The following is a 69,185-nucleotide window of genomic DNA, read 5'->3' on the forward strand; positions in this document are numbered from 1 at the left end:
TCATTAAGCATCTGCTTTCAGCTCAGGTCATGATCCCAGGGAACTGGGATCGAGCCCCAAGCCCCGAAGCATCTGGCTCCCCTGCTCAGCTGGAAGCCTGCTTCTCCCTCTCCCACTCCCCTTGCTTGTGTTCCCTCCTTGCTGTGTCTCTGTCAAACGAATAAATAATAATTTTTTTTTAATAAAAATCTTTTTTAAAACATTGTTTTAAAGAATGCGCACATTAACGATTAGCCAAGGAGGCCACCATGGAAAATAAAATGGCTGCTACTATACTTCTGTCCTCACCTCAGGTCCTGCAAGAAGCATGCCATCAAGATCAACCAGGGCATACCTAAAGCTTGGAAAAAGCTCAGCTACCCCAAACATTCCCAGGGCCCAAGTTTGGAGTGGCTGAAGAAACTGTGAGCCCCTCCATTGACAGAAAATAGCCCCCTCTCCCCTCCACTGCATCCCCACTACCGTGTGACCCTCAATAAAAATGTGAAAAACCAATACCCACCCAAAAAAGAAAAAAGAAATTGGCCAAAGAGTAATGAATTCGGAACTGTCTTATTTGACTAGAGGAGTGAATGAGCATGAATATGGTCAGAAAATCACACAGTACCAAATCCAGCCGATTCACCTCTTTGTACTCTAAGTGAAAGTCTTGTAAATATGGACAAAGATGCACTTGTAAGTATGTGCTAATATTTTCTGGGGTGATTGCTTGTATCACCTGGGCTTGTTAGTGTTGATTATTGGCCCTAGGAGTTGGGCCCAAGAATCTCATTTTTATTAACACGGTTTTTCCTCTGAGAAGGACAGAGAAAGAGGGAGAAGCAGACTCCCGGCTGAGCAAAAAGCCCAATGCGGGACTTGATCCCAGGCCTCTGAGATCATGACCTGAGCCGGAAGGCAGATGCTTTAACCCACTGAGCTACTCAGGTGCCCCCAATAATCAATTTTAAAACAAGGTAAGTATGGCAGATTCTTTAAAAGCAATGTGTAAGATACCTAATGACCCAGAGGTTTCAGTGATCTTAGTTGTACTGGAACTCTTAATGTAACTATTTTCATTAATTATATGTGTATATATTATTAAAAGATTTTATTTATTTCAGAGAGAAAGAGAGAGCATATGCAGGGGGAGGGGCAGAGGCAGAGAAGCTCTCCACTGAGTAGGAAGCCCCATGCCCATTCAATACCAGGAGTTGGGGATCAAGACCTAAACTGAGGGCAGGCACTTAACCCACTGAGCCACCCAGGTGCCCCAGTTTGTTGTAATTTTATATAAACATAAAAACATGTTGTCTTTTAGATTTTTTAAAAGAAAATTTAAGGGGTCCCTGGGTGGCTCAGAGGGTTAAGGTTGCCTTTGGCTCAGGTCATCTTCCTAGGGTCCTAGAATCATGCCGCCCCCCGCCCCCGTCAAAGTTTTCTCTGCTCCGCAGGGAGCCTGCTTCCCCCACTCACCCTCTCTCTGCCTACTTGTGATCTTTCTGTCAAATAAATAAATAAAATCTTTTTTTTTTAAATTAAGCTGGAGGGCGGGGGAGTTAAGGTCCTTGAGAGGAAAATTATTATCCAGAGCTTTCTAATAGATTTCTTCTGTGACATTGTTTTTCCTGTTTTTAAAGCATTTCGTGGTTTTAAGATATATGAAGGACAAATGGCATTTGGGAAATTTGAGACTATGTATGACAGAAAAGTAGTATATATAGACTATACATTTAAAGATATTTCCAACAGTATGATATTTGCTTTGTAATTTTCCCACTGTTTGTGGGATGTCAGATTCCATAATACAGTACAGGAATACAGTATTATTAAACTTTTTACTAGTAAGTCATTTATTTTTTACTATTTTTAAGTAAGCAATGCGCCCAACTTGGGAGTCAAATTCACAAGAAAGGAGTTCCTTGTTCCACCAGTGAGCTAGCTGGGCTCCACTTATTAGTTACTTTGAAACATAGTTTGGGTCCAAAGTTCTGTATGAAAACATAGCGTCAAAATTTAAAGTAATGAAAATGCAAAATACATGTTTTTGGAGTTAATAAGTGAGTGTTTAATAAAATATATTTTTTGTTTTCTTTGTTAATTCTTTCTAAAGGGCTGTTAGGCAATTTGTAGAAAAATGCATATATAATTCAAGTACTCTACGTATTAAATAACATGTAAATATGAAAGTTCATTTTTTATGAAGCTACTACACAAGACTTACATTTCAGAGGCTCCCATGTTCTGAAAAAAGATTCATGGAAAAGACAATATACTTTATCAATACATCTTTATTGAAATGTGCGAAACTATTTCCAGAGTATAATCCTTTTGCACATACTTTGAAAGCAGGTTCTCTGATTTTTTTTTTTTTTTATTAAGCGGTTTAGTAGTTGCTCCAGGATAACCCTTGTTCCTCTTTCCTTGTCGATGCACTGTTACACTGGCAAGCGAATTTTCATTTTACTTAAAAGAATTTTCTTCTTTAAGCGAAGATAAAAAACGGCGATGGTTGCTAATTTTTTCTGCAGTCACAGGGATGAGGAAAACACATTTTCTGCGCGCGGGAGTTTGAGGACTTGCAAACACCTCGAGAAAGCAGTTCGAGGATGGTCTCCAGGGAGGGCCCGGGGGTGAATGAGGCCCACAGAAGCAGTCAGGGGCGACCAGAGCCGGTCTGGTGCCGGCCGCCTGCTTCGTCGCCGGGTGGACAGACCACGGCTTCGCGCCGGCTTTACGGCCGAAGCCGCAGCAGCAGCGCGTGTGCGGCGGCGACGGACGGGTGCGCGGAGGAGAAAAGAACGTTGTAAGAGACTTCGACGGAGACCCCGCCGCTGGGAGGCCACCGGGCTCCCCGGTTGCGGGGCCTGAGCGGCGCCAATACCAGATACCGAGGTATCCGCACTTCGGCGGGGTCCTGTCAACCCTTCCGCATTTTCTTGGGTATCTCTCCTCGGCGGTGACGTGACGTGCTGACGGTGGGCCCGAGCCGGGGAGCTGGGCCGCTTTTTGTCAGCTCCGAGCTCGGCCCCTCCTCCCTCCCTTCTCCCGCCCCACCAGCCGGAGCCCGGCCCAGTGCTGCTAAGGAAGGCCGGCCTGCAGCGCCCGGCCCCGTTGCCGACTGCCCGCACGCGCATCCGGTGAGTTCCCGGCTCTGCCGCTGCCGTGGGGCCCAACTCTACTGGGGTGGCCTAGTCGGGGGCCGGGGAGACGCCCTTCCGCCCACACCGGGTGGTACGGCGGAGGGAGCAGAGCGGGCCCGGAGGAGGCCGCAGTTAGGCCGGGTAGGAGCCTGACCGCCTAGAGCTGCGGCGGAGGTGCGTTCCGTTGGCGGAGGAGGGGGAGCGGGGGAGAGCGGGGGGGGGGCGGGGAGTGAGGGAGACTGGGGGATACCCGGTGGCCGGAGAGACGGTGTCGAGGCGTCGGGTTGGCGCCGCGGCCCGCCTGGGGCTCCTCGCGATGCCGAGACCTAACTAAGAGGCGAAGGTTCCGGGCGTGAGGTGAAGGCCGCAGGCGGGCCGGAAAGATTTTCTGCTACGTAAATATTGGAGGGGGAGTGGGGAGGGAGGGGGAACAAGATGGTGGCGGATTTACGGCTGCTGCTTGGACGGTTGAAGGGGTTGGCCGGGGGCGGGGGGGGGGGGGGAGTCGCCATCTTGAAGGTGGTGTTTGGGGATAAAATTCCGCTACAGTCCGTGAGGGGGTGTTGGAGAGCCGCCGCCGCCGGCGGCGGCAGCGGCAGCTCGGGTAACCGGCCCCGAGGCCCCGCACGGCGGCGGGTGAGCGCGGAGGGGGCGTACTCGGTTCTCATAGCTGATATTAGCCTTGCCGCCATGATGGGCCCTCGTGCTGCCGGCGTTTGGGAGCAGCCTTACTCTTTGTAACAATCATGCTTGGCTTCCTGTTTTCCTGCCATCTGTGCTGCATCGCTTTCGGTCCTCTTGTCGGTTGGTAGTCTCGAAGACATTTTTACTTAAACAGATTCATATGTGGCTTCTAGACCGCCCAGTGAGGTTTTCTACCAGTTGTCTCCCCGAGAATCTCAATAATAAAAATTCAATTTGACAGGGAGGAAAAAGTTCTCACCACTCTTTTATACAGTAGGCGTGAAAAGCTGCATTTTGCAAACCTGAAATCTGAGAAATAAGAAGGCTGCTTTCTTATTCGGAAAACCTTTGAGATCTCTGTTTAAATGGTTATTAATCACTTTATAATAGTTATTGAGTAGGGGATGAGTTTCTGTGGAATCACAACAAAATTCGATGTGCTGTGCACGGTTTACATACCTGAAGCTATTTAGGTATGCTTTTGGTGGAGTTTTAAGGTGCAGTTCCATACCTTACGGTACTTTAGATTGCTTCCTGTTGGACTTTGATGCTGAGCTCAGTGCAACCGATGCACGGTGTAGGAAAGATTATGAAAGTTCTTAAAATGCACATGATGGTTGCAGTAACTTCGCCTCGTAGATTACTTTAGGACGCCTAAGTGTCTATTTCCAGCATCAGGAAAGTGTTCCTGAAATCGGTGGCATTTTGGAAACGTTACTTACTGAAAGAATGGTGGGACTTTTTTAGGTGCAGGTGTGAGTGAGCGAAGGGCATTCTTAAGGCGACAGTAAATTTATACAGTTTCCTAGAGTGCGTAGGATAGGTAGTAAAGTCCTGGAAATTCTGCCTGAAAACGGTAAATAACGACATCTGGAGACTGATTTCTAGCAGAGTGATCAAACACCTCAGTTGTACTTCATTTATTTAGCAGTTCTGGATCCAGTCATTGGAAAAGTTTCAAAGTTGAGAAATAATGACAGCAAGTAGTAAGTAAATCACTCTTTTCATTACTAGAAAAATTATAAAGAGTGTTCCTACTTTTCACGTGATTCATCTCTCCTTGACAGCCGTTCCTTTCTGTCCTGAATTCTCATTCCAATAACCTATTGTTCAGAAGTGTTACATTTCGTATACTGAGTATTAATAACAGTGTTTTACCAAGGCATGTTGAAGAGTAGGTTAGAAGACTTAATTCCTGAAATTTCAAATGGCCTCATGCAAACTCCCCCCTCCCTGAAGTAATTTCTTCCAGAAAATGTACTCTTTTTTATTCTCCACTAAGCCAAGTCTTATTTTGATTTATATATATATATGTTCTAGATTAGAAAGTTTCAGGAAATACATGAAGCACTTGTTTCCTGAATTTTGTAATACACAAAGCAACTTTCCTACTTTCCTAGCAAGGGGTCAAGCACTGGTGAGAGGGATTCTCATGTTTTTCATGAAGGTCCACACTTAGGAAAGTTTGAGAAACGGGATTACAGGAGACAGACTAGAAGCAAGTTGTTAAAACAGTCTAGTTGTAGAGGTGTTAAGGAAAAACGTAAACTGTAGAAGTAGTTGCTTTATATTTTGACAGCTGGGAAAGACATAGAAGAGCTCTAAAGAAGATAGAATTATTTGCTGCACAGTACATGCAGCAGCAGCAGATGTTCCAGTGCAGCAACAATGGATGTTCGAGATTAAGATTAATTTAGAGTCGAATATATAATTAAGAAGACAGGTAAGTGTATAACTCTAAAAATTTTCTTTAAAAAAATGTTTAACTGTAAATGTTTTTTGCTTGAAGAGGTAGACATTAATGATCTGGAAAGCTGATTGGTAGATTATTAATTAGCCAACTATCGTGAATAAATCAGGTATTAATTTTTAATTTATATATATTTTTCACAACTTTCCTAATTTTTAAAAAGATAGAATGCTTTTTGTAAATGCTTACTTTCTGACTGTTTACATTTGCATTTTCACTAATTAATCTTGGTGTTACTTTTTTTCTGCATGTTGTCAATAACAAACTTACTTTCTTTTTCTTTTTTTTTTTTTTTTAAAGATTTTATTTATTTATTTGACAGAGACCACAAGTAGGCAGAGAGGCAGAGAGAAGAGGGGTAAGCAGGCTCCCTGCTGAGCAGAGAGCCTGATGCAGGGCTCGATCCCAGGGCCCTGAGATCATGACCTGAGCCAAAGGCAGAGGCTTAACCCACTAAGCCACCCAGGCACCCCACAAACTTACTTTCTTTTTAAACTTTATATCCCAGTCTTTAAAATCCATCAACCCCATAAATTACTTTTTTTGTTTTAATTTAGCAAGAAAGGTAGATCACCATCTGTTATAAACATTTAATTTCTTCAACGTCATGCTACTATTTTATTTTTATCTAGGTTTTCTTTTTTTTCTTTTGCTGCAGGAAAAAATCTCTTTCTTCCAGGCCCAGCTATTCTGCCTATACTTTTCCCTGACACTCTTGATGACTTCTTTTTCTCTCTCATAAATATGACTAGATTTGATAATTCTATATACATCTCACTTATACTGTGTTTCTTTGCACCAGTCCTTTTATTTCATTTTAATCCACTTATTTATAAATCAGTATTTACCAAACTCTTCTGCACCATGCTAATTGGGGTGTCACATAAAAGTGTTTTTTGTGGGGCACCTCAGTGGCGTAGTCATTTAACATCAGTCTGTCTCTTGATCTCAGCTTGTCTTGATCTCAGGGTCATGAGTTAAAGTTCCCTGGTAGACTGCACAAACAAAACAAAACAAAATCCCAAAAAACTGTTTTCTACTTTATCTGCTGTGGTTCTCCTTTTTTCGCTTTTAAAGATTTTATTTTTAAGTAGTCCCTGTACCCAGTGTGAGGCTCAGATGTACAAGCTGGAGGTGAAATGTCATAAGCTCTACCAACTGAGCCAGCAAGGCACCCCTGGGGTTATTTTAAAAACGTATTTGGGGGCTGTCCCATGAGTTTCTTCCTCTATCCTTTTTCTTCTTGTCCTCATTGTCCTATATTATGCTCACCTTGTTGTCTAAGTTTCTTATCTAGGATTTCCAGGTGCCTACTGTACCCAGCTAGCTTGCTGATATTCCATAGTTAATATGACTGAAGTAAAATTTGACAGACATATAGTAAGTGCCTGAGAATGTTTATTGAAAATATGTTAATCCATGGAGTTTCTAAAAGCTCCTGCTTCATTTCTTTCTATTTGTGACTCCATTATTTTCTGAGGCTCGAAGTTCTGTGCCACATGGGGCAATGTAGACATATTTAATTTAGTAATAAATCTATTGTATCCTAACTAGATGATATTTTGTCTTCACAAATTTTGAAGATCCTAATTGTAGAGATAATTTCTCAACTTGTTTTGTCCCCCATCAGAAAGATCTGGCACATAAACATCATCTCATTAATGTATTTTCACATATACATTATTTTAATGATTTACTACTGAGATTTTTATGGAGTTGAGTAGTTTTCCATTTGAAATTAACTAGCTAAATAGATACTGTATTTTGATAAAAGACATTCATTAGTACACTATATCCATGTTATGAAAGCACCAGGTCAAAATGGAAACTCAGGAATAACTCCATTTTGTAATGTGTGCAGCCCTTTTATCTTACCAAATTATTTTTCAAAAGAATGATTTGTAAAGGTCTCTAATTACTTACAGAGTGTAACATAAAGAAGTCACCTTGTTTTTGTTTTTTTAAGCAGTCACTAAGCCCAACTTGGGGCTTAAACTCAACCATGAGATTGAGAGTCCTGTGCTGTACCAACTGAGCCAGTCTGATGCCCCTTACTGCTTTTTTTACAAGAAGATTTTTTTGTAAAGGAGAGGTACATCAAGGAATCTGTGGTCTTTAGGGGTCTGGGTGGCTCAGTTGGTTGAGCGTCCCACTCTTGATAATGGCTCAGGTGGTGATCTTGGGGTTGTCGGGCTCCATGCTCACTGGGAGTCTGGTTGAGATTCTTTTTCCCTCTCCTTTGCTTCTCTCTTGTGCTTCTTTCCCTGTCGCTAAATCAATCAATCAATCAATCTTGATGGGGGAATGGAAGAATCTGAACTTTTGAAGGTCTTTTAAAAATGTAATTAATGTTAACATATAAACATATATTAAACATATAAATGATAAAATGCTCCAAAAGTGCTGAAAACGGTCTCTTAGATAAAACAAATTAAGTGATAACGTTTTCTTTCTTATTTGTTTCATTTCTTTTTTTATTTCAAGAAATCTTGCTTGCAAATTCAGTTAAAGGGTTTTCCTCACTTCATCCCAGCTTTCTTTTTTTCCAGAAGTCATTGGTATCCTCACATATAGGTACGGAAATAATCTTTGAGTGGTTTACCTTTATAGAGAAGGTTACGTTAAGTATGTCATTTAACATATGTTTAACATCTGGTTCTAGATTACTAGTTCTTAAAATGACCTGGAACCTGTGGAGATCACTGATACCTTTGTAGAATGCCTATGAGGGAAAGATTGTTTTTATAGTAATACTAACAAGTATTGGGGCACCTGGGTTAAGTGTCTGCCTTCGCCTCAGGTCATGTTCCCAGAGTCCTGGATGGAGCCCCTGCATCAGGCTCTCTGCTCAGCAGGAGGTCTGCTTCTCTCTCTCCTACTCCCTCTCCTGTTCCCTCTCTCACTCTCTCTCTGTCAAATAAATAAATCTTTAAAAAAAAAACCCACTAAGAAGTATTTACCTTTTTTACCCCCATCTTGCCATAAATGTAGTGTACTGGGTTTTCCAGACACTAATGTAGCCTGATGGAAAATGGAATGAGGGAACAGATAGGTGGGGAGTCAGCTGTCAAACTAAGCATTAGAGAGATGTGCAAAAGATTTTACTTTTTTTTTTTTTTCAAAAGATTTTACTTTTAATTTTTTTTTAAGGGAATATAGACCGAACAGTCTCATTTGCCTTTTTTTTTTTTAGTGTATGTTTTAGTCACCCAGTGCTCAACACAAGTGCACTCTTTAATCCTCACCTCCTGGTCATCAACCCTCCCTTACCTCCCCTCTGCTAACCTTTAGTTTGTTCTCAATAGTTAAGAGTTTGTTTCTTGGTTTGTCTGTCTCTTTTTTCCCATGTGATCATTTGTTTTGTGCTTTGAATTTTATGTCTGAGAGTGATCATAATGGTATTTGTCTTTCTCTGGCTGACTTATTTCACTTGGTTAATACTCTGTAGCTCCATACGTCATTACAAATAGCAAGATTTCATTTTATGACTGAATTATAGACTGTTGTGTATATATATATCACATCTTTGTCCATTCATCTGTAGATGGACACTTGGGCTATTTCCATAGTTCGGCTGTCCTAAATAATTTAGTTGCTATAAACATAGGGGTACATATATCCCTTTGAATTAGTGTTCTTGTATTTGGGGGATAAACACCCAATAATGTGATGCTGGATCATAGAGTAGTTCTGTTTTAAACTTTTTGAGGAACCCCCCCCTACTGTTTTCCAAACTGGCTACACCAGTTTGCATTCCCACCAACAGTGTAAAAGGGATCCCCTTCATTTGTCATTTCTTGCCAACATTTATTTCTCCTGTGGTTGATTGTAGCCATTCTGAAAGGTGGTATCTCATTGTGGTTTTGATCTGTAGTTCCCTGATAAGTGATGCTGAGCAACTTTTATGTGTGTATTGGCCATTTGAAAGTCTTTTTTTTTTTAATTTTAATTAAGCAAAAATAAATTTTTTTTAAATTAAGTTCTGTGCCCAACATAGGGCTCAACCTTAGGACTCCAAGATCAAGAGTTGTCCGCCCCATTGACTGAGCCAGCCAGCCTCCCTTGGATGTCTTCTTTGGAGGAATGTCAGTTTGTATCTCTGCCCATGACTTTTTTTATCCCCCCTCCTCCCATTCTACCCTTTTTTTTTTTAGATTATTCATTTTGGGATGTTGAGGTTTTTCTTTTTGTTTTTTGTTTTTAAGATTTTATTTATTTGTTTGACAGAGAGAGATCACAAGTAGGCAGAGAGGCAGGCAGAGAGATGGGGAGGCGGGCTTTCTCTTCTGAGCAGAGAGCCTGATGCGGGACTTGGTCCCAGGACCCTGGGATCATGACCTGAGGTGGAGGCAGAGGCTTTAACCCACTGAGCCACCCAGGCACCCCAAGATGTTGAGTTTTAAAAGTTCCATAAATACTTTGGGTAATTACTCTTCATTGGATATGTCGTTTACAAATATCTTCTTCCATTCCATAGATTGTCTAGTTATTTTCTTCATTGCACAGAAGCTTTTAATTTTGATGTAGTCCCATTAGTTTATTTTTTGCTTTTGTTTTCCCTTGCCTCAGGAGACATAGAACACTGTTGTTACAGCTGATGTTAAAGAAATTACTGTCTGTGCTCTGTTCTAGAGTTTTGATGGATTCCTGCCTCACATTGATGTCTTTCATCCATTTTGAGTTTATTTTTGTGTTTGGTGTAAGAAAGTGATGTAGTGGGGCGCCCGGGTGGCTCAGTGGATGAAAGCCTCTGCCTTTGGCCCAGGTCATGATCCCAGGGTCCTAGGATCAGCCCTGCATCGGGGCTCTCTATTCAGCAGGGAGCCTGCTTCCTCCTCTCTCTCTGCCTGCCTCTCTGCCTACTTCTGATCTCTCTCTGTCAAATAAATAAATAAAATCTTTAAAAAAAAGAAAAAAAGTGATGCAGTGTCATACTTCTGCATGTTGCTCTCCAGGTTACCCAACACCTTTTGTTGAAGAGACTTTTTTCCATGGGATATTCTTTTCTGCTTTTTGAAGATTAGTTGGCTGAGAGTTGTGGGTTTATTTCTGGGTTTTCTATTTCTCTTCTGTCCCATTGGTCTCTGGGTCTATTTTTGTGCCGGTACCATACTGTTTTGATCACTTCAGCTTTGTAATATAATTTAAAATCTGGAGTTGTGATGCCTTCAGCTTTGCCTTTTTTTTTTAAGGTGGCTTTGTTTATGTGGGATCTTTTCTGATTTCATATAAATTTTAGAATTGTTTGTTCTAACTCTGTGAAAAATGCTGGTGTAATTTTGATAGGGATTGCATTAAATGTGTAGATTTTTGGGGGTTGCATAGACAATATTAATAATATTTGTTCTTGCACTCCATGAGCATTCCATGTGTTTCCATTTCTTTGTGTCATCTTCAGTTGCATTCATCTTCATCATTGTTCTGTAGTTTTCAGCATGCAGATTGTTTACTTCTTGGGTGATGTTTATTCTTAGGCATTTATAGGTGCCAAGGAATATAGGTGAGGTTTATTCCTAGGTGCAGTTATAAATGGGATTGATTCCTTGATTTCTCTTTCTGCTGCTTTGTTATTAGTGTATACAAATGTAACAGATTTCTGAACAGAGATTTTTATCCTGCTACTTTACTGTATTTGTTTATCGGTTCTAGCAATTTTTTTACTGTCTTTTGTCTTTAGGGTTTTCTGTGTAGAGTATCCTGTCATTTGCAAATAATGAAAGTTTTAATTCTTCCTTACCGATTTTAATTCCTTTCCTTTCTTTTGTTGTCTGCTGAGGCTAGGACTTAGAGTATTAAGTTATGTTGAATAACAGTGGTTAAGATGGACATCCGTATCTTGTTCCTGACCTTAGGGAAAAGGCTCTCAGTTTTTCCTTATGGAGGATGATATTAGCTGTGGGTCATTCATATGGCCTGTAGGAGGTTGAAGTATGTTCCCTTTTAACCCACTTTGTTGATGGTTTTGTTTGTTTGTTTTTTAAGATTTTATTTATTTGATAGACAGAGATCACAAGTAGGCAGAGACAGTAGGAAGCAGGCTCCCTACTGAACAGAGAGCCCTATGTGGGGCTCCATCCCAGGACCCTGAGATCATGACCTGAGCTGAAGGCAGAGGCTTTAACCCACTGAGCCACCCAGGTGCTCCTGGTTGATGATTTTTATCATGAATGGATGTTGTGCCTTTTTTTTTTTTTTTTAAGATTTTGTTTATTTATTTGACAGAGATTACAAGTAGTCAGAGAGGCAGGCAGAGAGGCAGGCAGAGAAAGAGAGGAGGAAGCAGGCTCTTGGCCAAGCAGAGAACCCGACGTAGGGCTCCATCCCAGGACCCTGGGATCATGACCTGAGCCGAAGGCAGAGGCTTTAACCCACTGAGCCACCCAAGCGCCCTGGATGTTGTGCTTTTTAAGTAGCTTTTTCTGTGTCTATTGAAATGATCATATAGTTTTTCTTTCTTTTATTGATGTAATGTATAATGTTGATTGATTCGCAAATATAGAACTACCATTGAAACCCAGGAATAAATCCCACTTGATTGTGGTGGATGGTTTTCTTAATGTATTGTTGGATTTGTTTTGATAGTACTTTTTAAAAGTTTTTTAAAATTATGTATTTATCAGAGAGAGCCCAGTGGAGGTTGCAAGTAGGGCAGGCAGAGGGGTAATTAGAGGGAAGAAGCAAGGACCCCAATGCGGGACTGGATCCGAGGACCCTGGGATCATGACCTTAGCCGAAAGCAGATGCTAAACTGTTGGAGCCACCCAGGCATCTGTTTTGATAGTATTTTGTTGAGAATTTTTGCATCTGTGTTCATCAGAGATTTTGTCTTGTAGCTGTGTTTTAGTGGTGTCTTTATCTGGTTTTGCTTGACTCATTGAATGAATTTGAAACTTTTCCTTCGTCTTTCAGTTCTTGGAACAGTTTTTTTGTTTTGTTTTGTTTTTTAAGATGTTAGTTATTTAAGAGGGAGTATGAGCAGAGGAAGGAGTAGAGGGAGAAAGAGGAAGAAGACAACTTCCTACTGAGGGCAGAGCCTAAAGCAGATTTTGATCCCAGGACTCCAAGATTACAACCTGAGCTCAGGTCAGATGCTTATTGACTGAGCCACCCAGACAACCCTATTTTTTGGAATAGTTTGAGACGAAGTATTAATTCTTCTTTAAGTGTTTGGTAACATTCACCTGTAAAGCCATCTGACCTTGAGTTTTTGTTTGTCGGGAGTTTTTTGATGTTATGAATATATCTGTTAAGATTCGTTTTCTTTGCTGATAATAAGTCTGTTAAATTTTCTATTTCTGTTTCAGTTTTCTGGCTGTATGTTACTCTGTATTTCTCTGTTTTTTTCTGTTATCCAATTTGTTAGTGTAGTTTTTCATAATTCTCCCTCATAATTGTATATCTTGGTGTTTGTTTTATTTCTCTTCTCTCATTTGTGATTTTATTTGTGGTGCTTTCTCTATCTCTCTCTTTGTGTGTGTGTGTGTCTCTCTCTCTCTCTCTTTTTTTTTAAAGATTTCATTTTTAAGTAATCTCTACACCCAGCATGGGACTCAAATTTAAACCCTGAGATCAAGAGTTGCATGCTCCACTGACTGAGCCAGCCCCGTGCCCTGAGTGGTTTTTCTTTCTGTCTTTATAAATCCTGCTAGAGGTTCATAAGTTTTATTAGTTTTGTTCAAAGAACCTGCTTCTGTTTTCACTGCTCTGTTCTTGGGTGTGTGAGGGGTTTTTTGTTTGTTTTTTAGTTTCTATATCATTTATTTCTGCTCTAAAGTTTATTTCCTTCTTTCTGATGGTTTTAGATTTTGTTTGTTGTTCTTTTTCTCTTTTAGGTGTAAGATTAGGTTGTATATTGGGATTTTTCTTGGCTTCTTGAAGTATGCCCATATGCTATCAACTTGTTTCTTAGAACTGCTGTTGCGGAATCCAGGGGTTTTTTTTTGTTTTTTTTTTTTAAAGATTTTATTTATTTATTTGACAGGCAAAGATCACAAGTAGGCAGAGAGGCAGGCAGAGAGAGAAGAGGAAGCAGGCTCCCCACGGAGCAGAGAGCCTGATGCGGGGCTCAATTCCAGGACCCTGGGATCATGACCTGAGCCGAAAGGCAGAGGCTTAACCCACTGAGCCACCCAGGCACCCTAATCCCAGAGGTTTTGAACTGTTGTGTTTTCACTTTCCTTTGTTTCCATTTACTTTAAAAAAAAAAATTCTTTTTCTTTTCAGTGTTCCAAAAGTCATTGTTTATGCACCACACCCAGTACTCCATGCAATACGTGCCCTCCTTAATACCCACCACCAGGCTCACCCAACCTCCCACGACCCCTCCAAAACCCTGTTTGTTTCTCACAGTCCGCAGTCTCTCATGGTTTGTCTAATTTCTTCTTTGATTTCCTTGTTGACCCATTCATTGTTAAGCAGCATTATATTAAGTTTTCATGTCAGTTTCATATTGTTGGGGTCAGAAAAGATGTATGGTATGTCTTTGATCTTTTTTATTTTGTTGAGGCTTGTATTGTGACCTAATATGTGATCCATTCTGGAGAATGTTCTGTATGCACTTGAGAACAGTGTCTATTCTGCTGAAATGTTCTGAGTATATCCATTAAGTCCATTTGGTCCAGTATATCATTCAAAGGCATTGGTTCTTTGTTAATTTTCTGTTTAGGTGATATGTCCTTTGATACAGGGGTGTATTAAAGTCCTCTGTTACTATTTTATTATATGTTACTATTTATTATATGTTTGTTATTAACTGTTTATATATTTGGGTCCTTCCACGTTGGGTGCATAAATATTTACAGTTGTTACATCATCTTGATGGAATGTCTACTTTGATTTTATAGTGCCCCTCTTCATCTCGTTACAGCCTTTGTTTTAAAGTTTGGCTTCTCAGGTATGAGTATTGCTACACCAGCTTTTTAGGGCAAGGGGAGATTTTATTTATTTGTGAGAGAGAGTGAGTGTGTGTCATTGGGGGAGAATTAATTGGCACTGAGCAAGGAGCCCGAACTGGGGGTCCATCTTAGATCTGAGCCAAAACCAAGAATGGATGCTTCACTGACTGAGCCATCCAGGTGCCTCTACACTGGTTCTTTTTGACATCCATTTGTATAATGGATGTTTCCCTGCCCCCTCACTTTTTTTTTTTTTTTTGAGAGAGAGAGAACATGGGAGTAGGAGTGGGACAGAAGGAGAGGGAGAGAGAGAATCTTAAGCAGGCTTCATGCTTAGCATGGACCCCATTACAGGGTTTGATCTCACAGCAGACATAACCTGAGCTGAAATCAAGAGTTGGTCACTTAACCAGCTGAGCCACACAGGCACCTCTTCTTGCCCTCATTTTCAATCTGCAGGTGTCTTTTGGTCAGAAAGGAGGTTTTTGTAGGCAGTCTGGCCGTCTTTTTTAGGTGAGTCTCTCCCTTTTTCCCCCTGCCTGCAAGCAATGTGGAGCTCAGCACAGGTCTTAAACTCATGACCTTGCTATCAAGACCTGAACTGAGATCAGATGCCAACCCACTGAGCCTCCCAGGCACCCCAGGTCTTGTTTTTTAACCCATTCTTTTAGCTATGTGTTAGCTACCCATTCTTTTAGCTACATTCAAAATAATTGTTGATAGATATGTGTTGCCATTTTATTACTTGTTTTTTGGTTGTTTCTGAAAGTTTTCTCTGATCTTCTCTCTCTTTAATGGTTTGCTGCTTTTCTTTAGTGATATAGCTTGGTTTTTTCCTCTTTATTCTTTCAGTATTAGTGGTTTTTGATTTGTGGTTACCATTAGGTTTGTATTTGCCTCTTGTGCATATGGCAGTCTATATTAAGAAGTTGAAGATCATTTAAGTTTCAAACCATTTTTTACACCTCTTCTCATGTTTTATGCATATGCTGTCATATTTTACATTCTTTTATTTTGTGAGTTCCTTGGCTGATTTTTTTAATAGAAATCTTCATATTTACTGTTTTAAAGTTTTGTACCCTTATTATATCATTTTTAGCCTTTTTTTCCACTCAAAGAGTCTCATTTAATATTGTTTTCAGGGCTGGTTTAGTGGTCACAAACTTCCTTTAGTTGTTGTTTGTCTGGGAAACTCTTTCTATTCTGAATGATGTCTTTGCTGCATAGAGTATTTTTGGCTATAAGTTTTTCCAGTCATCCCTTTGAATATATCATGCAGCTATCTCCTGGCTTGGAAAATTTCTGCTTAAAAATCTGCTGGTACTCTCACAGGGTTTCCTTTGTATGTAATTTTCTTCTTTTGCTGCTTTTAATATTTTTTATTACCATATTTTGTCATTTGAAGCACATATGTCTTTTTTTTTTTTTTTAAGATTTTTATTTATTTATTTGACAGAGATCACAAGTAGGCAGAGAGGCAGGCAGGGAGAGAGGGAGAAGCACACTCCCCGATGAGCAGAGAGCCCGATGTGGGCTGGATCCCAGGGCCCCGAGACCATGACCTGAGCTGAAGGCAGAGGCTTAACCCACTTTAGGCACCCAGGTGCCCCAATCACATGTGTCTTGGTGTGGATCTGCTTTTCTTTATTTTGTTTCGGGATCTCAGTGCCTCTTGGATCTGTATGTTTCATTCCCCAAAGTAGGGAAATTTTTAGCTACTCTTTCTTAACATAAATTCTCTGACTCTTGGGGTGCCTGGATGGCTTTTGTTAAGCATCAGCCCTCTGCCTTTAGCTCAGGTCATGATCCCAGGGTCCTGGGATAGAGCCCCTCATCTGCCTCCCTGCTCAGTGGTAAGCCTGCTTCTCTCTCTGCCACTCTCCCTTCTTGTGTTCCTTTTCTCACTGTCTCTCTGTCAAATGAATGAATAAAATCTTAAAAAAAAAAAAAAATTCTCTGCCCCATTTTTTGTTTCCTCTTTTGGGACTCCTGTAAGACAAATACCAGTATATTTGATGGAGTCACTGTGTTCCCTAGGTTTCCTCTCATTTTGCATAATTCTGTTTTTTCTGTTTTGTTCAGTTTGACTACTTTCCATTACTCTGTCTTCTTATTCCATTAGGTGTGCTTCTCATTTTGTTGTTTTGAGTCTTTTATTTTTACTGTGTTACTCCTTAATATTCTGTGTTAATGGTCTCACTGATGCCCTCCACTCATCTCAAGTCCAGTAAGTATCCTTTTCATCATTGGGTTTATATTTTCTATCAGGCATGTTACTTACATCTGTTTCACTTAGATCTCTGGTAGCAGCTTTGACTTCATCTTTTATTTGGGACAGATTCCTCTGACTTGTTTCGTCTAAGTCCCCATACCTCTTTCTGTATGGTAAAAGTCATCCGTGTCTCTTGTTCTTGAAGGTAAGGGTTTTATGAATAAGAGGCACTGTAGTGTCTCTATTTCCCAGGGCTTGTCACTTCAGGGAGTGTTTCTGCCTAATGGTGTGTACGTTCTGCTATTTTGTTTTAGCTGCTCTATCCTTCAGACCAGTTGCCTGCAGGGGCTGTCCTTGCCTGCAGTGGGTAGTGTTTGGTCCCTGGCATGAATGTGGTGAATTTTAACTAGGTGTGCTCTGGTCTGCCTGTGAAATGAGTCCTGTTACCCCTGCTGCCAGAGCCTAAGCCTTACAAAACTCCAGGTGGCGAGATGTTGTGGTTTGGGCTGGTCTTCTGGACTGTGGCATGCTTAGGGCGGGGTTTGGTGTAGGCTTGTTAGGTAGTGAGTGTCTGTGCTGTGCTGTTTGCCACAGGTGGCCCTGTTCATATTCTGAGGGGCAGGGAAGGGAAATGGTGCCTGCTAGAGCCTTTGTTCTAAGGGAGGGTTTCCCTGTGAAAACTGCCTCTTTGGGACATGTCTGAGATGAGCAACTAAAACTAACTTCCCTACTGTATGCCCCAGGCTTTAAGTTGTTTGCAAGAACTCAAAAATTCAGTCTCTTTTGTTTTTCAAGTCAATTAGTGGTGCCACGATATCCTTCTTCCCTATACCAACTGAAGAACTACCTCTTTCAGTGTGGCCTCTTCTTTGCCTTTAGTTGTGGAGTCTTCAAATCAATTTCTGGGTTTTTAGGAAGATTTGATGGGTATCTGGTTGTGTTTACAGGACCAAATGAGGCTAGAGTCCTTCTGTTCTACCCCCATCTTCCCTTCTATATAAGAGATTTAATTTTTAATTTGGCAAATGCTTGAAGCAAATACTTTGCATTATGTTGATAATGACTTACTAGTTGAAGTTAATAAGCAATGTTCTTGAAATTATTCAGTTGTAATATGTATTAGTCTTTAATTTTAAACATGTATTCAGTGATATTTATACAGACGTATATATACAGACATGCATGTTATCTGTATCTTTGTATTTATACTTATATATATTCTGAGCCACGATGTAAAATATATTCCTTTCTATAGGTCAGGATCCGAAAAAGTTAGACCCTCTCCAGGACAGTGCACAATTCTTGTCTACATATAATTTTTTAAATATTGACAGTATAATTTATGCAAACAAAATCTCTTTGAAGTTCTTGAATTTTATTTCATCAGGGAGCCCTGAGGTGAAAGTTTGAGTAATAAATTAAACAAATTATTCATATTCCTTGCATTTTAGTAAATAAATATTCTCTGGTTTACTTATTCCTAGGTACACTTAATGTCTTCAGTTGTTTGATTCAGAACATTAGGGCTGTGAACATCTTTGCACATGATTTTTCTCTCTTGGGTTTATAAAATGGAATTGGTATATTGAAATGTATGTGCATTGACAATTTTATTAGAATTCCCAAGTTCTTCCTACTGCAGTTATAACTTAGTTTACATTAAAATGTCTGTGAGCTTTTGTTTCTGCAGATCATTGCCAAAGATTTAAAAGTTTAATTTCTTCTCTTTTTTTCTTTAAGATTTTATTTATTTATTTGAGAGAAAGAGAGAGAGAGCGTACAAGCAGGGGGAAGAGGGAGAAGCAGGCTCCCTGCTGAGCAGGGAGACAGACCGAAATGGGGCTTGGGGCTCAATCCCAGGACTCTAGGATCAGGACCCGATCCAAAGGCAGACACTTAACTGACGGAGTTCATCCAGGCACCCCACCAATTCAATTTCTTTTTGTCTTTGAGGAATTAAATGTTTTCCCATTGCTGTTTTAATTTTGCATTGATTAGGTTCTGGTAGAGATTGAACATCTTCCTCCCCCCCCCGTAAATTAATTGCTGATTAGTCTTTCTTGGTAATTCTCTTGTTCCTATTTTAGACCCATTTATTGTTGTTGTTCGGTTGCTATTTTTATTGACGTACAGGTGTTGTTTTTATGTTCTGCTTAAAAATGGTTTGCTGATCACTTAGTCTGTAAATGCATTTTTCCAGTGTTCGACTTGTCTTGGATTTATGTGTAGCATATTTTATTGAATGGGACTTAAGTTCTTAATGTGAGGTAATTTTTAAATCTTTTCATACGTGGCTTGTGTTTTTTGTATCTTTAAGAAATTCACCCTCTACCACAAAGTCATTCTGTATTTTTCTTTCTTTTTGCTTACCCTCCCCATCCCTTTCCCCTCTCCTCCTCTACTTTTCCTTCCTTCCTTCCTTCCTTCCTTCCTTCCTTCCTTCCTTCCCTCCCTCCCTCCCTCCCTCCCTCCCTCCTTCCTTTCTTTCATTCCTTCCTTCTTTTTCTCTCTGCTTCTTGGTGTTATTTTTTTAGTAATCCCTACATCCAACGTGGGGCTGGAACTTAAAACTCCTAAAGCAGGAGTCACATGCTCTACTGACTGAGCCAGCTACACACCCCTGTATTTTTTTTAACTCAGGTTTTAAAATTTGCTTTTTTATATTTAGGTTATTAATCTACCCAGAATTTTTTTTTTTAAGATTTTATGTATTTATTTGACAGAGATCACAAGTAGGCCGGGGTGGGGGGGGGGGTACCTGGAATTATTTTTTTTTCTGTTTTTGAGGTACAGATCTAATTTTTATCTTTTTCATGTAATTTCATTGACTAATTTATCCTTTTCCTCACTGATTTATAATGCAGTTCATGAGGCATATCTAATTCCTGTATGTACAATATATTTTTTCTTTTATATTTTGGTTCAGTCCATCTGTTGCCAATTTATATTCCCTGTTTTATAAACTGTGATTTTATAATAAAAAACTCATAATTATTATAATATTTATTTGACAGAGATCACAAGTAGAGAGAGGGGGAAGCAGAGAGCCTGCTTCCCCCTGAGCAGAGAGCCCAGTGCGGGCTCTATCCCAGGACCCTGAGATCATGACCTGAGCCAAAGGCAGAAGGTTAATAACCCAATGAGTCACCCAGGGGCCCCTCTTTTCTCGATTAAAATACTCCCTGAATGCCCTAGATATTTAGCATTTATATCACCTTCTTATTGTCCTAAAACATTCCTTTCTCAATCAGTTGTTTTTATTCATTTATTTTGATAAGTTATTTTAAACTTGTAAATTAATTGGGTAATTTATCCTAAAACAAGTTATTTAGTAACAGATTAGCTCTTTATTAGAACTTAGAATTCACTTGTGAAAATGTCTTTACCTCATGTCTTTTTTGAGTAGATTTTTGACAGTTCATTCTGTAGTAGTTTCTTGGTGATAAGTCTGGCTTTTCTTATTGAATCTGTTTTTGTTACTTACTCAGAATTTAAGCTTTTTGGGGAAAATGTGCGTTTACAAGAATAAGACTTTATATGTTTGTCTTAACGATTTAAAAATTTTTTAATACTGCTAGTTAGGGTTTTTTAAATTAAAAAAATCACTAATCCCCTTATTTGATTGGACTTTTCAAATAATGTGTTTGTGGAAACTTGCTGCATGTATTGTATTTTTTTCCTTTTGGATTATTTGAGTTTATGTTGCGTATATGGGGCGCCTGGGTGGCTCAGTGGGTTAAAGCCTCTGCCTTCGGCTCGGGTCATGATCCCAGGGTCCTGGGATCGAGCCCCACATCGGGCTCTCTGCTCCACAGGGAGCCTGCTTCCTCCTCTCTCTCTGCCTGCCTCTCTGCCTACTTGTAATCTCTGTCAAATAAATAAATAAAATATAATAAATAAATAAAATAAATGTTGTGTATGTGTGTAATTTAGGCTTAGCTCTTTAGTATTTGTTATTTATTTTTGTAGTAGCTTCATTTAAAAGTAAAATTTCCTCTAAATTGTAGCTGAATACTCTGATTTTTTATGTGAGATGGGATTTTGTTATTGCTCAATTTAAATGTATGATTTCCATAGTAATTTTCCGTATTAACCCTTGCATTATCCAGAAGGGGTTTTTTTGCCCTCTCTTTTCAAATTTACAGATTTACTTGTTAAGCTATTGTTGGATATATAGGTTCACACCTCTTTTAACTCCTTTAGCCGTAAACTTTTTTTTTTTTTTAAAGGAACTATACCCAAAGTGGGGCTTGAACTCGTAACCCCAAGATTTAAGAATCAGAGTGTACTGACTGAGTCAGCTACATGCATACCAGGACTTTTACCTCTTAGTGATAATGTTTCCCTTACAACATTAAGAAATGAATATATTTCAGTACTGGTTGATGCTCCTTGTCATAAATCTATTTTGCCTAATAATGTAACTACTTGACTTTGTTCTTACTAATTTGCGCCTCCTCCTCCTTTCCTCTTTTTTCCTGTGTTATGTTTCAAATTACTTCTTTATAAAAGAGCATAGACACTTCTAAAATAAATAGCACAGAAAGTTTCTGTTTAATTCTATTACAGATAGTGTGGAAGGAGCCTTTTTATATAATCCAAGGGGAGATTATCATTTAACCGATGTGTTTAATCTCTTATCTGTTTAGATTTTAAATCTCTTGACACTGTTATATTTTGTATTTTCTACTTGCCTTACATTTCACTTTTGTTTCCATCTCTTTTACTGATTTGTTTTCCTGAATTATCACCTTCTTTTTAAACACTGGCTTATGAATTATTCATTTCTACTTCTGTTCATTTAGTTATTGTGCTTTAATATTAAACATACTTAATTTCATTTCAGGCAGTGGAAGGTCTTTAACCTTCCATTTAAAGATAGGGTATTGTGGGGCACCTGGCTGACTCAGTTGGTTACACATCTGATTCTTCGATTTCAGCTTAGGTCATGATCTCATGCTTGTGAGATCGAGCCCCACATCAGGCTCCACAGGAAGCATGGAGTCAGATTTTTTCCTTGCCCTCTGCTCATACCCCCACTGTGTGCATGCTCTCTCTCTCTTAAAATAAAATCTTTTAGAAAATTATAAAAAAAACTAATTGTTGGTGAAAAGATCAGATGAAGAATGAATAAGAAATTGACTAAGACTTAAGATGAAGAGTATTAAAATTAGATAAATATTATAGGATAATTTTATCCTATTTATAGATAAATAGAAGCTAAATGTAACATTATAAAACAGTTATATTATTAAATGTTTTCTGGGGTTATATTGTATGGAATAAAGCTGGAGTATGAAAAACTGGGATGAAGATTTTGCAATATATAGTGACAAAATAACTTGGTATCTTATCTGTGAATGATATAAAAGTTTTATTTTTTTATTTTTTTTAAAGAATGTATTTATTTATCTGAAAGAGAATGAGAGAGAGAGAGATCATGAGAGGGGAGAGGGGAGAGGGTCAGAGAAAGAAGCAGACTCCTCACCAAGCAGGGAGCCGAATGTGGGACCCGATTCCGGAACTCCAGGATCATGACCCGAGCCGAAGGCAGTAGCTCAACCAACTGAGCCACTCAGGCTCCCAGTATAAAATTTTTATTACACTTTCATTTTTTAAAATCCAGGTTTAGGGGCGCCTGGGTGGCTCATTGGGTTAAAGCATCTGCCTTCTGCTCAGGTCATGGTCCCGGGGTCCTGGGATCAAGCCCCGCATCGGGCTCTCTGCTCAGCAGGGAGCCTGCTCCTCCCCCCTCTCTATCTGCCTGCTGCTGTCTGCTTGTGATCTCTGTCAAACAAATAAATAAAATCTTTAAAAAAATTTTTTTTAAATAAATAAAATCCAGATTTAGTTATAATTCTAACAGTTGAAATAAATCTGAAGAAAATGGGTTAAGTGATGGGTTGTATTTTGGCAGGATTTTCTCACATAATTGTATAATATCACATATAAGAGTATTTTCACTTAATACTGTAATTCTACAGCATGATCGTTAGGAGACTATAGTAACAGTATTATCAAGTTTCTAACACCTTTTGCTAGGCTTAATATCACATAATTCTCTTGGAAAAAAATCTCATTCTTGTGGATTTTTTCTTTTATTGTTATTTGTTGAAGATTTTTCTTAGCAAGTCATTGGCCACAACCAAAAATAAACATTTCTTTCTCACTTTTACCAACTTCTTCCATCATTTATGCATTTACATTTTTGCCTTAAAATGTAATTGCCTGGTATTTATTTTATATTGCTATTATGTCTAAGGAATTAATCAGTAAGACTGATTTAACAAAGACATTTTTTGAATGGAACAGAGTATATAGTTTATCAGGGAGAAATGTTAGTGATCCTTAGCTTGAGTGAACTTTAAGCACCTTTTCTTGTTCACTTGTATTGCTAAGCCATTAATTTTTTTAAATATGTGCAATAGAGACAATTTAACAGATGAGATTTAAAAATTATATATAAACAGTTTTGGGTTACATGGCTGGCTCAGTCATGAGACTCTTGACATCAGGGTTATGAGTTTGAGCCCTATGTTGGCTGTAGAGATTACTTAAGAATAAATCTTTAAAAAAAACAAAAAATATGTAAACAACAGGTCTGCTTTTTGTCTTTCTACATCTCCATGACATGTACACATATCACTTTAGAAACCACTGACACACTAAATACATCATTTTAAGACTTCTGCTTTCTTTTGTAGCCATTGAAACTGCTGAGTCTCAGATCATGAAAGTTCAAATAACTTAAAATAGGCTTCAGAAGATACTAGGAAGGGGGTGCCTAGGTGGCTCAGTAGGTTAAGCCTCTGCCTTCAGCTCAGGTCATGATTTAGGGTCCTGGGATCGAGCCCTGCACCAGCCTCTCTGCTTAGCAGGGAGCCTGCTTCCCCAGCCCCCTTTGCCAGCCTCTCTTCCTGCTTGTGATCTCTGTCTGTCAAATAAATAAATAAAATCTTAAAAAAATAAAAAATGAGCTAAAACTCAATAGATAAATAAAACAACTAAGCAAACTATTAATAGAAACAGAAGAGGGATAGAAATGCTCTTTTATTTTTTCATTAAGATTGGAAAATTTTAAAGTAGTAATAATGTCCAGTGCTTATTAGGTGTTAGGGAAATAGGTACTTTTATGGGCAAAAGTGTATAAAGCATATAAATTAACAGCCTTTTGTAGAGAGCAACTATTAACAATAGCAAGTTTTTACATGTACAGAATATTCTGATTCTGTAATATTCTGATATTCTGATACTTTCTTGTGGCAATATCCGCCAACATGTAAGCAACAATAAGAAAACGCTGAATGTGCTGAGTTTATTACAGCATTGTGTAATACAATATTGAGAAAAATGTAAGCAATATTTCTATCTTTCATTGAACTTAGCTAAATAATACCTTATCTATAACAAACTACCTCTACCTAAAGAGCAAATTATAGAAGTTATTTTATTTTTCAAAAATCTAATGGGATATTAATGTCTCTTAATGATTTCTGTTTACTAGAGAGAAGTAACCCTTCCAAAAAACATTAATGTTAATGTTGGTAAGATAAAGAGGTAGTTACATAAAATGCACACTTACTTAACTTGAGGACTTCATTTGGTTGGCATGTTAAGGTAGTAACACCATTTTAAGGGATTTCTTTGGTATTTACATTCAGTAACACACACATACACTCATGTGACTAACCATTATCCTGACTTTTTTTTGGGGGGGGGGGGTTATCTCTGCATCCAACTTGGGACTTGAACTCGTAACCTTGTGATCAAGACTTGCATGCTTTACCAGCTGAGCCAACCAGAAACCCCTATCCTATTAGCCTGATTTCTAAACAGATGTTACCAGTAACACAGAAGCCTCTCATATGTCCCCTTCCCAGTCAGTTATTTTGCTTTTTCCAAGAAGGAACCACTGTTCTGACTTTTATCACCATTGCTAGTTTGTGAACTTTAAACGAATTGTCCATAATAATGCATATTTTGTGGATGTGGGTGTAATATAATTAATTTTGTATTAGTGTACTCACTTACACACATGCCTTTGTGAACCTGTGATAGTTCTTCAGTTGATTTTTCTGGAATTCCTGGCTACATCATACCTAAATTAGAAGTTTGACTATAATCATGCATTTGTTTATCTTACCTATTCCATTGGTTAGCAGTTTCCAGTCTTAAAATCTAGTAGTGTTAAGGGCTTCTCTGTTTTATTTCTGACTGCATTGTGAGAACATAGTATTTTCTCCTTAAGTTTAACGCATGATGTTCTACTTCTGAATACTAACATTCTTCATTGATGTGGGCTGATCTGTATTGTAGAAACACTTCTGTGGTAGATTGGTTTTGGAATTCTGCATTTTTGCACAGATACATACTCACATTTTTACTGTTATCTTTTAGTCCATTGGAATGCATATTTTGGCTTTTTTTAATTTAAAAAATAGTTGAATTTTAACTTTTCAGTATTTATTCAGAATATCAGAGCTTTTCTTTTTCAGTTGTTAATGTAGTCTCTTTGGCTCTATTTCTTGAATAACCTTACTTTGTTAAGGGGTGTATTTATATGTGTTACTCTTTCATGTGATGAATCACATTTTCAAATACTGGACCTGTGTCATTAGTAATGGAGTTTGAGATTGGTTTGGATTATTTTGTTAGGTTTTGATTTTGGTGATTTACTAGTTTTGCAAAGGGTATTGTGGAAGACTTTTTCTCATGCTGTAGAATATATCCTATAGTTTTAGAATTATGTGTTTTTGGAACTTGTGCAAAAAAATTCCTCTGTGAAACCATGTGGTTTCAAAGTGTCTGAAATGCTAACAGTAGCAACTTAACTTTTTTTTTTTTTTAAATGAGTGCTTAATTTTCTGTCTTTCCTCAGGTTAATACTAGTAACTTGCATTTCCCAATAGATTTTAAATTCATTTTCTCATATTAGCATATAATAAATAATATCTTATAAGCAATTAAAAATTTTTATGATTTTTTTTACTTTAAAATTCATGTTTGTGCTTTCCAGTTTAATTCCCCCTTTAGTTTACTATCTGTTAGTTTTTTGTGTCTCTTTGTACCCATGCCAGAAAAAAAATGAAGTTTGGATTTAACAAGAACAGTATATTTAGCTGCTTCCTAAGCTTTGCTAAGGAGAATTATTACTGTCATTAAAAAAAAAAAATGCTTGCTGTTACTTGGCTCAACTTTTTACCATTTATACTTTCTCCAGTGAAAAATTCTGTCATCGGCAATTTTACTTCTCTGTAAATTCCAGCAAATTAGGGGACTTTGCTAACCTTGTATAGCCTTTTTTGTGTTCTGAGCAAGGAGGGAAACCTAGATTAAAGTTATTTTAAAAGGCATTCATTTGGGAGACCATCAGAAAAATGACTTTTGTGTATGTGTTACCAAAGCATATGGTTTGTAAAAAGCAATGTGTTAAAAAATTCACATTGAAACTTGCCCAGAAGAAAGAACATAAAAATATCTAGGAATCATGAGTTATAAATTATAAACAAGTTTAGTCATTAACATAATTAACATAGAAGAAATCTTTTTTATTAACATATTTAAATTCAGTTAGTTAACATACAGTGTGTCATTAGTTTCAGATTAGTTCTCAGTACTTTACCAGTTGCGTATAATATACAGTACTCATCACATCACATGCAGTCCTTAATGCCCATCACCCAGTTACCCCATCCCATCACTCAGCTACTCTTAGTTTGCTTCCTATTGCTAATAGTCTGTTAGGGTTTTTTCCCCCTCTGATTTCATCTTCTTTTAGTTTTCTCTCCTTCTGCTATGATTGTGTGTTTTGGGTATGGTGTGTTTTGTTTGTTTTTGGGTGTTTCCTGGATTTCCTCTCTTAATTTCCCTTCAATCTGTAATTTTCAACTGTGAATTCTTCTCAGGAAGCTCTTGATCTTAATGTTTATAGTCTGTGTCAGAATTTTCAAGATCATGATCTTTGCAACTGGAGGAAGGCAGTCCTACATTGAATGTGCAGTAAATATTAGGTTTTAGGTAAAATATTTTCAGGTGTTTGATAATCATACTAAATATTTGGGTTTGGTCACCTAAGTTTTAGACTCTTGGTTTTCTGATTTGTTCTGCTTGTCTTCAGATTCAGCTGCTATCTAGGTTTTATTTCTATAAAGATGATGGTAATTTCACTTGCATCATCAGACCAAATTCTTGTACATTTACTTCTCCAGTTGTGGGACCTCTTTGGAGTATACCGTTGTAGAATATATGTGTACCACTTGTATGTTACTTTAAGAACATGTTTTTATTCCTTTTTTTTTTTTAAGATTTTATTTATTTATTTGACAGACAGATCACAAGTAGGCAGAGAGGCAGGCTGAGAGAGAGGGAGAAGCAGGCTTCCCGCAAAGCAGAGAGCCCGATGTGGGGCTCGATCCCAGAACCCTGGGATCATGACCTGAGCCAAAGGCAGAGGCTTTAACCCACTGAGCCCCCCAGGTGCCCCCATGTTTTTATTCTTGATTGTTGGAGGGAAGTGGCAGTTCTAACTCAAGAAAGGTCACTAAAGTAAGGTATAATTTTTGAAGTATAAAAAATTTTTTTTTTCTGCTTTTCTTTTTTTAAAAGATTTATTTGAGAGAGAGAGCCTGAGAGAGATCATAAGAGAGAGTGAGAGCACAAGCGGAGGGGAGGGTTTGAGGGTTCAGGGGGAAATTACCAGTCAAGTGCATTGTTGAACAATGAAATGATCAAGTTAGTAAAAATATTTCAAGTAGGCAGCCCTTCTCAGTGTAAACTATATATTAGTAAAGGCATATGATACAAAATTTTTGTTGACTGTTACAGTGGGAAGGGTTTAAATTAGCAGTTGCCTTTGTAGAATAGAACTCTAGTGCAACCCATTAGTTAATGGTAGTTTTCACTGTGTGAACTCTCATTTCTTCCTTTTTATGGTTTTAATTCAGTTTTGTGTGGCATATATGGCTGGTTATATGAATCAGTCACTGTTACTGAAACCTTAAGTCACTGGCATTAGTATCTTCTTTATGTAAATATTTGTGCATTAGTTTACTTTGTAGATCATAGTCGACTAGGCAAAGCACCTTATCAGACCTCACCTCCCAGAGAATCCAGGATATCAAATGTCAAAGTAGAAGTAGTAAGGAAGCACAAAAAGCTAATTTAAAGAATGAAATCCTGTCAAGTTATGCTGCAAAATTGAACGACAGCATCTTTGTCTCTTAGTTTGTGTTAATATTGTAGAACATTCTGAGTTTTGGAGAACTAATGAAGTTCATGTCATGCTTTTGGAGGGTTAGTCTTCCTCCAGATTACAGGAATGTTTCGGTGTTTGGCTTTCACCCTTCACCCTTTCTTGTAATAAGATTTCTAGTTGTTTTGTTTTGTTTTGTTTTTTGGTGGGAATGACAGAAACAAGCAAAGCCATTTGAGAGGCTATTTTCATCCCCAGGGATCAGGAAATAAGGATCTGTGATTAAATAACAATCATACAAATACAAGAAAGGGACATAGAATCGAGAAGTTGTAGGAAAAGGAATGGACAAGGTCAGACATCTCAAATGATAGGGAAGAAAGAAGAGGCCATCTTGCTGTGGTCAAGAGGAAGCTGGGTTTTATCCAAATGAAAATTCACTTGACAGTCTGGTATTGGGCCCTACTTGAGTATGTAGGTTTGAGGAATCATCTCTGCCACTAATAGTTGAAACTGTGGGAATAAAGACCAAGCAGAGGAAAACAGCTTATTGCACAACCTAAGCTGCTGTAAGCGATGGGGGGAGACAGAGTAGCAAACAGATGAGAAGGTGGGAAGAAAACTAGTGTTGCTTAAAAAAAACTGAGGAAGGAGAGAATTCAAAATTGAGGAAATTAGTTCCCAAACTTTAGTAGAAATGCCAAGGAGGATGAGTGTGAAAAATGTTATTCTTCAGCTTTAATTCTCCCTCCGCCTTCTGGGTTTATTGAAATATGATCGACATAAAATTAAGTCAGTTTAAGGTGTATGGTGAGATAACTTGATAATGTGTTTATGTTGTGAAATTATTACCTTAGTGAGCTTAGTTAACACTTCTGTGTTCATCACTTGAATATGTGATTTTTAAATTTGTGATGAGAAAACATTAATATTTACTCTCAGCAACCTTCCTTGGAGTCCATCTATGTCACAATTGGCAGGATTTCTTTCCTTTTCATAACTGAATGACATACTGTTGAATATGTATACTGTACATTTTGCCTGTTCATCATCCATTGCCTGTTCATTCATCCATTGATGGACACTTAGGTATCTGGGCTGTTGTATCTAACACTTTAATGTAAAAAGGACAGCAGATATCTCTTTGGTGTAATAATCTCAATTATTTTGGATATATAAAGCCACACTGGGATTATTGGATCATATGGTAATTTTAATTTTTGAGGGGTCCCCACACTGTTTACCATAGTGGTTATACTAGTTTACATTCCTACCACAGTATACAAGAAAGTGTTTCCTTTCCTCCATATCTCTGTCAACACCAAACATCTCTGTTCTTTTTGATAATAGCTATTCTAACAGATATGACAGGATTATCTCATTGTGATTTTTATTTCCATTTGCCTCACTAATGATGTTGTACATATTTTCATGTACCACTCGTATGTCTTTGACAAAATGTCAGTTTCTTTGCCTGTTTTTCAGTTAGATTGTTTTTATGTGGGTATTTTTTTACTTTTGAATAGTATGAGTTCTTTATATAAAGGATTGTGTGTGTGTGTGTGTGTGTATTTGGATATTAGCTCCTTATCAGATTTTTATTTGCAAGCATTTTCTTCAGTTCCATAGGTTGACGTTTATGTTTATGTTTCATGTTAAAAGACTGGTGCAGAAGCTTTTTAGTTTCATATATCCCATTTGTTTATTTTTGCTTTTTTGGTTTGTGCCTTTTTTTTTTTTTTTTTTTTTTTGGTAATATCATTTCCAAGTCCAGTGTCAAAAGACCAATGTAAGTGTCCTTTTTAGCTCTAGAAGTTTTAGGATTTCAGGACTTCTATTTAAGTCTTCAATCCATTTCAAGTTAATTTTTGGGAACGGTATAAGGTAGGAGTCCTATTTCACTCCGCACATGTGATCATCTAGTTGTTTCAACAGTATTTGTTGAAGAGATTGTCCTTACCCTATGGAGTATTGCTGGCTCCCTTCTGCATTGTTGCTTGACTATGTGAGTTGCTTTCTGGGCTCTTGATTCTTTAGTGATTCCACAGAAATTTCAATATTGTTTTTTCTGTTACTGTGACAGTTACCATTGGAATTTCAATATGAATTTCATTGAACCTGAAGGTGGCTTTGGGCCATATAGACATTTTGCAATGTAATTCTTCCTATACATTGACACGTATCTTTGCTTCTTTTTTTACTTATAAAAATGCTAATTCTTTGCACTTTTTTAAATAAAGATTTTATTTAATCATTTGAGGGAGAACGTGAGCCAGGGGGAGGGCCACTGGGAGAGGGAGAAGCACACTTCATGCCCAGTGTGAAGCCTGACTCAGGCCTGGACCTGGGGCTTGATCCCTGATCCCAGACCCTGAGATCATGACGTGAGCTGAGGTCAAATGCTTAACTAGCTGAGCCACCCAGGCATCCCATATCGTTCATTTATTTTGTCTTCAATTTCTTTTATCAAACTTGTACTTTGTACTCGTACTTTGCAGTCTACAGATTGATCTTCACTTCGTTGGCTAAATTTTTCCCTAAGTTTAGTTCCTAAATTTTTTCCCAAGTATTTTTTTTATTCTGTTATAAATGATATTGTTTTCGCTATTCATTTTTCAGATAGTACATTATTAATGAATAGAAACCTAACTGATTTTTGTACTTTGATTTTGTATCCTGCAGTTTCACTGAATGTGCTGATTAGATCTAACAGGATTTTTTTAGTTTTTATAATATCTTATACATAAAATTGTATCTTCTGCAATAGAAATAGTTTTACTTTTAATTCCAATTCTCTCTCTTTTTTAAGATTATTTATTTGAGGGAGTGCATGAGAATGGGGGTGGGACAGAGGGAAAAGAGACACCTTGCTGAGCAGGGAGCCAGATGTTGGGCTTCATCCTAGGACCCTGGGATCATGACCTGAGCCAAAGGCAGATGCTTCACCACTCAGCCATCCAAATGCCCCTTTTATTACAATTCTGATGTTTTTTATTTTTTTCATCTTACCTAATTGGTTTAGCTAGGAATTCTAATACTATGTTGAATGGGAGTGTTAATTGTTGGCATTTTTGTGCCTGATCATTGAGAAGAGTCTTTTTAGTATTCCACCACTGAAGACACTAGTTGTGGACTTGGTGTGTATGATTTTTATCCTCCAATTTTTAATGTGGTGTAGTATATCATATTTATTGACTTTTTTATGTTGAGCCATCCTTGGATCCCAAGAATTAGATAACACTTTTATGGTTTATAATCCTTTTAATGTGCTGTTGAATTCAGTTTGCTAGAATTTTATTGAGAAATTTCTCATTTGAATATATATCAGGGATAAAGAAAGGTCTGTAGTTTTCCCTTTCTTGTTTTGTCCTTATTTAGCTTAACATGAGGGTGACAGTGGCCTTGCAAAATGAGTTTGGGAATGTTCTCTTAAGCTTTTTGAAAGAGTTTGAGGACTGATGTTAGTTTTTCTTTAAATGCTCAGTAGAATTTGTCTACCCAAACCATCTGGTCCTGGACTTTTCTGTGTTGGGAAGTTTTATTTCCTGGATCTGTTTCCTTACTCATTATTGGTCCATGTTTTACTGGATCAGTCTCCTTAGTCGTTCTTGGTCCTTTTAGACTTCAGGCTTTAGTCTTAGGAAAGTGTATGTATATGTGTGTGTCTAGAACTGTATACCTTTCTTGTAGGTTTTGTTTTCTGGATATTTTGTAGTTCCTTGTTACTTTTTTCCTGTCTTGTGGCTTTCCTTTGGCAGCTGATTTTTTTCAATATTGGTAAGCTTTCATTCTGTTAATCTTTTGTATCTACTGTAGGTTTTTGCTTTGTGTTACTCTGAGACTTGACATCATTTTTAAGATCTGATAATCTATTTTAAACTGCTAAAGGGGCACCTCAAAGCTCAGTTGGCATAATGTCAGTAAACTGATAAAAACTTACACTGATGGCTTATGGAAATTGTCTTTTTACCCCCTTCTCAAATTTTATGTTTTTGTTGTCACTTTTACCTTTTTCATATTGTGTATTGAGTAACAAATTGTAGCTGTAGTTATTTTTAATACTTTTGTCCTTTAACTTCTATTAGAGTTAATATTTTAACATTTGATTTTTCAGGACAGTTTGGTTAGTTTTGTATTCTTGGTTGGTAATTTTTCTTTTAGCACTATGAATGTAGTATTGTGACCTCTCTAACTTGCAGTATTTCTGCTGATTTAAAAAAAAAAAAAGTCCACTTAAGGCCTATTTGAAGTTCCCTTTTGTGAGTGAATTTTTTTTTTCTGTTGCTGCTTTTACAATCCTTTCTCTTTAATTTTAGGCAGTTGTATTATATCTTGGAGAAGATTGGGGTTGAAATTAATGTGTTGGTTTTTTTTAAAGATTTTATTTATTTATTTGACAGACAGAGATCACAAGTAGACAGAGAGACAGGCAGAGAGAGAGGAGGAACCAGGCTGCCCACTGAGTGGAGAGCCCGATGCGGGTCTCGATCCCAGGACCCTGGGATCATGACCTGAGCTGAAGGCAGAGACTTTAACCCACTGAGCCACCCAGGTGCCCTAATGAGGGTTTTTATGACCTTCTTAAACTTGGGTATCCGTAGCTCCACAGTATAAGATACTAAACCAGCTTACATCAGCTTCTCCCTCCCTTTTCTTTCTCTGTTTTTTCTGGAGCTCCAGTAATGTATAGGTTATTTCCCTCAAAGGTATCTTTTTTTTATCTTCACCCTTTTTTATTTTTTCTTTTTTTCTGAATAGTTAATATCAAAGAGTGGTCTTCTTTTTTTTTTTTTTTTTTTTTTAAAGATTTTTTATTTATTTATTTGACAGATAGAGAGATCACAAGTAGGCAGAGAGGCAGGCAGAGAGAGAAGGGGAAGCAGGCTCCCCGCTGAGCAGAGAGCCCGATGCGGGGCTCGATCCCAGGACCCTGAGATCATGACCTGAGCCGAAGGCAGCGGCTTAATCCACTGAGCCACCCAGGCGCCCCAAGAGTGGTCTTCTGTTCCATGTACTTCTTATACTTAATCTCGTTTGTTCTTTTGTTTTTATGTAGGCTCCACATCCACTGTGGGGCCCAATGCAGGGCTTGAACCCACGACCATGTAATCAAGACCTGAGCTGAGATCAAGAGTCAGGCGCCCTTTGATCCAGTTTGTTCTTAATGCTTCCTATATTATTTTTCATTTCATTCATTGTACAGTTGACCCTGGAACAACAAGGAGGTTGTGGGTACTGTCAGAATCTGTGTATAACTTCTGACTTCCAAAAAAGTCACCTGCTAATAGCCTGTTGTTGACCAGAAACCTTACCAATAATATAGTCGATTAACATATTTTGTAGGTTATATGTGTTACATACTGGATTCTTATAGTAAAGTAAACTACAGAAGAAAGATGTTAAGAAATTCATAAAAGAAAATGCATTTACAGTACTGTAAAAAATTTGCATATTAGTGGATCTGTATAGTTTAAACCCTATTGTTCAAGGGTCAGCTGTATTCTTCAGCTCCAGTATATGTAGTTCCTTTTTATGATCCCTTTCTTAAACTTCTCATTTTGTTCATGTATTATTTTTCTTTTTAATATTTTATTTATTTATTTGAGAGAGAGTGAGAATGAGAGGGGGAGGTCAGAGAAGGAGTAGACCCCTGGCTGAGCAGGGAGCCCGCTGGGGGACTCAATCCCAGGACTTCAGGATCATGACCTGAGCTAAAGGCAGTTGCTCAACCAACTGAGCCACTCAGGCGCTCCCATGTATTATTTTTCTGATTTTGTTGACTTTGTGTTTTCTTTCTTTTTTTTTTTTTAAGATTTTATTTATTTATTTGACAGATCACAAATAGGCAGAGAGGCAGGCAGGGAGTGGGGGTAGGGGGAAGCAGGCTCCTGGCTGAGCAGAGAGCCCTATGCAGGCAGATCCCAGGACCCTGAGATCTTGACCTGAGCCGAAGGCAGAGGCTTTAACCCCCTGAGCCACCCAGGTGCCCCCACTTTGTGTTTTCTTGTAGCTTACTGAATTTTCTTAAAATAATTGTTTTAATTACTTTATGATAAATTGCAGATCTTCATGACTTTGGAATTGATTAATAGAAAATTATTGTGTTCCCTTGATGGGTTCTGTATCCTCGATTTTTCATATTCCTTGAAGTCTTGTATTGTTGTCTTCACATTTGAAGAATGTCATCTCTAGTCTTCTTGGTGGCCTTGGTAGAGAAGTACCTTCTTTAGCCCTGTTAGGAATTCAGGCTGTTTTCATTTCTTCATTTCTTATGCCTGCTCCACAATTCTTACTGCCTCCCGCCCTCCCCAGCGAAATCTTAATTTTGTGCTTCTCTCAGTCCTGCAAAGTGAGTCTGGGTTTGCTTTTCCTAGGAGAGGAGGTGCTGAATCCTCAAGTTTGTTTGGTTTCTCCCAGTGTTACTAGTCAAGCCTGCTCTTAGAGCAGTGCACACACAGGTAGCCATGGGATGGGGGGGTTTGCAAGTAAGCCACATAGACTTGGGGGTGTCCTTGGGCTAGTTGGTAGAATCCACAGGCAAGGTATCTCCAGCATCTTGTGGGTAAGTTCCCTGATGGAATTGTGAAGCAGTTAGTAGATTGCATCCCATCTGTACCCTCCTTCCAAGAGCCCTCCTGATCTTAGTAGCATGCTTTTTGCTCCCCAGTCATGAAGCACAGCTCAGTAGTCTGGATAGGATAAGAGAAATGGGCCTCTGGTGGTGTCCAGCATAGCTAGGGAATCCAGGCACTCACAGGCTTTTACTTTCTCCCTGAGGAGGAGACACAGGCCTGGCAGGGCTTTCTTCTTGCTGAGTTGTGCTGCCTTAGAGGAGGGGTGATTTGAGTGAAGTGAAACTATTCCACTTACTCGTTCCATTTCATCCAGTCTCCATTTTCTTTTTTTTCCCCTACGGGAATGCTCTAACTTTTCCACTGGATTCTTAGATTCCACTCTCATCTCTTGGTGTTTTTGAGGGCAAGGACAGTAGAAAAATCTTACTCCAGCATAACAATCCAGTTTGAATTTTATTGAGCTACGGAGGTTGATTCTAGGGAAACTTGAGGATACTTAAAGTACTAAATCATTTTTATTCCATCCTTAACTGGTATAATTTCATGTTGTTTTACTTAATTTTGTTTATAGAATTATTAAAGTTTGTCCTTTCATAATGGTATTTTTTGAATATGGGAAAAGAAGTAAAAAGCCAGAGAGTTTGGGGAGAGAAAACAGTGACAACTTATCTAGACCAATAATATTTTCCTTTTTTTTTTGTGGTTAAAACATATTTACTAATGTAATCTTAATGGCCTTCTTATTTGAGGCATTTTGAATAAATACTATAAAACATAATATTTCTTTTTTTTTTTTTTTAAGATTATTTATTTGACAGGGAGAGAGAGAGATCACAAGTAGGCAGAGAGGCAGGCAGAGAGAGAGAGGAAAGGAAGCAGGCTCCCTGCTGAGCAGAGAGCCCCATGCGGGGCTCGATCCCAGGACTCTGGGATCATGACCTGAGCCGAAGGCAGAGGCTTAACCCACTGAACCACCCAGGCGCCCCAAACAGTAGTATTTCTTGAAATGAATTGGGTAGGTCTGAGAAATGACATACTTTGGAAATTATATAAACTTAATCAAGTAGAAGAAAACCAAAACCAAGTAAAGAGTTTAGGTCTTATGGAGACCCAAATCTATGTTAGGTACATGTTTGGGTGAATGAAGAAAGAGACAAATAGATTTGGGGTGGTGGTGGAGAGGAGGGGAAGATGACTAAAGGGAAAATATGAGGATAATGCAGAGTAGTTAGGACCAGATTTTAGAGAACTGTCCGTCAAGGAGCTTGAATTTTATTTGGAATGAACAGGAAACTGTTAAAACATTTATCAATATAGACCTGACAGCATTTAAATTATGCTTTAGAAAATTCTTTTTTTTTTTTTGTATGAGCCAAAATGAAATCGCTTTTTTTTTTTTTTTAAAGCTTTTTAAAAAATTACCATATAATGTATTGTTTGCTTCAGGGGTTCAGGTCTGTGAATCATCAGTCTTACACCAATCAGAGCACTCACCGTAGCACATACCCTCCCAATGTCCATAACCCAGCCAGCCTTTCCTTTGCCCCTACCCCCTCAGCAGCCCTCAGTTTGTTTCCTGAGATAAAGAGTATCTTGCGGTTTGTCTCCCTGTCAATCCCATCTTGTTTCATTTTTTTCCTCACTAACCCCCCAACCCCTTGCCCTGCCTCTCAAATTTCTCATATCAGAGAGATCATATAACTCTCTTTCTTATTGACATAGAAAATTATTTTTACATGTGTTAAAATGTACCCATTTTGTTTTAATTAGATACAGTAGAGTATCAGATATGAAAGTGATTGTCTTGAAGAAAGAGGTTTATGGAGCATCTGCCTGGCTGAGTCGGTTAAGCAGCTGTCTTGAACCCCACATCGGGCTCCCTGCTCAGTGGGGAGTCTACTTCTCCCTCTGCCTATTACCCCACTTTTGTGTGTGCTCTCTTTCTCAAATAAATAAATAAAATATTTTTTAAAAAAGAGGCTTATGCTTACAAACATGAGAAGAGAAAGAGTGAGGAATGTCATACGGTGAAGGAGCAAAAGGGAAGGACTATCATTAGTCAGGAGGAGAGGGGGGAAAGCATGCCCCAGGGGCCTTTATTAGAAAGGAATAGGCAAGGTATGGTAGATATGCTAAATTTAAGATTGGATAGTTTAAATAATTTCCAATCTTATTTTATGGTAGGAGGAATATTAATATTGACTTGGTATATAAAGTTGATGTTTGAGCATGTGGCTCTGATTGATTAGTATTATGATGGTGCACTTATGGGGAAACGTTTGCTGTCTATAGGATTTAAGAAGCCTTAGAAATAGCTGTGTCTCTTCCAGATCAAGGCCCCAGGACAAAGCAAGAAGAATACAGAAAATAAGAAGTTATTGTCAGTACACTGCATTACTTGAAATTTTAACAGATGTACATTTTGTGTGTCATTAGCAAAAGTTATAAAGATTATAAACTAATAGCCCTTTTGAAGGTGAGTTAGAAAATGAGAAAGTGGAGTTAAGAAAACCTGTTAGGAAGCTTAGCTAATACTCCTAACATAAGTAAATCATGGCCCCTGATGTCTTTGTTTTTGTTCCTTCTGTGTACTTACTTGCTCACTTGCTTTGGCATATTTTTTGGGTTTTTGTGGGTGGTTTTTTTTTTTTTTTTTTAAGATTTTGTTTATTTATTTGACAGAGACACAGCAAGAGAGGGAACCCAAGCAGGGAGGAGTGAGAGAGGGAGAAGCAGGTTTCCCACTGAGGAGGGAGCCCTGATGGGAAGCTCATGACCTGAGCCAAAGGCAGATGCTTAACCCACTGAGCCATCCAGGCACCCCTATATTTATTTGTATTTTAACTTTTTTTTTTTGGTAAACTGGTTGTTTCTCCTGCCTGCCCTAAGGCAAATTTGGTATATGACCCTCAACTCTTCTTTATTTACTATAGTATGAGACAGAGGGAAAGAAAAAGGGAGAACAGGGAGAAGGGAAAGAGAGAAAAGGAGTAAGAGGGTAACAGCATGTGCACACAAGTCCTTATAGTTTCAGGTATCATATATGATGGCACTTTCATTTTACTTTGTTCAAAGATAAATTTATTTTTTACCTTTTGTAGCTGGTACCAATTCACCTGTGGCCTGGAGAATCTAAATATACTGTGAGAATTATTTCTGCAGTCAGAAGGTCAGTTAAGATAGGTCATTGTAAGCTACACAGAAATCTCCAAAGAGTATTAAGAATTGTTACAGATTTTGCATTTTTACCATTTTATAATTTACTGGTAGGAAGATTGCAGACTACATTAAATTTAAAAGTACAATAAAATCTTGCTGAAATTCCCCCTAAACAGAGTATGTTAAGGTGAACCTCAAAGAGTCGTTGGATTGCTGGTAGAGAGGTGGTAAGAGGGAGTCATCTGGGGTATGAGCCTTGTTCTGTATCTCAGTCTGAACAATGCTAATATAATTTAAAATATACATTCATTTGTATACATATTTATATATGTAAATTATTAAGCAGAACAATTAAGATTTGTTCACTTTATATAACTTATACTGTAATTAAACAAACAAAATCCCCAAACACTGTCAACCTGTTTAACTGCACTTTCATACATTAAATGATAGAGCTGCACATACATCACTGGAAATCAGTATGTTCCCTTTTATTTTACATTGATAAGTTTTTGATAAATTAAAAAATTCAAGTGTTTCAGAAATGTAAAGATCATGATGACATTTTAAGTATGTGACCTAATATAATTAATATTTGGTATACTTTATTTCCTGGCTTAGGAGCTGTGACTAATGAGAATCAAAGGCCATGGATGAAGATGAACTTGAATTGCAGCCACAAGAGCCAAACTCCTTTTTTGATGGAATAGGTATATCTATAGATAATTACTGGGTTGTTCCACTTCCCATCTGCCAGATTTGGAGTTTGCTTATCAAGAAGATGAATTGCTAGATCTTAATCTGATTCATACTTAGGTATCTTGTTATCCTGTCAGAATCCCATCGGCAGCTCATAATCTTGTCAGTAACTGCATCAGTATCAAAAAAATTACTGTTGTCTTATTATTCTCATTTTCCCCAGTTACACTACTAGATCCTCTTAGTTCTTCCTTTGAAGATTTTCTAGTTTTCTTCTGCTTATCATTAGTTTTGCATTGTTGCAGCAATACACTTCCACAAATTAGTGACCGAAACAGTGCTATTTTGTCACCCTGCAGTCTTGTTAGTTAGAAGTGCTTTTACAGTGTGACTCAGTTGGTATAGAATTCCACAAAGCCAAAATCAGGTTTTGGCAGGGTACTCCTTTTGAAGCCTCTGAGGAAGAATCTTCTTTCGTGAACATTCAAACTTTGGCCAGACTTAGTTCCCTGTGTTTTTCTTCTTATGGACTGTTAGCCAGGACCACTTTTTGTTTCTTGAGGCTGCCCACATTCCCTTTCTTGTTTCACGTGTCATTTCCTCTAGCAACAGTGAGTTGAGTGTCTGTCATGTTTGAATCTTTCTGGCATTCCCATTCACAACACATCTGACTCTAGCCAGAAGCTTATCCAGGGTAATCTACATTTTATCTGCTCTTACATCCATAACTTTAATTAGATGTCCAAGACTTTTAAACTATGCCACATAACATATTTCAAGGTCCAGAGATTACGGGGTGCTTTGGTGGCTCAGTGAGTTAAGACTCTGCCTTCGGCTCAGGTCATGATCTCAGGGTCCTGGGATCGAGCCCCACATCGGGTTCTCGCTCAGCAGGGAGCCTGCTACCCCCTCTCTCTGCCTGCCTCTCTGCCTACTTGGGATCTCTCTCTCTCTCTGTCAAAAAAATAAATAATGTCTTTTTTAAAAAAAATCCAGAGATTAGGGTTTGGATGTCTTTGGGAGACCATTCTGCCTACCACTGTCTACATTCGGTCCCCAAACATTTATGTTCCTCCCATGGTAAAATTCACTCGTTTGAGGTTTTCACTTAATATCCAAAATTCTCATCTAAAATTAAGCAGCCCAGCTGCATCCCATAGGTTATAGAATATTGTGTTTTCTTTTCCTTTGTTGTTTTGTTTTGTTTTTTAAGATGTTATTTATTTATTGGCAGTAAAGGACACAGAGAGGGAACCCAGGCAGGGGGAATGGGAGAGGGAGAAGCAGGCTTCCCATGGAGTAGGGAGCCCAATGTGGGGCGCGATCCCAGGACCCTGGGATCATGACCCTGGGATCATGACCTGAGCTGAAGGCACATGCTTAATGACTGAGCCACCCAAGCGCCCCTCTTTTCCTTTTGTTTTGAGACATATTTTGATTTGCTATTTGATTTATTTGGCCCATTGCTTGTATAGTAGTATGTTGTTTAACATTTACATACTAAATATTTAATATTTGCCAAAAAGAAGAGAAATGAAGCAACTCAGAAATCTCATAGCATCTAAATCAGGGATCCATAACACTGTGGGTGTAGTCCATTAAGTACAAATTCTGGAGCATAATTCTTCTTCCTCGTGGATTTACAAAGCCAGAGAAACAAGGTAACTGTTCCCATTGCGAGTGGTAGTGCAGTTTTCAATATTCTGGTTACAACAGGTTGAAAAGGAAGATAAAAGTTTATTAACTTGCTCTGCGTCTAGAATTTGGAAGTCCAGCTGTTCTTAATAAGATACTTTCTCTGTCCCTTTCAGTCCACGCTCCCAAATCAAGATAGCATTGTTTCTGATGGTAAAAAGTTTTTAAAGAATTTTGTGTATCTGGGTCGTGAGAATTTACTTCATTAGACAAGACTCTCATCTATATACCTTTCAGAGATTATGCATTTCTTCTTGGAGATGGGTGAGGCACGGTGCTCTTAAGCCCCTTAGGCTAAGTACTGTAGTTTGATTGAAGGTATCTGTGAGGCACACTATTAATGACTTCAAAGAGACATTAAATTAGTGCATTTTCAGACCTACTGATCTTCAGGAAAGAGTCATAGAGCCATATATAGAATGCCTTTGTTCTAGAATTTTCTTACCTGAAATTTTAATTTTTTTTCCCTTTTGCCATTTGTACAGGCTAAAAATTTGTACAGGTTTCAAGTCCTGCTACTTTTTTGTTTCAACTTTATTAACTTTATTTTAACTTTATTTTTCTTGATTTTTACTATAAGCACCAAGAAGAAACAAGGCCACAACTTCAACACTGCTGAAATCTCCTTGACTGATTGAGTTCCCTGTTAAGTTAAACTTTTCACATAACTGTAGTATACAGTTTTGCCAAGCCATTTGTCAAAACCTATAACTATGATACTTCTTTCTTCCATTAACATGTTTCTTACTTCTTTTTGAGCCCTTACTAGCAGAGTTTTTATAGTCTGGATTTCTATTAACAGTCTGTGCATGGTGACTTTGATGTTCTTTGAGTTTGTGTAGGATTTCTCTACTTTGGTTATTTCTTCTGAGTTCTTAGGAGCTTGAGTTGTTAACATCCATATTTCTACTAGGGGTCTATTCAAGGGAATATTCCATTCTAAAGTCACTTTGCATTTTTTGGCATTTGTAGAGAAGCAGTCCATTCTCTGGTACCAAAACCTGATTTATTTCTGTTACAACACCAAAAGTTCAACAAGTTTAATATTTTAAATCAATAAAATTAATTGTCTCACAGTTTCTTTGGGTTGAAAGTCTATGACGGCTGTCTGTTTTGCATTTCATGTGACTATATTAAAGATGTGAACAGGGTATTGTTCCTTTCTGGGACTCTGGCTATGATTCTGCTTCTAAAATAATTGAGGTGATTAGCTGAATTCACTTCCTTAAACTACAGGACTGAAGTCCCTATTTCATTGATAGCGGTCAGCTGAGGGGCTGTCTTGGCTCCTTGCCACTGATTTGTTCCTTCTCATGCTTTCCATGTAGCTCCTGCAGCAACAATGAGTTAAGTCTCTCAAACTTAAAATTCTGCTTCAACTCTGATACTACCTGGGGAAGTTTTGCTTTAAGGGTTTGTGTGATCTGATTGGACTCACTCAAATTTTCAGTATAAGATTTATGACTTTAATTATATCTGCAAAAACCTTCTGGCATAAACCATAATGTGACATATTCACAGTCCAGTGATTGGAGTGTGAACATCTTGCAGGGTGGATAGGGTGGAGTGGGTGGGTAAGGAGATCTACCTATCACCACTGCTTGTAGCAGTTCCTACCACTTTGGCATAAGCACTGTTATCTCATTCTAAACCTGTAATACTAGAAATATTTCTTCTTTTATTTACTACACCAGTAGCATACTCATCCTAATGTAACACCTGGAGCATGTTATTTCACTTTTTTTTTTTTTTTTAATTGTCCAGAAGATAAGTTGTAAAGCTCCTCTGCATTTTGACAGTTTCCTGCTTTCACAACCCTGTTTCTTAAGAGGCTTCTCAGGGAGCCTTCTGCATCAGCCATCAGAATGTTGTTTGTTTTCCCAACTACACAAGGAAAACTTTATTTATGAAGTTCTAACAATGGAAAAAATGGGCAACCAGATTACCCAAGGTTCTAAGTAGATTAATATTGAAAAGGATTGTACTAGATTTTAATATAAAATTATTTACTGTTATATAGCTACTCTTGGTAATTAAAATTTTACTCACTGAATTTTATGTGATATTTGCCATATATTAAAGAAGTAGATACTGATTCTATCAAGAAACATGAGGATTTTAGTATGCTTTCTAAATGCCATGTGTGTGCATGCATTTGTGTTTCTTAAATAGTTTGGGGTGATATTTTGACTCATATTTGGTGGTGTCATTTTGATGGTAGTACATGCAAAGTTAATTCTTTCTTCACTTGAACATAGTGAAGTATAAAAATGTGCTTCAAAGAGAGACTTAGAAGTTCTTTGGAGAAAAACTCAAGGTATTTATTAGCTTAATCTTGCCACAGCAATCTTGGGTCATGAGCCGTTTGCATTTTAGCCCTCATAATTGACACTTAATGGTGTTCCTTCATCTTTGAGCAAGTCACTTAATCTGCTAGGGCCTCCTTTTTCATATGTCCTAATAATAATGAAACCTCTCATTACAGTTTTTCAGAACACTTCCCATATATTCCCATTTGATCATCACCAACAGTCCTGTGAGGTATGCATGGCAGATAATACTGTCCTCATTCTACTGACAGGAAACTGAAACTCAGAGGTTAAATGACTTGCCCAAGGTCACAAAATGAATAAGTTCTAAATGCTTCCCTCTGTCTTATACTTCTTAAGCAGTGTTCTTGCCTTTAAATGGTTTTACATTTATGTCTTGAAGATGGAGATTAGAGTGATGTATTGCTTGATGTGAACTATTAAATATTAAACATAAAGACAGATGATTGAAAGCATTTAATAATAATTCTGTAGAAATGAAAGAAAACATCTTCTCATTATTTCTATATGTAATTCAAGTGAGCATTAACTGACTTTAAGGACTGTCTACAACTTTTATCATTCTTTGGCTTTTGTTGATCCTTTTTGTTAGTTGAATTATCTGTGTTTCTCTGATGGCCTAGCCAGTGAGACACAGTCTCTGAGTTAGGCACCTGCTTTAGGTCAACTTTCCTAAGTCACAACCAGAACCAATAGCTTAATTGAGTAGCTTTTTTTTGGTTAAGACTTTGTATTTGTTAGTTTTATGGACCAGGAGCCAAGATACCAGATTTGTTTTGTTTTGTTTTATGTTATAATTTTTGTAAGAGTAATCTTGTTTCTGTTCCCATTCATCTCATTCATTCAGAGTGATATTTACTGAGTACCAATATGCTGTGCAAACAATTGTGTGATCTTGGTGAAGTCATTTAATCTCACTGGGCTGCGATTGTTTCACTCCTATAGCTTTATTCTTTAGTTTTGGAGTGGACTAGAAATAGGATTTCTTAAAGTTGGTGAAGCTGCCTTGGGATTGGAGTGTGGGTGATGGGAGGAGGATAGATGGGGGCTGAGTATTCTTATGAAGTTGGTATGACCCACTTCCACTAAGCTCACCCTCCAGAGCTCCAGAGCAGGTTCACTTTTATCTATCCACAGAAGTCTTTAATCAGTTATTGTTCCTCCTCTATAGCCTTCCTAGCTCTGTTCTCATTTTTGCCCCAATTCTTTGCCTAAATTCACAATTTAATTTCTAAATATCCAGTCATATATGGTGGATACTTTTGGAACATTACACCAGAATAGAGTGGTTTGATTTTAAAGAGGGAAAGAAAGAAATGGAAGGAATGAAAAGAAATAAGTAATAGTGTTGAAAAGAAGAAAACTGACATATATAAGAAATGTAGAAAAAAGGAAAAATGGAACAGATATGAAGGAAAATGGTTTATTTGTTTTCTGAATTTATCTTACTTCCTTAACATTTATAGTTATCCCATAGGATTTTATTTTCCTGGAGATTTTAATGTTGATGTTCAAAAAGTACTTTTTTTCTGTGACTGCCTCACGGTTTCTGTTTCCTAGTATTTCTTAATCTGTTAATTGAAAGTGTTGAGTAAAAGCAGTTCTTGTGTTAATTTTTATCTGTTATATGAATCAAAAATAGATTCCCTTTTTATTTCCTTAGTCTGTTTCAGTGTTTGAGAAAACAGGATATATTCTGTTTTCTGGTGGAAGTTAAATATCATTTATATCATTGAAGACCGTCATGCATGCCTACCTGAAATTTGTCATTTTAATTTTTTGTTTTTTGAAGGAACTGATGCTACGCACATGGATGGTGATCAGATTGTTGTGGAAGTTCAAGAAACTGTTTTTGTTTCAGATGTTGTGGATTCAGATATAACTGTACATAACTTTGTTCCTGATGACCCAGATTCAGTTGTAATCCAAGATGTTATAGAGGATGTTGTGATTGAGGATGTTCACTGCTCAGATATCTTAGAAGAAGCAGATGTATCTGAAAATGTCATTATTCCTGAGCAAGTGCTTGACTCAGATGTAACTGAAGAAGTTTCTTTAGCACACTGCACGGTCCCAGATGATGTTTTAGCTTCCGACATTACTTCAGCCTCAATGTCTGTGCCAGAACATGTATTAACAAGTGATTCTATACATGTGTCTGATGTTGGACATGTTGAACACATGGTTCATGATAGTGTAGTAGAAGCAGAAATCATTACTGACCCTCTGACAGCAGACGTCGTTTCAGAAGAAGTATTGGTAGCAGATTGTGCCTCTGAAGCAGTCATAGATGCCAATGGGATCCCTGTGGACCAACAAGATGATGACAAAAGCAACTGTGAGGACTACCTTATGATTTCCTGTAAGTCTTTGGGGTATAGTGATTGTCAAAGGTATTTTTGAGGGCTGTCTTTTATCATATATCAGGATGACATTTTCTTTACTTAAACTTAACTAAATTAAGATAAATGTCACAGGCCTATGTGCGTTACTGTCGTAGTTTGGATCTTGTTAAGGTAAGCAAGCCATAATTAAGAAAACTGAAGTGGTAAAAGTAAAGAGTTATTATTTTTTTTGTAACTTTTTTTTAAAGATTTTTATTTATTTATATGACAGAGAGAGATCACAAGTAGGCAGAGAGGCAGGCAGAGAGTGGGGGGAAGCAGGCTCCCTACTGAGCAGAGAGCCCGATTCGGGGTTCGATCCCAGAACCCTGGGATCATGACCTGAGCCAAAGGCAGAGGCTCAACCCACTGAGTCACCCAGGTGCCCCTAAAGAGATATTTCTAATATGAGGGCGACCTGGGTGCCTCAGTTGGTAAAGCATCTGACTCGTGATCTCAGCTCAAATCTTCCTCTCAGGGTTGTGAAATCAGGCCTTGCATTGGGCTCCATCCCAGCCTAGAGCCTACTTTAAAAAATAAAACAAAAAAGAGATGAGGGAGGCTGGAAAGAATAAACTATTAGAAATCAGAAATAATGTGATGATGTAATTAGGCTGTTACCTTATCAGAATAACCACTGAACCTTGAAAGGATTTCAGCTTGAAAAAAATCTTTTGTCTTTTATTGTGCAGTGACTTCTGTCCTTATTTTCTTCCATACCACTCCTCTTTTGCCTGCAAAATAATGAAAATATTTTTAAAAACAAATTCATTATTGGCTTTGGAACTGTGTTAGTGTAGTGTCTTGAAATAAAGTGGTCATATACATAACCATAAACACTAATTTATGTAGACTTCTAGACTGATTAGAGATTTAATATCATTGGTTTATACTCTGTTCACTGCTTCTTACGGGATATTGGCTTTCTAGATGGTATTTACCTTCTTAACATTTAGCACATCATTAGACATAGTTTTAGTTATATAGTAGATGTCTTGATAATTCTTTTAGTAGATTCTCTGGGTAGGTGTTCCTGATCTTTCTTTTTTAGATACATTCTCTACATCAGTGAAGTTTTAATTTCATTAGATAGACTCATCATCTACCTGCTGGTTTAAGTAACTTGGTTATCCCAATTCACCTGCTCATGGGATCATTATGGTATTTGGAATCAAGTTTATCATATATAGACAGAGTTCAGTGTGTTCTTATCAGCACTACGTTCAAATCTTTTTCCCTTGTGTCTTTGAGCATAGCACAGAGATTGGGTAAGTTTAGGAATAGAGTAGGTATTTATTTACCCTATATGTGATCTTACGCTATTTATTAATGATAATTTTTTAAAATCCAGCTTAACTTGATAATGTCAAGAGTCTCACTTAATAAATGTCCAGTAAATTCATTCTCTGTATAAAACCTTCTTCCAAATAGTGTTGAAGTAGCTAACAATAATTTGCTTTTTGACTTTGAGTTCGTACTTTGGTTTCGTACTTTGAAAGAGGCGGAGATGGGGGTAGAATTTATCATAAGTAATTTAGGATTTAGTTTTAATACAAATTTAGAATATAAGATTTTTATAAGATAAATTTATCCAGACATTTCAGTTTTCTTGATATCTTTGTTTCTGCCTTCTAGGAAAGATACTTCCTCAAATGCTACATTATAATTTTAAAACCCTGTTTGGGGGAGGCAGGGTTAGAGGGTTAATATTTAGGATTGACAGGTTTTTGGTTTAGTGTGAAGAGGAATTGTAGCCTGATCTGTGTTTTTGCGTAATAGAGAAAGCTGAGATGCTATAATTATCTGTCAATATTAATGATTTTCATAGCATGAAACAAATATTTTCAGTCCTTTAATATTTTTATTCAACATATACAGCTTAATAGTTTAAACAGATGTCTACTCTTCTCTTTAGAAATTTCAGTGAGTTATGGGCTCTACATGCCTGATAAAGTGTTTTCATAGAAGTGTTTAGAGTCTATCTCATCAAGTTTCTTCCTTCTGCAGGTCTCACTTTTATAACAATGAAAGAATTCCATTTTTTGTTGTGTCATAGTGTATCTAGAAACAGATGCTCATTATTACAGCATATCTTCTATGTATCATTTTGTAGTCTAGATCATACTCTTTCTTTTAAATCGGTTTTGTCTGTCTTTAGAACAAAACTAATGAATCTTACCCACTTAGATATATCCTGCACCAAACCTTGTACATTTTACATGTGAATTATTCATTGAATGGAACATATTTATAACTTTACAGTTGAAATCATGTGGTTATCATGCCATCTAGTTTAGATGTTTTCCTCGTTTTACCTGGTATTAGTTTCTAATTAGTTACCAGTTTTGTATTAAATGAATAATGAAATCTTAACTTTAATATCTAACGTACAAAATCTGAGGATCAATAGAATTTATGGTTTGTATATTGGTTTAGTAGTTACTGGAATAGAAGGGATGCTAAAATATTGCACTTGTGATTTTTATATACATGTTTAAGGCATTCTCTTATTCTGTCTGTAATTACTGGATATGTATGTAACTTATCACTGTAAGCTCCGTATCAAGTGTTTTGTTTTGTTTATAATTTTTTTAAATCTAATAGAACACAGACTAAAATTTTGGAATTCTAAAAGTAAGTATACACAAGAAGATATTTTTGAAACATGAATAAGGATTAGGAAAAATGTCTTGATTAGGTTTTTAAAATTTGTTTTCATAAAAAATAAGAAAGGTTTTTCTTTATTAGACTAAAATTGATGCCTTTTTATATAAGGACTGTAAAATGTATTTAGAAAATATTTAAGCAGTTTTATAATATTTTAAAGGAGATATTTCCATGCACTAAAAGGAGGTAGCAATTAAATTATTAGGGAGAATTTGATATCAAGAATTGTCAAATTATATTACTTAAAACACTTAATTTTGGACAAAAGTCGTAAGATGTGCAAAGAAAGAATAATCCTGACAGAAACACGGGAAAAAGTACAGTAAGTAGAAACTCGTGAGGAATCCTAGATAGTGAACTTAATAAAGATTTTAAATCAGCTGTTTTAAATTTGTTTAGAGAGCTAAAGAAAACCATTGTAAAGAACTAAAGGAAAGTATGAAAATGATGTCTCACCAAACAGAGGATATCAATAAGGAGAAACTTAAAAAAAACTAAATAGAAATTCTGGACCTAAAGTAAAAAGACTGAAATGAAAATTTAACCAGAGGGCTCAAACTTTAGAAAGAATTGGCAGACTTGGATGTGTATCAGGTGATATTAATCCACTCTGAGAAGAAGGAAGAAAAAGAATGAAGAAAAATTAATGTAGCTTCTTAGACTTGTATGTATGTATACTAGCATAGACAGTCCCCAGGAGAGGAAAGATGGAAATGGATTGAAAGAATATCTCAAGAAGTAGTAGGTGAAAATTTCTGAAATGTGATGGAAAATATTAATTTATACATATAAGCTAAGAAGTTTGGTGAACTTTAAATCAAAAGTTTACAAAGAATTCTTGAAAGCAAGACAGAATTGACTCATCACGTTCTCAAATGCTCCTTCCTCAAAGAGGTAAGAGCTCTTTTCTTCTTAAAAACATGTAGACTTTAAAGGCATTGAGGTGATATATTCAGATGATCTGTTCAGCAGGTTGAAGGAAATAAATCTAATACATTTACATATTATATGCTATATATAATATATATACTCAACTAAGAAATATCTAGCTAAAGCTTTAAAAATGAAGGTGAAACTATTCACCTTCATTCACCACCTAGATATTCCTAGGTAAGCAAAAAAGCTGCAGTAACCCAGTTGAAACATGGCATAAGGACAGACATAAAAGCCAGTGAAATATAATTGAGAGTTGAGAAATAAACCCATACATCTTATAGCCAGTTGAGTTTTCACAACTTGAACTATTCACAGTTTAAAGAGGAATAGCCTGATCTTCAACAAATGGTGTTGGGATAACCGCATGTTCACACATGAATGAACAATGTCGGGCTGCTACCTTGAGTTATATATATAAAAAAACTTAAAACCAATCAGAGATATCTGTAAGAGCTAAAATTCAAAACATCTTAGAAAAAAGGTAGGTGTAAGTATTCTTGAAAGTAATGGTTGTTAAGATAGGTCACCAAGAGCACAAGAAAAGAAAAAATACATGTATTTATCATGTTTGAAAATACTTTTATTTCCAAAAATACTATGAAGAAGTGAAGTGATAACAGAATGGAAGGAAATATTTGTAAAGCTTATATTTAAGTGTCTAGGAACTGGAACATATAAAGAATCTCTGCAACTCAGTAATAAAAAAGCAACCCAATTAAAAATGGAAAAAACCTTGAATACACATTTCTCCAAAGAAGAAAATAAGTACATGAAAGATGCTTAACATCATTAGTCATTTGGGGGATGCAAATCAAAACCAGAATGAGTTAACCTCTTCACATTCTCTCAGATGGGTATTTTAAAAAATGGGAAATAAGTTTTGCAAGAATGGGGATATTTTAGAAGCCTCAAAGTGGGATTGGTAATATGAAATTGTTTACCCACTTAGGGAAGATTTTGTAGTTCTTTGAAAAGTTAAACATTGAATTACAGTATGACTCAGTTATTGCTCCTAAGCGTAGACCCAGGAGAATTAAAAACATACCATAAAATAGTTGCTATACAAATATTCATAGCAGCATTATTTTTTTTAAGATTTTCTTTTAATAAAGATTTTTATTTATTTAATTGACAGAGATCACAAGCAGGCCGAGTGAGAAGGGGAAGCAGGCTCCCCGCTAAGCTGAGAGCCCAATGTGGGGCTTGATCCCAGGACCCCAGGATCCTGACCTGAGCCAAAGGCAGAGGCTTTAACCCACTGAGCCACTGAGGGGCCCTAAGATTTTTTTTTTGGTTTGTTTTTTTATTTGTCAGAGAGAGAGAACAAGCAGAGGCAGGTGGAAGCAGAGGGAGAAGCAGACTTCCCCCTGAGCAAGGAGCCCTATGCTGGACTCCATCCCAGGACTCTGGGATCATGACCTGAGCCAAAGGCAGATGGTTAACCGAGGCGCCCATGCTTCCCGTTTATGGCAGCATTATTATCCCAGTAGCCAAACAAAAATGGAAGCAACCCTAACGTCTTCAGTTGATGAATTGATATTTAAAATGTGATGTCATCATCCAGTGGAATATTATTTGATCATAAAAAGAAATGAAGCACTGATAACATGCTACAAAACAGGTGAACTTTGAAAGTAACGGGTATGGGGCGCCTGGGTGGCTCAGGGGGTTAAAGCCTCTGCCTTCGGCTCAGATCATGATCTCAGAGGGGTCTGGGATCGAGCCCCACATCGGGCTCTCTGCTCGGCAGGGAGCCTGCTTCCCTCTCTCTCTCTGCCTGCCTCTCTGCCTACTTTTGATCTCTGTCAAGTAAATAAATAAAATACTTAAAAAAAAAAGAAAGAAGGAAGAAAAGTAAGGGGTATTTGGCAAGTCTGAAAGAGGTGTATCTATAAAGACAAAGAGTTGAGGAGTATTTACCTAGTCTAATTGTGGAATAAGTTCTGGAAAGGGAGTTAGCTAAAGAATGTTAGAGGTATTTTTAGGGGGTGATGGATATAATCTGTAATTAGATGGTGATGGTTGCAAAGTATGTGAATTTACTGAAAACCAGTGAAGCTCTAGTTCTTTATTACTACTTTTTTTTAAAGATTTTATTTATTCTTTTGCCAGAGAGAGCACAAGCCTGGAGAGCAGTAGGCAGAATGAGCAGGAGAAGCAGCCTTACCACAGAGCAGGGAGCCTGAAGAAACTACATTTTTTAAAAAGGCAGTGGTGTAGAAATCACTTCCTGGTGTCTCAAAATATTTATTATCCAGAGTTTGTTTGTTTTTACACTTTAATTTTATTTATTTATTTTTATTATTATTATTTTTTTAAGATTTTATTTATTTGACAGAGACACAGTGAGAGAGGGAGCACAAGCAGGTGGAGTAAGAGAGGGAGAAGCAGGCTTCTGCTGAACAAGGAGCCCGATGGCGAGGCTTGATCCCAGGACACCAGGATCATGGCCCAAGCCAAGGCAGATGCGTAATGACTGAGCCACCCAGGCATCTCTAGACTTTAATTTTTTTTTTTGTAAGATTTTATTTATCTATTTGACAGAGCGCACAAGTAAGCAGAGCGGCAGGCAGAGGGAGAGAGAGAAGCAGGCTCTCTGCTGAGCAGGGAGCACTATGAGGGGTTTAATCCCAGGACCCTGAGATCATGACCTGAGCCAAAGGCAGCTGCTTAACCAACTGAGCTCCCCTAGGCACCTCAGACCTTAATTTTTTTTTTTAAGATTTTTTTTTTTAAGATTTTATTTATTTATTTGACAGACAGAGATCACAAGTAGGCAGAGAGGCAGGCAGAGAGAGAGGAGGAAGCAGGCTCCCTGCTGAGCAGAGAGCCTGATGCGGGGCTCAATCCCAGGACCCTGGGATCATAACCTGAGCTGAAGGCAGAGGCTTTAACCCACTGAGCCACCCAGGCACCCCCAGACTTTAATTTTTAATGGCAGTTTTAAAGCCATAGTGAGATTTACATGGTAAAACGACATTTAAGATTTGTCGGGTTTTTTTAAGCTGCTTTTATAATATTTCATTGAGATAATTTTAGTAGTTGAATTAGTGGGATACCTTTCCGAGGTGAAATTTTCAAGGTGAATTTTAATTTTCTCTAGAAAAGGATTAACTCTGGTGTTCCTAGGTAGACCTGACATGTGAATGTGTTTTTCTTTCTTTTTTTTTTCTTTAAAGATTTTATTTATTTATTTGACAGAGATCACAAGTAGGCAGAGAGGCAGGCAGAGAAAGAGGGGGAAGCAGGCTCCCCGCTGAGCAGAGTCCAATGCAGGGCTCCATCCCAGGACCCCGGGATCGTGACCTGAGCCAAAGGCAGAGGCTTTAACCCACTGAGCCACCCAGGCGCCTCTGAGTGTTTTTCTAACATAACTTTTTAATATTTAGGAGCACACAGAAAGATCTTTTATAAACTATAGGAAAATATGTAACATTTTCCAAGTTCCATCGTCATTAGGTGGTGAGGTCTTCAGGAGTTTTATTTTACGATTACCCACAAACTAACATTTGTATGAGCATCTTATGTGACCTTGTAAACACAAGATTACTAAGATTTTTCAGTACGTACTTAGAGTCACCATTACAAAGTTTCCAGAAGAGGCCGGCTTAACTGTAGTCTCAAACTCCTCAAAGATGAGTCCTTTAAAGAAGTTTTAGATTTATTCAGAACTCTCTTGCCTGAATGCTGAGATCTTTGTCCTCTAATGCTACCTATTTGACATATTAAAGCTACTTTTAGGAAAATGACTTAGCTCAGTCTGCCAGATAGGTCAGAAAACATGTATTTAACTTTGAAAACAAGACTAAGTATACGTAAGGTCAGAATTAAGGACATGATGGTTGTTTTACTAACAAACTATATAAAACATAGATAAATATCCTTGCCTCCTTCACTTTGTATATGGCTGAAGATACCAACCAGAATGTTTTACTGGTATAACTTCCAGTTCTGCCCTCTTTTCCCTAACAAGGTAACTATTAGGTCTGTTGATTTGCCCTTGGGTCTCAAAAGGAAGAGTGTTTTTCTTTAGCTTTTAAGGAAACTTTCTTCATCTTTGCCCTTTGTTTTGTCTTCTCCCTTTCCCTCTAAGATCTTGATTCCATAATTTACCATGTCCCTGACCTCCGGCCTCTTACTTTTTTTATTACTCCCAGATTATGAGCATCCATTCTGACTACTCCTTTGTTTTCTTTTTTTTGCAGTAAACTTCTTAAAACTTTTTTTTAAAATATTTTATTTATTTGACAGAGATCACAAGTAGGCAGAGAGAGAGAGAGGAAGAGAAACAGGCTCCCTTCTGAGCAGAGAGCCTGATGCGGGGCTCGATCCCAGGACTCTGGGATCATGACCTGAGCCGAGGGCAGAGGCTTTAACCCACTGAGCCACCAGGCATCCCTTAAAGGATTTTTTTAAAGATATTATTTATTTATTCAATAGAGCACATGCAGGCGGAGCAAAGGCAGAGGGAGAGGGTGAAGCAGGCTTCCCAGTGAGCAGGGAGACCAACAAGGCACTAGATCTCAGGACCCTGGGATCATGACCTGAACTGAAGGTAGATTCTCTTTTCTTTTTTTTTTAACTTTTTTTTTTTTTTTAAAGATTTTATTTATTTATTTGACAGAGAGCACAAGTAGGCAGAGAGGCAGGCAGAGAGAGGATAGCAGGCTCCCTGCTGAGCAGAGAGCCTGATGCAGAGCTCAATCCTAGTACCCCAAGATCATGACCTGAGCTGAAGGCAGAGGCCCAACCCACTGAGCCACCCAGGTGCCCCTGAAGGTAGATTCTTAACCAAATGAGCCATGCAGGCACACCTGCATTAAATTTCCTAAAGAATTAACGTCCATCTTCCATAGAATCCTCAACCTACTTGACTCTGACTCCATATAGCATTCACTAAAATATTTTAACCAAGAGTATGAGTGATCTCCAGGTTAGTGCAAACCACTGTAGATGTTCCTCCTTCACTTTGTACTTGTCTTAGAATTTTCTATATTTGTAAGATTTTAGGATGCTGTTTGAAAGCATTTTTTTGCACATGATATATTGGCATGGGGTGGTCTTGATTTCTAAGGAAGAAACTAAGATAAAGTGTTAGTGTAGTTTTACTTTTCAGTGTTGGCTTTTGAAAGACTAAATTCATCTTAATATTCTATGTAAGAATATTCTTTGTTATTCTGTGAAAGAATTTTGACTAGATGGAATTTTTGAATCTTTTAAAAAATTTGATGGGGAATTTATAGAACTCTTTCAAAGATGTCAAAATCTAACTTCTATCTTTATAAGTCACTGTTAAGAATTAAAGATAGGTCTGCCTAGCTGGCTTAGTCTTAGTAGAGTGTATGATCCTTGGTCTTAGGGTAGTTGGTTTAAACCCTACTGCGTAGAATTTACTTAAAAAAAAAAAAAAAAGAATTTTTCATGTAAAATTTAAGTGATCATAACTATCACCACAGCCTTAGGTGAATTGTGCTTGAGTCATGTTTTTATTCATGCTAATAGAAACCATCTAGCTATTATATCATTTATTGACTTTTACAAAAATAAACATTGCCTCTAAGAAATGTCATTGAATACATTCTGAAAACTTCAGATATTCATTAAGGTTACTTATGACTCATGGATTTCTTTTGAATTCTGACTAGAATCACTGGATTTACTTGTGGTATCTTAACCTAAACATTCAACTTTTCTCAACTGCAGAGTTTGCTCTATTTTAAAATGTTAGTGGTGTTTTTAACACCTCCTCTATGACTTAGTATAAGTATTTTGCAGTGTGTATATTAATAAATGCTAGCTGTCTTATTAGTACACTTTTTTTTTTTTTTGGTAAAGATTTTATTTATTTATTTGACAGAGATCACAAGTAGGCAGAGAGGCAGGCAGAGAGAAGGGGAGGGAAGAAGGCTCGCAGCTGAGCAGGGAGCCCAGTGTGGGGCTTGATCCCAAGACGCTGGAACCATGACCTGAGACAAAGGCAGAGGCTTTAATGCACTGAGCCAATGAGGCACCTCTTATTTTATCATTTTATCTTTTTTAAAGTTTTTATTTAAATTCCTGTTAGGTAACACAGTGTAATATTAGTTTCAGATGTACAGTGTGGTGATTCAGAACTTACATACAATATCTGATGCTCATCACACATGAAGTCCTTGATACCCATCACCTGTTTCTGTAACCCCTACACCACTTCCCTTCTTGTTAGATTATAAACTTTGAGTCCATAACTTTTTCATATTCGTACTTCCAATACTTACCTAGCCCAGAGTCTAATTACTGTTATGATGCATTGCTGACTTGAATAAAACATTAATGTCCAACCATAAAGATAAAATAGATGTGTTTTTATCACATCTAGCAGGGGAACACCAGAAAGGGAACTAAAAGGGAAATGAGAAGACTTGCTAGGTGAATGGAAGACAAAAGTCTTTTTTTCTGGCTTTGGTTTCTTCTCTGCTTCGTCTTCAGTTACAGCAGCCAGGCCAGTTTTATCTGGAGCAGAGAGAACATTTCTGCGCTTTTTCTGTAATACATTCAACATCAATAAATCCAACTTTGTGAGAAGTTAGACCATATTGGCCAAGTTTTCATTCATTAGTTATTTCCTCACTTTAATCTGTGCCAGAGATATCATTGGATGGCTATTGTGGGTAGCAGTAGATAAAAGATTACATTTCATAGGAATTATGCTTTTGGTATTTATTCCAATCCAAGTTTGCTTCTTTGGGATATTGTTTTTTGGTTTCCCAATACTAAGCATAATACTGTATTTCATTAGCCTCTTTTATAAAGATTAAATTATGAAATGTTTGTTCTGTATCCCCTGAATCTCCACTGTCATGAGCCATATGTGTCTATGTTGGTATCTTTTTTTTTGTCAAAAACATAATAAAGGCTACGTTCATTAAGTTATTTGAGGATACTGTATATTTAAGTATACATTTGCTGCATTTGCCAGCAATGACCCAGACTCAGTTTTATGAACTCATGTGTGTGCCTCATTCAAGTATATACCATGTTTGTGTTTGTGTGCAGCTTTAACTTTAAAAATTTGGTAGTAGAATTTACATTGACTGTTGCAGTGTATGTTTCTGAAAATTGTATTTTGATAAAAAAAAAATTCTACTAAGAGATAAGACCACATAATGGTCAAAACACTAATAAGAAAATGCTAAGAAATGTATTAAGACCAGGATTTGGTTATTTTATTGTAGGACATTCTTCTCAAGATCTTTAACAATATAATAATCAATAACAATATAATAATCCTTTCATCTTTTGTATAATAGTGTATGCAGAGATATAGTATATAATCTTATTACTTTGTTAGTTTTTAAGGCTACCAGGAATTTGCTTTAAATAAAATATTTTTACCTGAATATCTCATCCCACTTATAGAATATTTGCAAAATGTATTTGTTGAATTTCGTACTTTTTAAGATACGAAATCATTCAATTTTATATGAGTCAAATTAGAGATTGTATTTGTAAAACACTTTGCAAAAAGGTAGTATTTTATTTAAGTGTCTATTACTGTTATTTATGATGTATTTCTTCTCTTTTCAGTGGATGATGCTGGCAAAATAGAACATGGTGGCTCCTCTGGAATGACCATGAACACAGAGTCAGAAATAGATCCTTGTAAGGTGGATGGCACTTGCCCTGAAGTAATCAAGGTGTATATTTTTAAAGCTGACCCTGGAGAGGATGACTTAGGTAAGAGGAAAGCTTCAGGATATTATTCATCCTGATCAGCCACTTCAACCAGCTTTCTTTTGGGTGGTTTAGATTGAGAACATTTGAAATATTTTCTGAAGATAACTTAAAAAAAATTTTTTTTTGAAGATTTTATTTGAGAGAGAGAGCACAAGCGGGCCAGAGGGTGGGGTAGGGAAGGGCAGAGAGAGAGAGAGGCATGCTTCCCGCTGAGCAGGGAACCCAAGGCAGGACTTGATCCCAGTACCTTGGGATCATGACCTGAGCTGAAGGCAGATGCTTAACTGACTGAGCCACCCAGGGGTCACTGAAGATGACTTTTAAACAAGGATTTCCATGTAGCAGTATAAAAGTATATTAAATGTAGTAAGTGAAATAGGTGGAAATGATGTTTTCAGATAAATTCTTGGAGCTGTCATCTTCCCTGATAGGTGGCACTGTAGACATTGTGGAGAGTGAGCCTGAGAATGACCATGGAGTTGAATTACTTGACCAGAATAGCAGTATTCGAGTACCAAGAGAAAAGATGGTTTATATGACTGTCAACGACTCTCAGCAAGAAGATGAAGATTTAAGTAGGTACCCTTTTTGTGGGAGAAAATTCTGTTTCTGTATACAGTTAATTTTTTTAAATGCAACTAATTGAAGGAAGTAAACAGTACTATTGTAGATACTATTGTACTGTCATATACCAAAGAGGAACATTAGTGACTCTTAATGTATGCTTAGGGTGTCACTTTAAAAACAAACAGTGGTGAAAGTCAAGAAAGGAATGGTTCACTCAACAAATATTTATGGAGTATTTACTGTGTGAAAATAATTTAATAGGCGTGTAACATTTGAAACTTCTGTTTCTTTGTCTGAATTCAAACAAGCATTTTTTCTGTCTGGTCTCTATAAACCTGGTCTTAAAGAATTCTACTGATTTTCTAATTAGATGTTGCTGAAATTGCTGATGAAGTTTATATGGAAGTTATAGTAGGAGAGGAGGATGCTGCAGTGGCAGCAGCTGCAGCAGCTGCTGTGCATGAACAACAAATGGACGACAATGAAATCAAAACCTTCATGCCAATAGCGTGGGCAGCAGCTTATGGTAAGTCACATACATAGTGGCTCAAAGGATTACACGGTTCTGGAACATGAATTCATTATTGAAAATGATTTCTATAGCTTCAGATTTCAGAAATAGAAGTACCAGTATAGTGACTTAAAGATGGGAAGGATGATTATTTATAGTCTGCCTTTTGCCTTAATTTTAATAGGAATTTTCTTTGCCTATATTATGTAAGAGATAAATAGAAATTTCTTATCTTGAGTATATCTGAATCATGACTTTACCATTTGAGTGTCATCGTGGGAGATTGTGGTGCAAAATGCTGTTAAATTTGGTAGCTAGGCTTTTTCTGTTGTCTAGTACATAAATTTGCCCTTAAAGTCCATTACCTGGATGGGGAATTTGTCATTCATGAGTATCGTGACTTTTTGTTGTTCTAGTTAATAAAGAATCCATAATTCTTTATAAAGAACACTGTGTAATTTTGTTTCTTAATACATGTTGTTAGGTAATAATTCTGATGGCATTGAAAACCGGAATGGCACTGCAAGTGCCCTCTTGCACATAGATGAGTCTGCTGGGCTCAGCAGACTGGCTAAACAAAAACCAAAGAAAAGGAGAAGACCTGATTCCAGGCAGTACCAAACAGGTAAGGGTGCACAAGTTCCGCAGTGCAATGTGCTATGCAAGCTCTGAGATTAAACCAGTATGTACCCACAGAGGTATTAATGATAGCAATTTAGCAGCTAGATACGTAGCTTTTGTGTATTGAAGTGAAAAATAATTTTAAGAACTCAGTAATATTCATGAATGATTTCCTGGATTAAAAAGAAATGGGTTTTGAGTCAGACATTTAGGACAGTAGAATCTGAGGATATTTTAGTGGAAATTAAATGGCTAAAATTATGTTATTTAACTCTAATGAACAAATTTAAATATTTTGTCAGCACAAAGCAGGCATTTACTAAGGAGCAAGACAAATACTTCAGTTGTCCATTGAATAATTCCTCCAGTATAATCTTGTACACTATTTTGCATATTACAGTTTTTTAGTAAGTATGGTTAAACTTTAAGTTACCATAAATTTGGCTTGTAATAAAACTGAAAGGTGAACTTTTGTTTTTATGAATCATGTTTTATAGATATCCAAATACATGTGGCTTTAAATGTCTATTTATTTATTTATTGACAGAGAGAGACACAGTGACAGAGGAATCACATGCAGGGGGAGTGGGAGAGGGAGAAGCAGGCTTCCTGGTGAGCAGGGAGCCCAATGCGGGACTCTCTCCCAGGACCCTGGGATCATGATGGAAGCCAAAGTCAGAGGCTTAATGACTGAGCCACCCAGGCACCCCCGTCTGTTCATTTTAGATTGGAGTGATATGGGTGGGTTACATTGAATGAAGTTTCTGGACAAGATTCTCCTCATTACTGGGTTTTGCTATTATCTCTTTTGTTGAAGAACAGTGAAAAGAATGTTAACTTGAGTATTTGTCCGATAATATTCAGAATATACACTTTTAAGTGGATGAGGAAAACAGAATGAAACTCTTTTAATCACTCATGCTCTTTTCTTTTCCTTTCGTAGCAATAATTATTGGCCCTGATGGACATCCCTTGACTGTCTATCCTTGCATGATTTGTGGGAAAAAATTTAAGTCGAGAGGTTTTTTGAAAAGGCATATGAAAAACCATCCTGAACACCTTACCAAGAAGAAGTACCGCTGTACTGACTGTGAATACACTACCAATAAGAAGATAAGTTTACACAACCACCTGGAGAGCCACAAGCTGACCAGCAAGGCAGAGAAGGCCATCGAATGTGATGAGTGTGGGAAGCATTTCTCTCATGCTGGGGCTTTGTTTACTCACAAAATGGTGCATAAGGAGAAAGGAGCCAACAAAATGCACAAGTGTAAATTCTGTGAATACGAGACAGCTGAACAAGGGTTGTTGAATCGCCACCTTTTGGCGGTCCACAGCAAGAACTTTCCTCATATCTGTGTGGAGTGCGGGAAAGGTTTCCGTCACCCGTCAGAGCTTAAAAAGCACATGCGCATCCATACCGGGGAGAAGCCGTACCAGTGCCAGTACTGCGAGTATAGGTCCGCAGATTCTTCTAACTTGAAAACACATGTAAAAACGAAGCATAGTAAAGAGATGCCATTCAAGTGTGACATCTGCCTTCTGACTTTCTCAGATACCAAAGAGGTGCAGCAACATGCTCTTATCCACCAAGAAAGCAAAACACACCAGTGTTTGCACTGCGACCACAAGAGCTCGAACTCAAGCGATTTGAAACGACACATAATTTCGGTTCACACGAAAGACTACCCCCATAAGTGTGACATGTGTGATAAAGGTTTTCACAGGCCTTCCGAACTCAAGAAACACGTGGCTGCCCACAAGGGTAAAAAAATGCACCAGTGTAGACATTGTGACTTTAAGATCGCAGATCCATTTGTTCTAAGTCGCCATATTCTCTCGGTTCATACAAAAGATCTTCCGTTTAGGTGTAAGAGATGTAGAAAGGGATTTAGGCAACAGAATGAGCTTAAAAAGCATATGAAGACACACAGTGGCAGGAAAGTGTACCAGTGTGAGTACTGTGAGTATAGCACTACAGATGCCTCAGGCTTTAAACGTCACGTCATCTCCATCCACACAAAAGACTATCCTCACCGGTGCGAGTACTGCAAGAAAGGCTTCCGCAGACCTTCCGAAAAGAACCAGCACATAATGCGACATCATAAAGAAGTGGGCCTGCCCTAACGATCCCACTACGGACATTTGTGGAGATGTTGGCCTTGAAGCAGGAATTTCATTTTAAAGCCAGTCTCATTCACATGCAATACTGTATATCGATCTATGCTGTGTACAAATAGAATTACTGCTTCTAGTCAACTTTTCTTTACATTTTACTTTTACATTTAGAGTGTTCTGGATCCTATTCAGTTTGTTCAGTGGCAAAAAGTAGCAACAGTCAAATTGCTTTTAAAAAGGAATCCCTGATTCTGTACTGAAATTTTCATTCTTAGAAGTTTTACTATTTAAGTATTCAGTTTATATACATTGATGGTACTTCTAAGACCAACATAGGATTGGTAACTCTAAAAGTATTTACTTTGACTCATTTTTCCCTCATAAATCTTTCATATTAAATAGGAACATCTGCTAATGGTAAACAGATTTTACTGTTGGGTCTAATCATCATATGAAAGTAATTTTCTTATCTTGCTTAATATTTCCAGACTGTGTGACAATGACACTTTTCCATTTGAGTCTCTAGTATTGCTAAATGCAGAACATTGCTAGGTTTCTGTTTAATTTTCATTTTATTCAACAGACAAAATACGCTTTATTGTGACTTTCTGTTTAGTACATCTTTTGTCAGTATAGCACACTTTTAGAAAGTTACTGAAAGGTTTTGCTTATTCTTGTGTGTTGTTATTCTGTCCATGTAGTTTTGTTTTGGAATACTTGGGTTCTACAGACGAGACTTAACTGTGAATTGAGTTTTGGAATATTAGAGTTAAATGGTGGCTCATAGGCTGTTTTGCAACTGGATCTGTAAGTCTACCCCAGGTTTTATATGTGCCTGTGTGTTACTTGTTTTACATATTTACACACACAACCCCAAATTTAAGTCTGTAATGAGAAGTATTAACTGTACAACAAAATGAAAGATCCAGAGATATATGAAAGAACATTTTGCAGACTTAGTATTCATAGAGATTAAGTTAAACTTGAGGGGAAAATTGGAATACAAGGATAGTGTATTTTTAAAGAGTGAAGGTATTTTCCTTAAATATCTTTAGGAGTTGGAAAAGACAAGGTATTTCTAGATAGAATATTTTTATATAATTTTAGCTTCATACCTTAAATTTTTTGGGAAAGCTAATGAATATCTAACCATAAATCTCTCAGTAGTCACTGCGAAGCATGAAAAGGAAATATCTTCTCACAAAGTAAAGATTTGGATTAAAAAGACAAATGGCTGCAGAGGATGGGTGCTCATTAAAATTGGCAAGTTCAGCCTGTTTTTTAATTTCTTAGCAGATTTGAAGAAGATTAAACATTTAAGTTAGCTTTGATTAGAAGATAAGTTTAAAGTACATTATGAAAATGTGAGATTTCATTTGGAATATTACTAAGTCTTTCAGTTTGATTTTTTTTTCCAGAGTTGGCATATTTTAAGCAGTGAGTGAGTCATAAATAGATATAAAATGAATTTAAACAATTAATTAGCATTTGGTTTGTATTATATGAATTTTCAAAAATACAGGAAACACTTCTTGTTTACTTAAATTGGGTATTGGCACGTACATACTGGCACATTATTCAAGAATAGAAATTTCTCTTCCCACTTGATAGCTAGCTCCCTTGCAACTTCATTATGGTGCTGCCTTCTACTCTTACTGTAAAGTTTTTGTCTTCTGCCTTTTCTCTGTGCCATTAATATTCATATTCAGAAGTTGTATTTCTAGGGTTAGGAATCTAAATATTGGGAGTTTTGAAGTTTGGATTAATTTAATCTTTTTAAAACAAGTGCTTTAGGCACATAAGAATTTAAGTCTAATGCCAGCCAAGCAACAGGATGGATTTGGAACCTCTTAAGCCTTCTTTACTCCCATATATGTTTTACCCATTTTTAGTATCCATTGTCCTGTTCTTAAAACTCTTTTTTGTGTGTGATAATTTTTTCAGTTTTTCTTCCATTTGGTTTTTCCCTGGAGTAATACAAAAGGAAGTGTTTAAATAAAAGTTTACATTTAAGAATTTTAAAACATTCTATAAAATTAATACAGATAAATAGATATTTAATTATATTTAAAAAGAAACTGAAAGACAACACAACACTTACATACTTTGTATTTCTCTCATAGTCTGGAGTCTTACACAGTTGTTTTGTTTTTTAAGCACAATGTTGAAACCTTTAAAAGGTAATTATTAGGATTTGGTCAAGTGAATATGATAAAACATTTGTTTTTATAAAGAAAATATGAAATTGTACTTACTGCTATGTACTGATATTAGTTACAGGCTGTTTTGGTTCTTTAAAAAAATTTGATTAGCAAAGCTAATAAGTTTGGATGTTTCAGTTTAATGTTTTAAAGAGGTACAGATTTTTACAAGAACATAAGTTATTGTTTTGTTGAAATAGCCTATTAAATATTATATGTCTCTTCCTCTGTACACATTGTAAAATACTTAAAAATACTTGGTAAGAAATTCATATAGGAAGGTGTGACACTATTGTAAATGTGTACTTGAGAATAACATGCAAAAATAAAAATCAATATTTTCTTGTTAATTGGTGTTTCGTCTATTTGATATTAGTATTAAGGTAAACACTTTTTCATAAAAAATGTGCAGTTTTGTTCAATTTAATAAACATAAAGCTGTACTATTTTCAGTTCTCCAATTCTTAAAATGTAATGCAAAATGCATAATTGCTTTTGATTTTGTGACCTGGATGCAGATGTTAATCCTGTGAGTTTACAAGTAGTATTTTAGAATTGTAAAGAGCAAGTTGGTGAGTTTTTTGATCAGTATATATTCATGGGCCTCACTTTTTTTCCCTTTTACTTCCATAAAAGATTTTGTTATGTTGCCATCTTCATTTCCTGAGGTCTTAGAAAATCTATACATGAAGTGATGTTTGGAGCATTTAAAGTTCATTTTAGGGGTGCCTGGGTGGCTCAGTAGGTTAAAGCCTCTGCCTTCGGCTCAGGTCATGGTCCCAGGGTCCTGGGATCGAGCCCCGCATCGGGCTCTCTGCTCCGTGGAGAGCCTGCTTTCTCCTCTGTCTCTGCCTGCCTCTCTGCCTACTTGTGATCCCTGTCTATCAAATAAACAAATAAAATCTTTAAAAATAAAAAATAAAGTTCATTTTAGTATAACTTCATAGCAGTTAGTAAAGATTATTACTATTATATCCACAGAAAAAAACCTGCTGTACAATTGTCTTTTGTGCCTAGTTTGGAGGGCTCTAGTGGACACTGACACATTTTTTGTCTGGGTTATTGTCATAGTAAAAATCTGAAGCTCATAACTCATAAAAGTTACGAGAAGTTGTCTTACTTTGCACTACTGTAGTAAAATATCACAGACTGGGTGGCTTATGAATAATAGAAATTTATTTCTTAGAGCTCTGAAGGCTGGAACAAAGTCAGGATGCAGACAGATTCAGTGTCTGGTGATGGTCCATTTCCTAATTGAGAGATGGCTCTCTGTTTCTTCATGTGGTAGAAGGAGCAAAAGATTTCTTCCAAGATCTCTTTTGTCTCAGAGGCCTCCCCTCCTAATACCATCACATTGGGATTACATTTCAATGTAAAAATTTTAGGGGGGACTAAACAGTCAGTCTACAGTAGAAATTTTTTTAAAAAGATCACATTTTTTTTTGTAACGTAAAACACACAGTTTTTATTGACATAAAATGCACAGAGCATGTTAAAGCTGTGTTAAAGTGTACAGTTAGTTGTCTTTAGTACACTGACAATGTTGTGCAACAATAACTTGTTAGTTTCCAAAATATCTTTGATTTTAAAAATTCTTAAGTCCTTTAACAGAGAAATGTGTGTTTGCTTGATAGTTCAAAAAGTAAAAATCGGAGTTAACTATTAAGGGAATATAAATGTCACTGGCCAGAGTTAGAAGTAAGACAAGACCACAGCAACTAAATAGCTATGCTAGAACACAGCAAAAACAGCTAACCAGGCCTGTGCCCCTAGCTAGTCCAATAATTTACTGCCCTATTCTTTGGAATCACAATTTTATAATTTCCTCTATTTCCCACATATTCTAGAGTTTGTATAAGGAAAAGCATAACAAGTCAGTCTTAAGGGTGTAATATTTCAGAGCATTGGCTTTTGAACTGTTAACCAGGGCTGCGATTATCAACGTTACCTGGAAATTGGTTATAAATGCAAAACCTTGGGTTCACTCTATACCTATTATATCAAAATTGCATTGGACTCAACAATGTGTTTTTGTATCATAGTGAAAAATAAACCAAAACGCTGGTGCCTGGGTGGCTCAGTGGGTTGGGCCTCTGCCTTTGGCTCCAGTCATGATCTTGGGATGCTGGGATCGAGTCCTGCATCGGGCTCTGTACTCGGTGGGGAGCCTGCTTCTCCCTCTCTCTTTGCCTGCCTCTGCCTACTTGTGATATTTTGTCTGTCAAATAAATAAGAATCCTAAAGTTTATAAAAAAAAAAAAAAAACTTACCATCTTAACCACTTTTAAGTGTAAAATATACTAGGTTAAATATATTAATACTGTTGAGGCTCCCGGGGGGTGGCTCAGTGGGTTAAGCCTCTGCCTTCGGCTCAGGTCATGATGACAGGGTCCTGGGATCAAGCCCCACATCGGGCTCTTTGCTCAGCAGGGAGCCTGCTTCCTCCTTTCTCTCTGCCTGCCTCTTTGCCTACTTGTGATCTCTGTCTGTCGAATAAATAAATAAAATCTTTAAAATACATATATATATGTATATATGTGTATATATATTCATATTCATACTGTTGTAAAACAGATCTACACAATTGTTTCATCTTGCAAATTCTGAAGATGTACTCATTAAACAACTCCCCTTTCCTCACTCCCACCAGTTCCCTGATAACCACCTCTCTACTTTTTATAGAATGAAGACTTCACTTTATCTTAGAGCTAGATTTGTACAGTATTTGGTTTTGTGTGTGACTGGCTTATTCATCGCCATCTCTGTCTGATCCTTAGTTTTCAAGATTCCCCATTAAGTACAAAGTTAGCAATGAACTTTTCATATATATTCTTTATTTTGGTGAGGTAATTCATGTATTCCTGGTTTGTTGTTTTGAGCATAAAAGTGTACTGAATTATGTCTGGTGTTTTTCTGAATCAGTTGAGATGATAATGGTACTTTGTCATTTATCCTGTTAATTTGGTATATTATGAGGACGATTATGCATCATCCTTTATAATCCTTTGAGTATGCTACTTCATTAGGTTTGCTAATATTAAGGATATTGTATCAACATTCATCAGGAATATAGTCTAATTTTTTGTAATTAGTCTGTAATGTCTTTCTCTGGTTTTGATATCAGATAATGCTGCTTCATAAAAGAGTTAGGAAGTACTGTGTTTCCAGAAGACTTCAGTGGTTGATATTAATTCTTCCTTAATATTTAAATTTCACTAATAAAGCCTTTTTTTTTTTTAAGATTTTATTTGAGAGAGAGAGAACAAAGAAAGGGAGGGGCAGAGGGAGAAACAGATTCCCCACAAAATAGCCTGATATGGGTCTAATCCCAGGACTCTGAGATCATTACCTGAGCCAAAGGCAGAAGCTTAAGCTACTGAGCCAGGCAGCGGCCCCAAATTCATCTTGTTCTGAGCCTTTTTGGTGGGGGAATTTGTGTATGTGATGAATTAACTATTTTATACTTGTTACAGATATGAAGATACTCTTCATGACAATATTTTGTGCATTTCTAAAAATGTGTTCATTTTGTCTACTTATGTAGATTGCTGGTTTTTAATTATTCATGGTGTTAACATTTTTTTTCTTATATAGGTTTAGTAGTAATATCCCTACCTTCATTGTTGATTTAAGTAATTTGACTTGTTTTTTCTAGGTTTTCTGACTGATTTTTTTTTTTTTTTTTTAGTCTAGCTAATATTTTACCAGTTTTGTCAAAGCATGAACTTTTAGTTTGTTAATTCTCTTTCTGTTCTCTACTACATTTGTCTGTGCACTATTTTTTTTTCTTTCTTACACTGAGTTTTCTTGCTCTACTTTTTGTAGTAGTTTACAGTTTAAACAGTTAGTTTAGGAAAGATTGCTGTCGGGGCACCTGGGTGGCTCAGTTGTTTAAGCATCTGCCTTCAGCTCAGGTCATGATCCCAGGGTCTTGGGATCTATTCCTGAGTCTGTCTCCCTGCTCAGCGGGAAGCCTACTTCTCACTCTCCTCTGTCTCCCCCACCTCCCCTCTGCTCTCTCTTCAATAAAATCTTTATTTTTTTGTTAAAGACTTTATTTATTTGACAGAAAGGGTGCACAAGCAGGGGAAGTGGCAGGCAGAGTTAGAGTGGGATCCTTGGTGAGCAGGGAACATGATGCAAGGCTTGATCCCAGGACCCTGAGATCCTGATCTGAGCGAAAGGCATTGGATTAACTGACTGAACCACTCAGGTGTCCTATAAATAGTCTTTAAGAAAAGAAAAAAAAAAAGATTCTTATACCTTCTGCATTTAGGGTTTAAATGATTACTTTTTGAAATATTCTCCTTTGATATGTGTTTCTAATTTCCGTCTGAGAACTGTTTTAACTGCTTTTTTAATTGTGCTTTCTTATATTCATTTTCATTTTACTCAAGATTTTTCCTAATTTCATTTGTGATTTATTTTTTTTCTTTGAACCCCTGATTTTTTGTTTTGTTCGTTCATTTTTTAAGATTTATTTATTTGAGAAAGAGCAAGAGAGAGAGAGTATGGGTGAGCAGGGGGAGGGGCAGAGCAAGAGCAGAGAATCTCAAGCAGACACCTGCTGAATTTAGAGCCCAATGAGGGGCTCCATCTCATGACCTTGCAATCAAGGCCTGAGCCAAAATTGAGTCAGGCAATTGACCAGCTGAGCCACTGGCTTGTCTGGAACTGGAACTGAACTGGAACTGCTGCTTTAGTCAGAAAGGCCCTGAATAGATGTGTGAAGGCCACCTGGTCCAGCATGTTTCCTTTTTTCCTTGTTCATCTCCTTAGATGATCTGTCCTTGGCTGGGAGTGGGCTGTTCACATCTCCTACTAGGATTATTGGCTTGTCATCAATGGGTATCTTTAAGGTGGTAATTAATTGCTTGTTCTATGTGGCTGCTCCCATCATCACAGGAGCATAAATATGTATACTTGTTAGACCTTCTTATTGGGTAGACTCCATTCATAGGATATAGTGTCCTTCTTCACGTCTTCTCATTGTCTGAGGCTCAACATCTCTTTGGTCTCAGAGAAGTGTGGCTACTCTACCTTCCTTTAGATGTTCATTGGCATGACAAATGTTTCTCCACCCTTTATCTGTCCATGAAGAGGTTCTTGGGGCCAGACATGAGGCTTTTGCATGACAGCTCTCCATGGGTCTTGTTGCATTGCCATTTGGTGTGATTTGGTGTGGTGTGGTGTGGTGTGGTGTGCCTTTCTCTTGACTGGAGCATTCTGTCCATTTACATTTAGAGTAATGATGACCAGACATGATTTTGGTGCCATTTTATATATAACCTGTAAGGTCTTGGTGTCTGTAGATTGTCTCTATTGCTTTCTGGGCTTTGGAACTTTTGGTGTCTTCTTGCTCTTCATGGGTCCCCTTTACTATTTCTTTCAGAGCTGCCTTAGTGTTCTCAAATTCCTTTGTATTGGCAATTCTGGACCTCTCCTTCTCTTCAGAATGATAATCTTGCTGGATCAAGGCCCTTGGTAGCAGACGTTTCCCATTTAGAACAATGAATATAAAATACCAGTCCATTCCCAGCCTACCAGGTGTCTGTGGACAGGTCTGCTGTAAGCATTCTGTGTCTACCTTGTTAGTTCAGGACCTGTTCTACCCAGCTGCTTTCAGTCTGTTCTCTTTCTCCCTGTCACTGGTAAGTTTCTGTCTGATTGGTTGTGAGACTGCCCTATTTTTGTGGATTGGAGGGGCATTGTCTGTGCTTCATGGACTCCAGTGCTCATGTTTTTCCTGGGATTAGGGAAATTCTCAGCTATCACTTCTTCCAATAACACTTCTGCACTCTTTCCATGATCATCTTCTTCAGGATCTCCTACAATAGGAATCTTCATTTTCTTAAAGTGATAGCCAAATTCCCTGAGACGACTTTTGTGATCCAGTAGAGTTCTGTTGCTCTTTGCAGGTTCCTATTCTCCCATATTTTCTGTTCTACAATACTGATAACAAGCTTCTTTGCCTGTCCCTAGTTTGATACTCTCCACTTGGTCTTGCCTCTCGGATCGAGCATGTTGCATTCTGGCCAAACTACAGTGGAGTATTTTGGTCTCCAGAATGAGGGGTTTTGTGGGGTCTTTTCTTGATTTAGTTAGTTAGTTAGTTAGTTAGTTAGTTAGCTGTTTTCTCATTTTTTTTTGCAAGCCCAGTGACTGTGCTTGTGGTTTCAAATTCTACTTCAGACATCTGACTTATATCCATATTGACTGAATCCCTTGCTGTGAGGACAACTTACTATCCTTTCTTTTCAGGTGAATTTCTCCATTGAGTCATGTCACCCCGAAAACAAGAGAGGAGAACAGAAAAGAAAAGCAAAACAAACAAACAAACAGACAAACAGGAAAACAACAGAAGCACCGGGCACCCCTACCACTACAACAAAACAACAAGAACAAAAGTAGAACCTGGATGCATTTTGCCCTGCTTTTCTGAAGAATCTAGGTGTAGTATGGTTAAGAGCAAAGGAAAATAAATACAACCTGATGAAACAATTCTGAAACCTACGTACCTATATGTATAAAGGAAAGTCCCCATGACCATCAAAATTGAAGAGAATATACAAAAAGAATTGAAGAAAAAAAAACCCACAATAAAACAGAACAAAAACTAAGAAAGCGATTATGTATAAAGTAGAGATAAAAATATACCAGGAATCAAGAGAAGGAATTGAAAGGACCACAGAATAATTGAAAAAATAATGGCAAACCAACAAAGACCTCAAGTAGAAAGGATACTGGATACACTTTCTCCCCTAGAGCTGAAGCATCGTAGTTCTTTCTGCTCAAGAAACTTGGTGGGAGCAGTAGTGTGTGCTGGTCTCCTGGGAAAGGTGCCTGTGGTGTGGATTGCCAGCTGGACTTGCCCTAGGGGAAAGGCTTGTCCAGGGCATGGGGAGGCAGGACTTTCTTGTGAATTTCCAGACTCTAGTAGGTGGTGCTGGTTTCCTTCCAAAAGTTTTTCAGCAATGATGGGTGGGACGAAGCAGGCTCTGCTTCCCCTCTCCCTATCCCAGGGCTGAAAATTCCCAGCTGCCCACTCTTGAGTGAGCCCTCTCAGAAGACCAGTCAAGCACACTTTGTCCCCTGTTTCTGTAAGAACTCTGTATTCACATGTTGCCTGAGTCTGAGCAGTTTTGTGTTTGGG

The 69,185-nt window shown here is 37.4% G+C and overlaps 1 protein-coding gene across 2 annotated transcripts; it reads left to right on the forward strand.

Moving 5' to 3' along the window:
* Nucleotides 1–2,715: 2,715 nt before the first annotated feature.
* On the forward strand, nucleotides 2,716–60,741 carry LOC308337762 (zinc finger X-chromosomal protein-like). 2 transcript variants are annotated; one of them, XM_080795957.1, is made up of 10 exons: nucleotides 2,951–3,119; nucleotides 5,386–5,529; nucleotides 37,530–37,597; nucleotides 38,209–38,297; nucleotides 44,104–44,673; nucleotides 55,865–56,014; nucleotides 56,446–56,589; nucleotides 56,952–57,107; nucleotides 57,577–57,717; nucleotides 58,657–60,741. In XM_080795957.1, the coding sequence occupies exons 4-10, from the start codon at nucleotides 38,237–38,239 to the stop codon at nucleotides 59,838–59,840; spliced, it is 2,406 nt and encodes an 801-aa protein (XP_080652083.1). In that variant the 5' UTR covers nucleotides 2,951–3,119; nucleotides 5,386–5,529; nucleotides 37,530–37,597; nucleotides 38,209–38,236; the 3' UTR covers nucleotides 59,841–60,741. The 2 variants fall into 2 exon arrangements, with proteins under 2 accessions (XP_080652084.1, XP_080652083.1); XM_080795958.1 differs by lacking the exons at nucleotides 5,386–5,529; nucleotides 37,530–37,597; nucleotides 38,209–38,297 and having other exon boundaries at nucleotides 2,716–3,119.
* The last annotated feature ends 8,444 nt before the right edge of the window (nucleotides 60,742–69,185 follow it).

The sequence above is a fragment of the Martes martes genome (assembly GCF_963455335.1).
Source record: "Martes martes genome assembly, chromosome: Y".
Classification (NCBI taxonomy): Eukaryota; Metazoa; Chordata; class Mammalia; order Carnivora; family Mustelidae; genus Martes; species Martes martes.

Coding starts and splice junctions, on each gene's coding strand:
- LOC308337762 (XM_080795957.1), top strand. CDS start 38,237: ATGGATGAAGATGAACTTGAATTGCAGCCACAAGAGCCAAACTCCTTT. Junction 38,298..44,103: donor CTCCTTTTTTGATGGAATAG/GTATATCTATAG, acceptor TGTTTTTTGAAG/GAACTGATGCTACGCACATG. Junction 57,718..58,656: donor TTCCAGGCAGTACCAAACAG/GTAAGGGTGCAC, acceptor TTCCTTTCGTAG/CAATAATTATTGGCCCTGAT.